Raw genomic sequence first — 60,948 nt, forward strand, 5'->3', positions numbered from 1 at the left:
TGAAGATTACAGGTCTACCTTTTTGTTTTCATTTGCTTGGTGTATCTTTCCTGTTCCTTTATTTTTAGCCTTTTCAAATTACTGTGTTTTAGGTATGTTTCTTTTTTAGAGTTGGGTTTTGTTTCATGAACCATTGTGAAACTCCCTTTTAAAATTATCTTTATTTTTAATTGTTGTAAAATGTACCATCTTAACCATTTTTAAGTGTACAGTTCAGTCGCGTTAAGTGCATTCACATTGTTGTGTGACCATCTCCAGAACTCTTCACCCTGAGAACTGAAACGACACCCATTCAACAGCTTCCTACCAGCCCCTGGCAACCACCATTCTTTCTGTTTCTATGAATTTGACCATTTAGGTACCTCATAGACGAGTGGAACCATAGAGTATTTTTCCTTTTGTGACTGGTTTATTTCACTAGCATAATGTCCTCAAGATTCATTCATGTTGTAACGTGTGTCAGAATTTCCTTCCTTGTTAATGTCAAAAGATGTTCTTTTACAAGTATATATGAAACCCCTTTTAACAGGTGACTTAAACTCATTCATATTTGTTAATACAGGCAGACCTCAGAGACAATGCGGGTTCAGTTCCAGAGCCCCGCAATAAAGCGAATCATAATCCTTTTGCTGGTGGAGAGTTCTGCCTTCGATTTGTAAAAAACCCAACTTCTGTGAGGCACCGTGGAGCGCAGTGCAATACGACGATGTGTCTCTATGCCGACATACTTAGGGCCTGTTTACTCTGACGTGCAGTGTCGACACTAAGTGATTGGGGGTCGAAACCCTTAGTAGATGAGGTGCTGGAGAGTAGACTGAGGAGAAAGGCTTGCTTCTGTGGAGAGGGACTTCACTGTTTGCTGAAGGAACAAATAAGTGATGGTCCCTGTTTCTTGTATTCCTTTCTTCTGCTGTCTATTTGAATCCCTCCTGTTAGGTTAGAGCAACCTGACACGTAGCCTTTATCTCCACTCTTCTGCTTAAAAACCTTCCGTGGCTCCCCATTGCCTGCTGAATTTGTACCAGCCCATCACCCCAGGATCCAGTAACTTCTGCAATCTGGTCTCTGCTTGTGATACATGTCTCACAATTGCCCCAGTGCAACCAGTGCTTAAGCCATTAGGTTGGTGCAAAAGTAACTGCAGGTTTTGTAATTATTTGTTAACCTTTCAAACCGCCATTACTTTTGCACAGATACATAGAATTACTATCTTTTCTGGTTTCGTGCTGCTTTCTTTCTTCCACCTCCATGTCTTGTCTTAGGCTACTTTCTTTTCCTGGTCTGTATATCCTTCAACCACTGCCCCCCCAATAGGCAGACTTTCTCTCTAGCCTTCATAGCCCTTGGTCCCGTGTCCTTTGTACTAGTACAGGCGTTTCTTTATCTAGACCTGCATATGCTCCACTTGGATGTGCCTCACACACCCCAAACTCAGCCAGCACCCCCTGGAATCCGTGCTCCCAGCCAGGGCCCGAGCCAGGACGCTGGGAGCCACCTGTGCTCCCTCGCCCTCACCCCCTTCCAGTAAGTCCCCAAGCCCCGCCCAGTCTTCCCTGCAAAGTGCTCTCCTCTCCTTTCTGGGCACACCCTGGGGTCGTGTGTACCCGGGAACAGGTGTGGCAGATGGTCCCGGATGGCCTCACTGGGAACTCCGGCCCTGCCTCCGAGGCAGAACACCATAGCACTGGGTTAGCCTTGGGTGAGTCCCTTGCGAGAAAGTTCGCTGCCCTTGGACTCTTTGCATTCCCTGACTGACTGTGCTTGGGGCCCAGCAGGTGCTAAGGAAATGTTTGTCCATTTGTAACGGGCCTGCCGGGCCTAGAACACAAATGAAGTCAATTTACATCAATAACCCAAAGTCTCTCTCATTCTCACCTGCTCGCTCAGACCTCCAACCTCACCTGCCAAGTGGGCCCCAGGCGTTTCCAGCATCTCCTAGAGGCTGCCGCCCATGCCGTCCACGATCATGGTGCCCACCACAGGCGGCGTCTGCGGCCCTGAATGCCCCTGGGGAGCTGTGCCTGTGTTCCTCCTGGGAGTCAGTGTGAGCAACGAGAGTGCTGGTTCCTGGGCTTCGGCGGCCTGAGCACGCTGGCTGTGTCCCTGAAGAGACAGGGAAAGGGTCTCTTCCCTGATCCCGTGCCACCCTGGGGCCGCTGAGCGCACAGAGCCTCACCTGGGCCGAGCCTCTGCTGCCTCCCCCCACAGCGGCTCCTCCACAGGCTGAGTTCAGCCCCTGATGTGGGGCTCTGCTGGCCCAGGGGGCAGGGCACCCGAGTCTTCTCTCCCAGGCTCCAGCCTCAGCCCAAATCGCCCCCTCTTCGCGGATAATAATAGTGGCTAACGTGTTCGGGTCCTTTGCTATGTAGAGGCAACTCGAGAAGCTAGCTATTATTTTGCTTGTTTTACAAATGAGGAAGCTGAAGCACGGAGAGTTAAATTACTAGTTCAAAGACAAGACCCAAGGAAGCTTGGATCTCAGGGAGTCTGATGTCGGAACCCCAGCTAGGCAGCCTCAGTAAGCTTTTTTTAACTCAGAGTCCAGAAGGGCTGGAAACAGCCTGGTGAGGTGCTGAAGTGGCCATGAGAACGCGTGGGTCCTGTCCACGTTTTGCCCTTTCTATCCGCAATAAAGGTCATTCCATTTTCCCATGGTTACCAAGGAAGACCTTGGACAAGAGCAGTGGATTCCAGCTGAGCCAGAGAAACTGGGCTGGTCCCTGACAACATTTTCACGCATTTAGGGCAAAATAAGTACAATAAAGGTGATGTAGCCAATATTTTTAAACATTTCAATGTATAGAACCTAAAGGACTATTCTATATTCCTGGATCTTGCTTTCTCTACTTCTGTTTTTGGTGTTCAAATATTGTTTCTCTTATGATAAGAAGTTAGTGATTCTTAAAAAAAAAATAATCCTCATTTAGAGAAATGAAAACCTGGTCACCTTCTGTTGGTCCCTGCCATTTTTTTTTTTTTTTTTAACTTTACTGATGCATGAATCCCAAAGTCTGGGAGCTATGGAACCTCACGCCTACTCCTAGAGCTGAGGTCCCCCAGGCTGTCATCCCAGAGAAGCGGGAACTGTAACTAGGGAGAGAAGCAACAGAGGGAGGCGGTTTGACCTGTGTGGGTGTCAGGGACCCAGTGGGTGAGCAACCGGTAGGGGTGAGTGAGGCAGGGTCCGAAACAGGACAATAGCCAATCAGGAGGGTTCAGAGACCCACAGGGAGGAGGGAGAGGTAAGTCAGAAGAGAGAGGCAGGGATAGAGACAAACGGGGAGAGACAGAGATACACATGACCAGAGGGAGGGGGAGAGAGGCGGAATCACAGGGAGACAAAGACAGAAACACACCCCCACAGGCACATGTACAAACGCAGAGACCAGCTGGTAGAGACAGAGATAGAGACGAACAGTCACAGACACAGAAACAGGTGGTGACAGTGAGACAGTTAACAGCCCGAAAGAAACACCTAGAAATAGAGACACTGAGATAGACACAGTGACACAGAGGGAGATAGAGAAATACACTCAAAGAGAAAGACAGAAATCCAGGGAGAGAGACTCACAGTGTTCAAAAAAAAAAAAAAATAATAAGAGAAGAAAAAGAAAACTGGAAAGAGACACACATATAGATGGAGACTGAGTGAGGCAGTCTGATTGGGGTGGGGTGGGGTGGGGGGAGAGTGAGTGACCTGGTGGCTGTGTGGCCCCTGGGGCACAGGGTGTGGGTGGAGGAAAAGGCCACACTGGAGGGGCCGGGGCTGCAGGGACCAGATAAGGACGCCTGCCAAAGGAAAGCAGGGGAAGGAAAGACGTTTGCAAATCCCAAGGGGGGGAAAGCTAGGGAGGCTGCCCCAGGCCCAAAGAACAATGGGTACTTGACTTCAGTGGGTCATTAATGAGACAATTAATGGAAAGAGTAACAGAGGCCTCCCCAGAGATGCCTTGGAGAGTGGATAAGTGGAATTATTGTGGAGGGTGTGCGGGTGGTTCTAGGGGGTGGTGCTGTTCCCCACAGTCCCAGATGTCCAGCATGCCAACTGCAGATTCCTGGCCTGGGGCATGGGGCCTCCCCCAGCTCCCCCACACATGCCCTGTACTCCTTCCACCCTGGATCCTTGCCAGCCCCCAGATGTGCCCTGGCTTTCCTATCCCCTCCCTTTGCTGCTGCCTTCCTTCTACCTGGAATGTCATCCCTTGATTATCTCCATCCAAGGAAACCCTACCCATTCCAGGGGTAAATAAATGTGGTGCATCCAGATGAGTAAATGCGTTTTAACAAGAATAGAGCCCCCGAAACATAACAGGCCATGGAAAAAGCAAGTGGAGTCTTACAGACAGTGTGGTACCACTTACGTAAATTAGAATGACATAAACAAAAAGCGATTCTTTTAAAAAGTTATTCCTGACTCTATTTTGCATTATAAGATCATTTAAAAAGTGTGTGTGGGGGAGGAAGTTGTGAAGCGATACTTACCAAAGTCATAATGGTGACTGCCACTGGGGAGAGGGGGAAGACATAAAGCGTACCCTAAAGTCATTTCGTATACCTATGTAAACATGTGTAAAAACTTGACAAAAATGTTTATTTTGGGTTGTGAAAACAGGAATGATAGGAATGGTTGTTACCTTGTTTACTGTTTTATTTTTCCCCTCTGTTTTAAAATTTGTCCCAGAGAGAGAAAGAGAGAGAGACAGAGAGAGAGATCCTAGCTAACCTTCAGACCCAACTCAAATGCCACCTCCTACAGGAAGCCTTCTGGGAACACACACACTAATCAGATGTGGTTCTTCTTTTTCCTGGTGTCAAATTCTCAGGGCTCCAAGCACTTTCCCCCTTGTATTTCCCTTTGTGATGTTCATGGACTGCCTTCGCTGTTGGTTGGAACCCTTTTGAGGGCAGGGCATTCCTGCACAAGGCTGGCACAGAGGTGGCGCCCAGGAATGACTGAACTTACCTCTCCCATCTCACCATGGTAGGAGGCAAACTACAAAGGCTCCGATCACATCTCAGATCCAACACATACAATCGTTTTGGGGGGAGGGGAGTGAGCTCCTGAAATTCAAAGTATGGCTTCTGGAATGGGGGGGGGTTTAGAAAAGAGGGACCAGCTGCTATTCACAAATGTTCAGGGAGGAAGGAGGAGGTCCTGTTGCTGTGACCAGGAAATCATCCCATTGCTACTTAGCTGGTTGTTTCCGAAGATAGTCCCAGCAAAATTCCATTCTAGTAAGGCACAGAGGCATTTAGCTCTTTCCACCCAAATCTGCCTATTAAGAACCTCTGAGTTCACTAACCTCCAGTGAACCCCAGTTGCTGGTCAAATGGCGCCATTGTAGAGGTGGAAAGAAGGGGGACATAGTCCCAGCCAACACATCCAGGCAGCATTGGTCCCTCCATAACCACAGCCTGTGCTCCGAGCCCTGCCCTGAGCTGCCTTATCTGATTTACTCCTCACCGTAGACAGCCCTTTGGTGCCTAACATTTGGTTAAGCCCATGGATTTATAACATTGTATAAGTTTCAGGTGTACAACATTATATTGACATCTGTGTACACTACAAAGTGGTCACCATCAAAAGTCTACTTTCCATCCTCACCATATAATTGACCTCTTTTATTCATTTGGCCTCCCTCCACCTGCCCCTTTGCCTCTGGTAATCACCAATCTATTGTCTGCATCCATGAGTTTGTTGGGTTTTGTTTGTTTTATATATACAGTAGTACCTCCGTTTTCGAACGAACAAACTACATTGACGAACATTTTGGTTTACGAACGCTGTAAACCTGGAAGTAAATGCTTCAGTTTTCGAACACGCCTGGGAAATCGAATATGTCACACGGCTGGCTTCCGCTGAGTGCAAGATCCTGAGACCCAGCTGTCGGCTGTTTTCGAACGTTTCAAAACTCGAATGGTCTTCCAGAACGGATTACGTTTGAAAACTGGGATACCACTGTTCATATATATATATATATATATGAGTAAGGTCGTACAGTATTTGTCTTCCTCCCTCTGACTTATTTCACTCAGCATAATACCCTCAAGGTCCATCCATGTTGTCACAAATGGCAAAATTTCATCATCACATGGCTGCGTACTATTCCGTGGTGCATATAGTATGTACACCACATCTTCTTTATCTATTAATCTGCCAGTGGGCACTTAGGTTGTTGAGGATTTTAAGACCTAAAGAAAGCAAATGGGACCGGCCCGGTGGCTCAGGTGGTTGGAGCGCGGTGCTCCTGATGCCCAGGTTGCTGGTTCGATTCCCACACAGGCCAGTGAGCTGCGCCCTCTACAGCTAAGACTGTGAACAACAGCTCTCCCTGGAGCTGGGCTGCCATGAGCAGCCCGAGATCGGCGTGAGCTGCCCCCGGCTACCGTGTGCTGCCATGAGCTGCTGGCGGCCAGCCTGAGTGGCCGGCAGCCTGCGAGAGCTGCCGTGAGCTGCTGTGAGTGGCCAACAGATGACTGGTGACCAACTGCCACAAGCCGGGGGAGCGCAAGGCTCATAATACCAGCATGGGCCAGGGAGCTGTGTCCTACACAACTAGACTGAGTTGTATAGTGGGTCGGGGGGAGGCGGAAGAAGGGGGAAAGAAAAGAAAGCAAATGAATCACAAGACCCCTTTGATGCCAGGAAGCCCTTGCCAAATAAAACAGCCTCGTGACCCAGAGAGTCCCTTGAATTCTCAGAACCTATTGAACCTATTAGATTCCCATTTATTTATTTATTTATTTACTTATTTTTCAGTAATTTTTGTTTGTTTGTTTGTTTGTTTTTAAAGAGGGCACAGCTCACAGTGGCCCATGTGGGGACTGAATCAAAAACCTTGGTGTTATTAGCACCACACTCTAACCAGCTGAGCTAAATGGCCACCCAGGATCCCATTTAATAATAGGTGACTTAGTTGCCAAACTCAGAGCAGGTTGGAAATTGTGAGTTAGAATGTGGAAAAGGGAAGCTTCCACAGCGAGAGATCTGTTGAATGCTGAATACATGAATGAATGAGCGAGTGAATGAATGAATGGCTGCCAGCCTGATTTCTACCTTGTACCTGATTTCCCTTCCTCTGCTCCATCTCTTGCTGTGAGATGAATCATGTTAAAACAGCCCTTTGCTGTGACATGGTAACATTGTCACTGGTAACGTGACATGGCCCTGCTCAGAAGCCCTCCACGGTTCCTCGTTGCCTGGGTAACTGAATAACCGCCTAACCAATTTCTGTTCCCCCATAACTGGCCCTTCTGACCCTTCTCCCCATGGTGACCTTTTCAAAATGCACATCATGCCACTCCCCTTCCGAGGCTCTCTATCACCCCCAGGAAAAAGCCCCAAATTCTTACCTCAAGGTCTTCACTGCAAGGTTTAACCTAGATTGGTTTCTAACCTCGTCTCACACCAGACTCTCCCTTGCTCTGGCTCCAGCCACTCTGACTTCTCTCAGGTCCCCACAGTGTCCCTTCAGGGACTTCGCACATGCCACCCTTGTCTGGGGCTCTCCAGACCCTACTCTGCCTGTATGTCCTTTAGATCTCAACCCAATGTCACTGCTTTGGGACCGCCTTCCCTGACCTTCCCAGGTTGGGTTTGTACCATCCGTCCCCCAGCACCACACTGTCCCATTTGATTATGTGTAATGTCCTCGATGTCTGTCTTCTGCCCAAACAGTGAGCTTCAGGAAGGCAGAGACTCTTATTCCCCATAAAATGTTCGGTGCCCCGAATGCAGCCTGGCATCCACTGTGCACTCTACAAGTATTTGCTGAATGACTGAATACGTACATTTGGCTGCTCATTGAAATGGATGTATTCAGTCAACAAATATTTATTGAGCATCTACTCAGTGTCAAGTCTGGTTCTCCACACTCCACAGAAATGAATAAACCAACTCTGATTCCCTGCCCTAAATGGAGCTCACAGTCTACTTGGAAGAGGCAGATACTAAACATAAAGAAGTAAGGCAATGCCAGCACGGCTAAGTGCTATGAGGAAAACAAAGCAGAAGGGAAGAGCAGTGTGTGGGGGGGGGGGCGGGGGGGGGGGGGCAATTAAGATGGGTAGTCTGGGAATGCCTCATGGAGGAGGTGACATTTCAGTGCTGAGCCAGAGTTCCTAAGAAACACAGGACTCTCTCCTGCCTTGGGGCTGGCTGGGCCCCAGGTGTGTCCCAGTATAACAGCCACTGATTCCCCACACCTTCCCTGCCTCCCAGGACTCCAGCAAGGACCCCAGCAGAGGTCTTTGGTGAGGCTTTGGGGTGGGTGCGAAAGCCTGAAACTGCTCTTCACAGCAGCTGTGATTGGGCTCTTTCTGCTAGGCAAGAGGCGGCGATTGCTTTGTGCGGTGAGGACTCACTGATTGTGGCTGGGCGAGTGGCACCCACAGACCTCGGCCGCCAGGGTTTACCGCGCACCCCCAGTGCCTTGGCGGGCCGTGCGCAATGCGTCAGCCCAATCTCGCCTCCTATATTCAGAGTTGATTAGACGCTATTTCTGCCTGGATTTTCAGAAGGCTCAAGAGCTTTTTTAATCACTACAGTGGCTCATTACGGTTTTGCAGTGACACTCATGTCCTTCAGTTCTCTTCTCAGATTAGATTCTATAGTCAGATGAATATTGGATGATTTCATTACATACAAATGCAATCAACAGTTTTGCATAAATTTCTTCTCTTTTTCTTGAGTTTCAATTGACCCCAGCACCCATGGTGGCAGGCGCGATCCACATGCAAATGAGCTGGGTTTGCAGCAGCGGAGAGGGGCCGGTATCAGGTGGGCACTTGCACCAGCCGAGGGAGGGGAGGGAGCGAGCCTTGATTGCTCAGCCTTTGAGAGAGGCTTGGAGGAGGGGCGCAGCTCCCGGACAACTGCTGTGGCCGAGGGCACCCCGTGCGGGATGGTGTTCCTGCAGATGAACTGAGGCACAGGGATGCCCAGAGCAGGGCAGGCTCTCTCTCTGGGCAGAGAATGGAATGTGCAGCTTCCGCCCTGGCCAGCTGGCCAGAACGGTGTGCTTAGGTGGATTGGGCCAGCGCTATTTAACAAGTGGTATGGACATGTGTCAATATTGTAACAACTGGTCAGGCCTGAACAGTGCATTCCTGCGGTTGTTAGCCCTGAGCCAACGAATGCTGTTGTTATCCTCATTATCAATGCCTTCATCATCCTTGCTTCTTCTGGAAGGCTTGAGCCATGGCCCTGAGGACAGGCAGCTAGTCAAAGCCAGTCCTGGCAGACGGGAAAGGGGAGCCTGGGAGGGCGTCCTTACGTCACTTTCTTGATTTCTCTCTTGTTTTGGGTGGAGAAGCAGGATTGTCTCCGAACGCCTGTGTTACCTGGACACTGCGTCCTTCCCCCCACGTCCCTGTGGACAGGCATGGGGGCCTGTGCTTGGTCTCCGCTGTGGTGAGGCACTCCTTCCCTGAAGCAGCCTCCCCTGCTTACTCAGCTCCTTGCCCATAAGGCTCTTCCAAGGGCTCTCCAGGCCCTGACCCTGTGCTCGGTCTGGGCCCACAGCCCACCTCTCCTCTCTCCCCCATCATGCCTCTGAGACCAGCAGTGGGACTGTGCTCTGAGGAGTCACCTTTCCTAGGGCCGCAGCTTCTCTTCCCAGGAGCACAGCCTCCAACCTCCCACCCAGAAGCTCCGTGTGCCTGTCATGGTTCATCGTTCAAGCCTGGACCAGGAATGAGGGTGGAAGGTAACGTGGGGAGTGAGCTGTGTGTAGTCAGGGGTCCCAGGGCTGTGCAGCGACGGGTGGGGTACAGGGAGGACCGGGATGAAAACGGCAGACCGGAGGATCTGCCAGGATGGGTCTGTGCCTCCCAAAGCGCGCTGCCTTCAGCAGGTTCTATATAAAAGCTCCCCATGTAAACAGAGACATGACACAGTATAGGATCAGGGACCGAAGAGAGCTGCCTGTGGCTACACAAGCAGTTATGGGTCCCAAGCTACAATCATCATAGACAGGACAGAAGTGGACAGAGTGACAGCCACAGCCATGGGCATGAATGAGACACATCTGTGCTGCCACAACTCCAGGCTCAGGCCCCTGTCTGTCACTGCCCTCGGTTCCCCAGGTCGGGGTTACAGAGATCCAGACTCTGAACTGAAGCAGGGGTGCCCGGTAATGCTCCCACGTTGCTGGTGGCACCACTGAGTTCCAGAGGGGGCGAAGGTTGGGCATAGAGCCACACAGCACTGAAACCAGAGCCTCCTGCTGCAGTCTGGGGGCTGCTTCCTGGTCCTCTGGTGGCCCCTGAGGACCACTCCCTCATCATTCTGTCCTGTGCGCAGTCATGAGGGTCCCTGCCTCCCCGGCTGAATGGACCCGGCGCTTACGGCCTGTGTGTCTGGCTTCTGCTGCCTCTCAGCCGCCACACTCCCCCTTCTGTGCACCTCTGCGTGTATTTCTCTCCTTGTCTCCATCCTTGAGTCTGTCCCTCTGTCTCTGTGTCCCTTCCTCTCCTTTCTCTCTCTCTGCCTGCATCCCTCTCCCTATCTCTTTGTCTGACTGCCTGTTCCCTTTGCCAGGCCACATTTGCTCCTTGCTCTCCGTGCCTGTGTTCCCAGAGCTGGCCTCTGAGGGGATTGGTAGATCTGAGGCCCCAGGCTGCACCCCCATAGAGCTCTGGTCCCTGGAAGGAGGTGGTGGGGGAGGGGCTTGGTGTCTGAATTCTCTGGAGTCTTCCTACCGTAGCCAGTATCCGGCCATCCATTTTCTCTCCCAGTCAAGGACAACAGGAAAGCAGCCGTGCCTCTTTCATCACAGACCTATTCTCACTCCGGCCTGGAAGAGGGAGCTGAGCGGTGGGGGTGGGTAGGGGTGAAGAGGGCTCCCATTGAGCAGACTGGGTCGTCCTGTCTAGCTCAGTCCAAACCTGCTGCTGCCTATGGCAGGCTCCCCCTAGGAAACTCCCCTCCTGCCCACCCTCCCTTCAGCTCCTCCCGACAGAATGAGCCTGGTCCCCCAACCCAGTGGAAATCTGGTCTGCACCCACCTCACCACATCCTTTCCTTTCCCTCCTCACCTCTCTCTCATCCAGGCACAGAGGACTGCTTTCCTGGGGTTCCCCTGCTTTCCAACCGCAGGCCACGGCACATGCAGGGTAGAGAGGAAAGACCTGGGCTCTAGAGGCTGGCAGGTCTGTGCCAAATCCCAGTTCTGCCACTTGCTAGCTGGGTCACCTCAGGCAAGTGACTTAACCTCTCTGAGCCCAGTTTCCTCCTCTGTAAATGCAGATAACACTCCTTCCCTTGTAAGGTTGGCATGAGGACTGTGTGAGGTGACGTATGTAAAAGTACCTGGCGCAAAGTAGACATGCAATAAAGCATTTGTTATGAATAAACGAATGAGTAATGATGAATGAGTAGTAGAATTTAGACATGCACAAATGGGGCATGGAGAAGGTATTCCAGGGTCAGGAGTGACACAGGCAAGGGCATGGAGGTAAGAAATCTTGAAGAGGGAACAGGGAGCCATGAGTGCTTAGCATGAATGCAGAGTCCAGAATCCCAAAGGGAAGTCTCAGGTAGCAGGGAAAGGACTGGTCAGAGAATAAAGAATCTACTCAGTGTTAACGATGCACCAGGCAGCTAAGACTAATTGTGGCAGCAGCTACCAGGAGTGGAGGCCGCGTGCTGAAGCATCTGCAAACATTATCTCATTTAATCTTCACAACAACCCTCTGAGGGAGATACTATTATTATTCCCACTTTACAGATGAGGAAATTGAGACCTAGGGAAATAAAATGGTTTTCCTGGGTCATACAGCTAATGATTGTCCCAACCGGGATTTGAACTCTGGTCTATCTGGCTCCAAAGCTGGTCCTCCACCCCCTTCCAAAGGGAGGACCCACTCCACCCCCTTCACCCCCACCCCCACACAATTTCTGGTGAGGTCATGTGAATAAAATGCCTTAAAAAACACTTAACGGTTAGTGGAGGAGAGTAAAGAAAGGCATAATCAGAGGGCCCAAATATCAAGAAGATAGAAGCTTGGCACAAATGAATCAGGGAAGGCTTCCTGGAGGGGCTGGGCACAGAGGCAGAGACTCGGCCCAGAAGTGAGGCTGAGGCAGCCCTGGTGAGGGTAGAAGTAGGGTGGGTACCGTTACCCTGAGTGACATGGGAACACAGTGGCTCAGCCTGGGGCTGGGGCTCTTGACCTGGGTCTGCTTTGCACTGGGGTCCATTTGCTTGGCTCCAACTGGCCGAGCTTGTACTTCTTTCTTCCCAGTTCCTAGAAAAATGGGAAGGGCAGGTTCCCGGTGACTCGGGACCTGGGCCCCGTTCCCAGCTCTGCTGCCCTCTTGCTGCAGGACTTTGGCCAAGCTGACTCCCTTTGCTGATCCTTGCTTTGTCCACCTGTGCAATGAGGCTAAGGGTGCCCACAAGCTGGGTACAGCTGAAGGTCAGGGGCAAACAGAGCCAGCACAGAGCCAGGCTCAGAGCATGATCTGAGCAGTGCTGACTCCTCCCTCCCCCAGGGCCCCTTCCCCTCCCAGGAGGCTCAGACCCCCATTTCAGAGCATCCAAATCTGAAAGACAGGATGTGTGCTACCGTTGTCAGACTCCAAAGCCAGACTGCCCCACTCTTTCTTGCTTCGTGATCTTAAGTAAGTTATTTAACCTAGTTCCATAGTTTCCTCATCCGTAAAATAAAGATGACAATATAAACCCACAATCCCTTATCTAAAACCTCTGAACTTAGATGATTTCAGAGCTTTTCTGATTTGAAAGTTTAATTCAGAATATATCCCATAGACTGACTGCACAGCCTCCCATGAGGCCTGGGGCATTTCTTACAACCAAACTTATTCTTTTTTTTTTTTTTCAGCAAAACATGAATGTTTGTACAAGATAGTGGAATGAAGACCCAAAATAGCTTCTCCTTAGTTCAGGTCATTTTTGACACCACATAATTTGACACCAAACCTATGTAAAACTTTTTTAGTCACCAAAGCTCTTAGGATTTTGACCTTGTGGAGACGGGATTGGGGCCTGGGGTACTTGCCTAACGGAGCTGACATGCGGATAAGATGAGTTAGTACACGTGAGGCATTCAGAGCCATGCCTAGCACGTAGTGAGTGCACAAGACATACAACGGGTCCCTCCCCTGCTCAAAACCCTCCATGGCTCCCACATCCTCAGGGGCAAGTGCGAGCGATTTTGAGTGAGTTCCTTTATGGCTGGAGCCCTAACTCCAGCCTCAGGTCTTACCTCTGCCTCGCACACCCTAAACTTTCGCTTTGTTATCTTTCTTCAGTTCCTCAGACACAACAACGGGCTCTCTCTCCGCAGGCTGTTGCACTTGCTGTCTTCTGCCTGAAATGCCCCTCTCCCCTACCCCCTTTCTTAACTGTTTCATCCTATAGGTTTCATGGCCCTCACCTCAGCACAGATCCCGTGCTAGGAAAGTTGCCGGTCCCCTCTGCCAGACTGCGTGATCTCTGGGAAAGCAGTGGCCTTGGGCACATTCTCTCTGGCATACAGTAGGTGTTGAATGAGTGAGTGTCCTCCCCCGTCAATGGCGCTGTCATTAGCTCGGACTGAGTATGTGTTTGTTGAGTGAATAAAAGAAACACAGCTCTGGAAGGAAGATCCCACCACCCTATGTACCCCAGGAGAAGATTCTTAGAATGTTCTTCTCTCCCTGATCACTCCCTCTCCAAATTCCTTAAGTGATTTTTCAGAAAGGGACCCAGTCCATGCAGGGGGCCAGTGGGGCCTCCAGGATCACAGGACCTAGGGGAGGAGGTGGCTTTAGTACATTAGGCAGAAACCACTTGTCCAGGGTTAGTAGAGGCCTCTGGGGCCTGGGGAGCAGGGGGTGGGATGAAGGGGGCCTCCAGCATTCTGGACAATTGCTATAAAATAAACTCCATAATCAGGTAAATGCATTTATGCGGGGGATGGTTCCCGTGCAGCTGTGGGTGTCCTCCTGGCTGGAGGGGACCTGTCTAATCTCAGGGTAATGAAAACGTGGGTCCAATTATGATGGAGGGACGGGGCCTGGGCTGGGCCGGAGTGGGGGACCTGGGCCCCTGGCAGTGAAATTAGAACATTTAAGCTGTCAGGCCGAATCCGGGAGAGGCCTGATTACCTGGCCCGCGAAGGGGCCGCTTGGTTTGGTGTCGACTATAATTTCCTGGCCGCCAGCTGTGAAGCCAGGGGCCACCTTCTCTCCCCTGCGATGGGGGTCCAGGCCCTGCCTCTCTGACCTCCAACCCCTCAGACCCACCCAGAGGGGCTGGCCCAGGCCTCCCAAGCTGCCCATGTGGGGCAGAGACAGGAACAGGTACATGAGTGACACATGCCGAGGGTGTGTAATGTGTGGACACAGGTGAAGGAAACTGTGTACACCAGCCATGTGTGACTGACATGTGCACAGGAGGTGGATATGGTACATGCGGTGTGCATACACTGGGTATGTCAACGATACATGTGTCTACGTGGATTATGTGCAGTTGATCCAACAGTGGGGCAGGCAGGGGACGCCTGCACACCGACTGTATGTACAGTGTACCCGCCTGTGGACACGAGCACATGGCAGGGCCGTGTGAATACGGGTTAAATGTGCTGTGTGCTCACACTGTGTGTGCTGGTCTGTAAGGGCCATGAGAGCAGAGATCAAGTCCGGCTTGCTGACTTCTGGGCCCTCAGCACCTCGCTGGGTGCCTGACCAGGTGGGCAGGTGTTGGTTATTAAATATTGAAGGAATTCGTATCTCTGTGATAGGAGTTATGTGACGTCTGTATTAAAGGTAGGAGTGTGTGGAGTCTACATGGAAGGGGCCTGGTGTGTGTGTGTGTGTGTGTGTGTGTGTGTGTGTGTGTGTGTGTGTGTGTGTGTTCTTGTCCTCATGGTGTGAGACGGGGGCATAAGCAGTGGAATTCTTCAAGGGCCTGAACTATGTGGTCACACAGACCTGTGCTCGAAGATTGTGGCAAGTCATTCAACCCCTCTGAGCCTGACTTTTCTCATCTGTAAAAAGATACTATAACAATCACAGCTAGCATTTACTGAGTGCTCATTATGTGCCGGTACTGCACTAGATGTGTCTCATGTATTATCTTACTGACTTCACAATAACCCTAATAGTAAGAACTACTATTGCCCCACTGTACAGGTAAGGAGACTGACACTCTCAGAGGTTAGATAGTGGTGAAGCCAGGATCCAAGTCAGGCAATCTGACTGCAGGGTGAACTTTTAACTGTCAAGCTAAAGGGACAGTGCCGATTGCATAGGGCTGGCCTACAGACTGAATGAGATAATCCAAGTAAAACACCTAGCATTGTATCTGGAACAAAGTAAGCACTCTATAAATGTTACTATTATTATTTGCACATGATACATGTATATGGGATCTATAAACAGGTACAAGGGAATATGTGGGAAATACGCATATAGTATATTTGTATAAGAGAGAGACACACATGTAGGTGTATTTGTGGGTGTGTATAGTATAGGCAAACATTTACACAAAGTTTATGATATATGTACTTATGTATATGCATGTGATATATTTTACATAGTGAACACAAGGTGTGTAAATAAATATATTATGATATTGGTAAGTGGCTTATGAAATTAGAAAAAAATGCATACATACTTGAGGTATGTGATATATATGAGTCTAAACTGGCCCTGTACTTGTGAATTGAAGAATATACGTAAATGGGGTAATGACAGATATCTGAGGTGCAGGCATGGTCATAAACATGCACATTTGTATGTGCATAGAGGTGATACATACAGGTACATAGATACACATGGGGGGTGGATGTACCATGTTTCCCTGAAAATAAGACCTAGCTAGCCAATCAGCTCTAAAGCATCTTTTGTAGCAAAAATTAATATAAAACCCAGTCATATTTTACTATAAGGCCAGGTATAATATAATATAATATAATAATATATAATTTTTGCTCCAAAAGATGCATTAGAGCTGATTGTCCAGCTAGGTCTTATTTTCGGGGAAACACGGTACATACCATACTATGCAATGCATTGTATGTGGTCTGGTATGTGCACATGTATGTAAAGTGCTTATGCATGGGGTACATGTATATAGGGACACTGATGTAAACAGCGTATGTCTTTGTGTAATGCACATACTTGGGGTATATTGTATATCCTTTTGAGATGTATATGTGTATTTGTGATTCACGTTTCGTGCGTCTTTGCTTAAATGTCACCTTCTTGGTTAAAATATCCATAACCGCCCTATTTAAAACAGACTCAATTTCCCATGGAGTCCCTTCTTTCTTTTCTCCAAAAAAAGATCACTTTTAAATAATATATATAACTCAGTAATTTATGATGTTCATTGCTTTTCTCCTTCTCTAGAGCATAAGCTTCAGGGGGCCGAGGGCTTTTCCTGTTGTTCACTGCTCAGACCCCAGTGCCCAGCACAGGGCCTGGCACGTTGGAGATGCCCACCCACAATTTGTGGAGGGGGCAAGTGGGTGTCTGCGCCTGCAATGCAGCTCCACGGGGTCTACACAGGATGCAGCCGGGACTCACTCAGGTGCACAGCACAGCCAGGTGGCTGAGCCCAAGGGCAGTGCGACCGACCTCAGGTATTGGCCCGCGCGTACACACGCGCTTCAACAGAGTGCTCTGTGCACTTGTAAATGACAGACATGCACCAGCTGCCACCGGGCCAGCGCTGGGTCACCTCCGCCTCTGCCTGTAGCCCTGGGTCAGCCCCGAGGCCCCTCCCGGCCCCTGCCGTCTCCCGGGGCGCGACCCGGTGTACCGGCGCTGCAGGCCGGGCTCCGGCCCATTTCCCGGCGGCTCAGGGCGGGGAGCGGGAGCGGGGCCGCTGCCCCGAGGGGCGGCAGGAAGCAGCACATTGTTCACGGGCCGCGGCCCGGGGCAGGGAGTTCCCGGCCCCGCACGGACATAAAAGGAGAAAGCAGCGGCCGCGCAGCGGCTGGCGGCCCGCGGCCTGGGCGGCCGGAGGAAACGCAGCCCGCGCTCCGCTGACCTCGGCATCCGCCCCGGGCCCCCCGCCCGGAGGGTGGGACGCGCCCGGCCCCTAGGGTCTCCGACACTCCGGGTTCGAGTCCCGACTCGCCGCCTTCGGAGCCTGCGTTTCCTCACCTGTAAAATTCAAACAAGCCACCTTTTAATTTAAAAAAGCAAATGGAACCCCTCCCCCAACTGAATCCCCAGCCGCCCCCTTTAGCTCGCATCCCCACTCCACTTTGCTTGTCCCACTAAAAACCTAATCACGTGCTGCAGTTCTCAAGGAAAAAAGGTACATAGTAAAATCTAGGACGCAGGGGGCATGTTTTACCTACAAAGGAAACCCACCAATGTAGCTTGACTGACACCTCTTTGAGCAAACGGGGCTGCCCATGACAGGGGCCCAAAAGACCCTTTTTGGGGTGGAACTTTGTCTGCAGGCACCTTTATTGATGGGGAAACTGAGGCATGGAGGGGGAAAGACTTGCTCAAGTTCATCAATCACAGAAACGGTATCATGAAGACTTTTCGTTTTTTAAAACAAATCCAGGGTCTTTCTCCCAAGGCTTAGAAGTACAGCCACTTTTGTGGTGGTTGTTGATTGTAAGATTGATCAAATGAAAGAGGTTACTGATGTGTATCTTTTCAAACCAGCTTTACACTTGTTACTCATTTGATTCTCACATCCCTCTGAAGATGGGCATGGGTAAACTGAGGTCTAGAGAGGTGAAGTGTCTTGCCCAAGCAGGATGGGGGAGATCTTCTCCCTGATCTGTTTTAGAAGAAATTAACCTGACAACTCCAGCATCACAGTCTTGGGCAGGGAAGTATTTGCATGAGGATTAAGATCTAACCCAGGCAGGAAAAAGTAAGGGATTAGCAGCCCCACCCCATTCCAGCACATCCCAACCCACCCCAGTGCAACCCAGGGTACTGAGCTTTGCTCTCCAGGCCTGGACTGTACTCTTGCCTCATCCGGAAGGAAAAGGCAGATTCTTCCCAATTTCCACTGGGGACCAGAGGTTAAGTGACTTGTACCAGGTCACCTAGCAAAACGGCTATAAAGCAGAAGCCCTCTACCCCACAGCCAGTCCTCTTTTTCTGGGGAGAACCCCCTCTCTGAGTCCTAAAATTTGGGGGACCTGTCCTGGGGTGTCTTCACCCCATAGGCCAGGATATTCCGATGGTGGGGAAATGGCCTTCCCTCCACCCCTGCCCCCGCCCAGCCCGGGAACCCTACACCGGGGGTAATTGAGATCAGATGCGGCTGTGACCCACAGAATGCTCCCCAGGAACCTGGAAGCATTTATTGTCTGGAAGGGAATCCAGGGCCCACTCTAGGCTGCCCTCCCTCCCTTGCTGTCTCCTCCCCAGGCGGCTGAAGGTGGATGGGGGCCCTGAGGAGCCTCTGGTGCTGCCTGGGGGTTAGTACAGCGGCCTTGATGAATACAACTGCTGAAAGCGCCTTCCTGGCTTCCTCCTTCCTGGGGATACAGTTACAGGGGTCCAGACTTCCTGCCCAGCCCGCCCAACTTCTCAGTGTGGATCTGCAGGCTCTCCAGGCCGGCAGCTCCACAGCCCCCCTGTCAGCTGGGGCCACAGAGGGCCCCATCTCATTCAGAGCTCAGCTCAAATGTCACCTCCTCAGGGAGGCCCTCCCTGACCACCCTATATGAACTAGCCCACCTACTGGCAGTCTCTCCCTCTCCCTCTGTTTCATTTCCTTCATATCACTTATCTCCAGCTGGCTGGTTCCGTTTTTTTTCTTTTTTTCTTATAATAATGTTTATTTCCTAACAACACGCCCCCTCCCCCGCCCCACCACAAGAATGTGAGCCCTGTGAGGGCAGGGACTTTGTCTTGTTCACTGCTGTATCCCAGAGCCTAGAACAATGCCCAGCACATAGTAGGTGCTCAGTAAATACCGACTGAATGAACAAAGCAATGAATAAACCCTCACCTTTGGCCTCTGAACTTGACACTTGACTTTGAATCTCTGCTCTGAGCTGAGGTTTACCATCCCTGATCTCCACCCTCTGGTTTCTCTCACATCTTGATTTCACATTTCTGGTATAAAAATCCAGTTTCTGATGCTCATTCTTCTGCCTGCATTTTATTGCCTCAGGTTATCACCTGGAAGCTCCCAGCTCACCTCTGGCCTCCCATCTCTGATCCCTCTTTTTTGCTCTTGTCTCCCCAGCCTCTGCTGAGTGACTGTGGGCAAGTCTTTTACACTTCCTGAGCTAGCAGAATTCTTCTTCAAACAAAAGCTTAGGAGCCCAGTATATGAGACAGTGAAAGGTGGGAAGGGGGCCTGATCCTTGAGTGCCTGGCTTTTCCTGTGTCCCCTAGTGCTATCCCCAACACACCTTTGCAGATCCCTACAGCTTTAAAGAACATTGTTTGAAAACCCTAGATTTGGTGCTTTCTCAGTCTCTTGTAGCTGTAATTCCCCAGTGCCATTTCTTGGGCGTCTGGTCTTAAGCGTTCATTTAGTCATTCATTTACTTGCTTATCAAACATGAATGGGTCACAATTGTGTGCCAGACTTTGCTCTAGTCCCTGCTCTCCAATTTCTGTGCCCCGTTTCTGGTCCCCTTTCCTCATTCAACCAGCAGTCTGAGAGTACAGTTCAGCTGCCAGGGCCACGAAATCTCAGAGCACACACGATTAGGAAAAGGCGCCCCCTCCTGGGCAGATGCAACCTTGCTGGACTCCAGCTTGACCAGCAAATGTGCCCTTGAGTGAAGAAAAAGGCAACTGTCTTCCTGGGGGATGAAGCCTCACATTTGGGGGTGGGCTGGCTGGATTTCAGACCCCTTTAGTGTGCACAGACTTCACGGGTGGCTCCGTGGGTGTGCGACCTGTGTTTGGTTTAATGCTGTACTATCATTGTCTTGAAATTTAAAAATATTTTGAAACAAGCAGTTGCACATTTTTATTTTGCATTGGATCCCACAAATTATGTAGCCAGCTGTGATCCTACACACAGTCCTGGTTAGATGACAGCAGCCCCCCATTATACAGAGGGGGAAGTGGAGGCCCAGGAAAGGCGAACTACATGCCAGCGTGGCTCCATGAGGCCTGCAGGGGCAGAGGCTGGTCTGCCAGCTCTCAGCTGGTTGAAGCTGGGCACTCTCGGCTGTGGGGGCATCAGGCCTGGTCCCCACCTGGAGCAGGTGGGAGAGACATGTGAGAGCCTATTTAGAACCTGAGACCTTCAGAGCCAGAAGAAGTGTTGTTGGCTGATTGGAAGTGCCCAGCCACAACCCTACCAGGAACTTTAGAGAAGGCTTCTTAGAGGTGGGGACAAGGGACTTGACATGAAGGGATGAAGAGGGCTTGGGTCAGGAGGGGAGGCACAGGGCCTTCCTAAGAAGAGTCCAGCATAGGCAGAGACAGAGAACCGGGAAGAGTGTGGTCTGGGTGGGAGAGTAGGGGTTAGGGGGCAGTGGGAATTGGCACTGGAGAGGGAAGGATGCGGGATTAGGCCTTTAACCTCTGTGTGGGTTTGGGAGGGTCCCCAACGCCCACTTTGACTAGAGCAGGTCCATTTAAATCTAGTCTGTTTTATACATGGGGTGGAGAGGGGGGAACACTTAGCATATTGTTTGTAAAAAAAAAAAGTTGCCTCTACAAATATGTTTGAAAGCCACAGATACTGGGGTGAAAGCCAGAGAAGGCGTTCAAGTCCCTCTGCCAGCTTCTGGCTCCCTTGCAAGGCTCTAGTCAGCCTTCCTGGAAAAAGGCAGCCTATGCTGCCACCTGGTGGCCACTCTGAGGTAGGTGAGGGCACCACCTCTACTCCGCAGCTCCAGCACTATTCTGGTGCAGACAAGGAACCCTGTGCCTCAGTGGGGACATTCCTGTTCTGGTGTATCGACCCCTTGGGGCTCTGGGACCATTAATGATCGTATAGCCCACCCCGAATTTGTTCCTCCTTTCTGTCTTCCCGGTCTCAAGGACTTAGCACTCAATTGTCTAATTAGGAAGCCTGGGCGTTACCTTCGGCTCTTCCTACTTCATTATGCCCTATATCCAGCCTGTCCCCAAGTCCTGTCAAGTTGACCTTTTAGTCAGACCTAGAATGTGTCTGTCATGCAGGGTGTCATGCGGGGTCTCAGCTCTCGCTCCCCACATAAGAACGCAGGACATGGTGAGGCCAAAAAGGAACACCCACGGAGCCATAAATAGGGGAGTCATACCATTATATTCTCCATGGCAGCTGGGTTGGAGACACAGGAAGCAGGAGCCACACGATCCGCAAACCGCTGTCCACTTCTCTGCCAACTGACCCCACTTGCTAGCTTAGCCACGGCAGTTATATCAGTGGCAAATGGCTGACTGGTAACAGCTGATGGCCAACTAGTCACAGCTGATGGCCATTTACTACCCGAGCCAGCACCTTTCCATGTGAGGCCGAGGGCCTGGAAACTGCACTCCTGGCTCTGTCCCCACAATGTCCATTGCTCTCCATCCCCAAGACTAAGGCTCAGGCCCAGCCACCATCGTCCTCACTGGTCTCCCGTAGGAGCCTCACATTTGGTCTTTTCCCCACTCGGGCCTGTCTGCAATCCAGCCTGTGTGCTGCACCCAGAAGGACCTTGCTAAAACACACAGCTACGCACATCACTCCCTATTTAAGACAATCCATAACAAGACAAAGCTCAGCCTCTTTACTGGAGAACCCCACTGGGACTTGTCCCCTGTAAACCCCCAAGCTCCACCTCTGTCGGTCCCCCCGCATGTGGGTAGTATAGCTCAGTGGTTACAGGGGTGGACTCTAGTGCCTGAGTGTCTGCTTTCAAATTACACTTTTGTCATTTGCCACGTGTGTGACCTCGGTCAGTGGGTTATTGGGAGGATTCCATGAATGATCGTGGGAACGGCTGTGTTAAGTTGGTGCCAATTATAAGCATAGAGGCGCAGTCTGCACGTGAGGCCGCCCTCACTCCTGATGCGAACTGCAAGTTCAGGAGGTGCCCCAAACTGCCCTCAGGTTTGATAATTCACTGGAAAGACTCACAAAAGTCACGGAAAGCTCTTACAGTGACAGGGAAAGAACAGAGATTCGGGTCAGCCACAGGCAGGGCTATCCAAGGCAGATCACATGGGTCCCATCGCTAGACAGGCAGAGGCAGGACTCGGGCCTCTGGAAGCACTCATGCTGCTGGGGAATGTGACTGCAGCTGGCCCGTCTCTGAGGGGCCATTGGGCAGAGGAACTGACCCGTACTGTGAGGCCCTGAGGCAGCAACACGGAAGGAGATTTCAGTTTCATGTGTTAGGACCTTCCAAGAATGAAGACTGCTTGGTGGGTTGGGTATGAATGAGTCCAGCCCTGCAAGGTCTGCCACAGGGATGGGGCCTGGCCTGTCTAGAGGTCCAGGCAGGAGCTTAGAAGGGGTAGAAGCAGGAGGCTCAGATCCTCCCTCCCTGTCTACCCCCAGGTCTGCTGGACCAGAGTGGGGGTGGGGAAAGGAGAAGGAAGAGCCAGATCTGGCTGAAGTCAGTGGGGGAGGGGCTGGAGGAGGTGGGGAGGGTCCTGCCTGGCCAAGGCCATTGGAGGGAGCTGGGATTCCGGCTGAACTGAGGGTTCTGAGGAACAGGGAATTCCTGGGTCTGGGGCAATTCATGTAGGGTGAGAATTTGGCCTCTTGGGTATATGGGGCAGGTTCAGGGGCCCAAAAGAACTCCTCCTAGAGAGTCTACAGGAGACAGACCCACTCAAGGGCCAGGAGCCTTGGATTCCTGCTGCCTCTCTGCTACGTGTCCTTGGGCAAGCTCCTTCCTTCTCTGGGCCGCGGTCTCCTCATCTGTTCCTTGGAGGTTTGGGCCCAATGAGTTGAGGCCCCTTCTACAGAGAGGCAGGAAGCAGGGGGCTTAGAGAGGTGGGGTGAGGGTACTGGAGGTCAGGCCAAGATTGGTCCTGCTGGCGTCTGTCTGTGGGTCTAGAAACTAGTTCTGCCCTCACCCCACTCCCTCCAGCTTCCCCTCCGCCCCCCACACTGACCACAGCCTTTTCTTCTCCTTTTCTATTTTCAGACATCCTAGAGTTCTGAGGAAGGCCCAGTGCAGCGCCTTCCTGGGAACCTGAGCTGCTGAGAGAGGCATTTCCTGAGGAGTGAGACCTTCAGGGTGTCAAGGGCTTAGGAAGAGAGGGTTGGGTCCTCACTTCTGGCTGGAGAAGGGCCTTTTTCCTGGCTTGGTTCTGGCTCAGCCCCCTGGGGGCACTGGTTCCTGCTGGAGCCCGGACTGCTGGTGGGTTGGGCTGGGGAGGAATGCAGTCCTGGCCCTGGGCCGTGAAGGCTCAGCCTACCTAGAGCTGGAGAGTCTTGTGGGCCTTGGGGGCTGGGCAGGGAGCCTGAGGCTAAGGGCTCCCATGGTGGATTCTGGATTCAGTCTGGCTAAAACACCAGCCCTGCCCCTCACAGGCAGCTGGCTTTGTTGCAGGAGGTCAAGCCCAGGTTTCCTCCTCCCCTTGGAACTATGAGGGCTTCCCCTTGGGCTCTCAGAGTCCTGCTTTCATCACATGTTGGGTCCTGACCCCAAGAGGTGGGAAGGGTCGGGTTGAGTGGTGAATAACCCTCACCCAAAGGGCACCCAGAACACTTCTCTCCTTTCTTCTCCACTCCTCAGAGAATACCTTTGACTAGGGGCTGGGGAGGCACTGCTCTGAAATGGTGTGGCAAGGTAGGCAATTCTCGTGATCACGGAGATGGCCTGGGGTCTATTTCGGTCTGGTACCCTAACCTTCCTACTCTGTGTCAGAGTCTGGGGGCTCCAGCTCAGGAGGGCCTCATTCTCACTCCTCTAACTCTGAGTGACCTTGGGCAAGTCCCCTGCTGTCTCTGGGGCTCAGTTTCCTCATTTATAAAATGAGAAGACTGACCTAAATTCCTTCCAGGTCTAGTGTGACTAATCCTGATTTCCTGACTGGGGAAGTACTTTTAGCTCCTGGGCTCAGGATGGCAGGCCTGGTTCAGCAGCCTCAGGGGGTTCTCAGGCAGCCTGGGTGACTGTGGTTCCCTTGGTAGGACAGAGGTAGGGGGAATGCAGGAGCGGAGGCTTCAAGCAGATTATACCAGAAATAGGCAGCAATGGAGAGGGATAGAGTCAGTCACAGGGAGATAGCACAGAGATAGTGAAAGAGGAAGAGAGCGTCCAAGACGGAGATGAAGAGATAGGGCCACCCAAACTGAAGCGAAGATAATGACAGAGAGAGAGAGAGAGAGAGAGAGAGAGAGAGAGAGAGAGAGAGAGAGAGAGAGAGAGAGAGAGAGAGAGAGATAAAGGCAAGAAAAGCCAGGGAAAAAGTGTTCTCCTGTCTGGGAGTCAAGCCAGATCTTGCTTTTGTCTGTAAGGTGCCCACGTATGCTGGTCCCTCTTCTGTTCATCAAATTTCTTCTAGGATTGGAACCCTCTCTGTCCCCAATCTGAAGGTCCTCCATATCTCACCTCCCTGAGGCAGTGTGTACAGAAATGAGAGCCCACACAGGATTGGGGTCTCTGAGGCTTCATGGCCTTGGGGTTTCATTAAAGGGAAGGGGTAAATGGTGGGGCATCAGAGATGGATGAGGGTTATTACCTGTAGGGGACTATTGGTAAGATTGGGAGAAGAGCAAGGAGATGAAAAGCCCAAAGAAAAATTTCTTCATCTCTCTTTAAATCCGACATGAACTCTGTGTCTCACTATTTAGGGAATGATAGGGAATCTGATAGTGGAGAGAGGGTTGGGAGACAGGTATTTAGTGTTGGAAGGAAGGAGGCAGCATGAAAGGTGAAGAATAGCAAGGCAAGGATGGATTTAGTTGAGTGGAATTATGTTGACCTAGGTTGAGTGGTGTTGGTTTGGTGTGTGTGGAGTGCAGTGGGGCTGTGTTATGTCATGAGTGGGGCTGTGTTATGTCATGTTGGGGTGGGTTGGAGTGAATAAAATTTAGTTTGGTTGGATTGAATGGAGTTGGATTTGGGTTTCGTTGGGTGGAGCTGAACTGAGCTGGTTTGTCTTGCATTGAATTTAGTAGAGTTAAACCAAGTTGGGTTGTGTTGAGATGGGTTGGGTTGGGTTGGGTGGAGTGAAGTTTGATTGAATTGAGTTAGGCTGGATTGGGGAGGGTTAAGTAGAAGTGAGTTGAGCTGAGTTGAATTTAGAGTGGAGGTGGGTTGAGTTGAGTTGAATTAGATTGGGTTGGTCTGGATAAGAAAGTTAAAGATTCCAAGTAGGAAAGAGTGAGAGGGAGTCCAGATCCAGCATAATCCAAGTTATGCTGCCAGGAAAAGAAGGTGGGGTGAGATACCATTAAGGAGAGACCTGGTGAGGGGAGATGTCCAAGGCTGACACCGAGGTGGAGCTACGAGTTTGAGATGGTTTGGCATATAAATGGTCTAGCTCAGTGTTTCTCAATCTTTTTACCACTTTACGTCCACTGGTGTGGAGGCTCACTACAGCTGGGAGTCGCATCTTGGCATAGGATGAAGGGAATATCAGAATCTCCTTACTTGTATGTACGTGTGTGTGCACGTGTGTGTGTGTGTGAGTGTATGTGTGCATTACGAGTGCTCCTTCTCCATCCTTTGTCTCTGTTCCGCTGAGGCTCACCTCCTTGTCTGAGAGCTTCTTGAGAGCAGAAGCCTCCAGCAGCCTGTCTGGAGGTTGGCCCAGATGCTATCTTCACGAGTGTTTATAGGGTGGGGGGAGTGGAATTAAAAGGAATCACAGCAGTGAGGTCACTCCTGTGTGTTGGGTGCTAGGTGCCCCTCAGAGACACCCAGTTCCTGTCCTGAGGGTGGCTTGGGGGCGGGGTCCAAGTTATGTGGGCTCTGAGGTGTCCAGAGGCACTGCTTCTCCTCAGGGAGTGGGAGGCTGTGGGCAGGTTGCTGACCAGTCCTCAGTCACCACCCACTTCTTTCTTTGTGGTCCTGTGGTCCTGGCTGCACGGCTGAGCCTGTTCCTTCCCCAACGCCTTGGTGAATCAGACACACACACACACACACACACACGCACGCACACCACACACAGCGCTGGCAGCCCCATCAGAGCCCCGGCTTGGATGGAGAGGAGATGGGACAGCCCCTCCCTGTCCGGGCACTCTGATGGTCAAAATCACTGCAGCTCCTTCATTCAGTCCTTCATTCTTGGCTTAAAAATGTGTATCTGCAGGCTGCAGGGGATGGAAAATGCAGAGAAGCCAGTCTGGAATTCTGGATCTACAGTTGAACAACCAGAAGACTTCCGCCATGTCTCCTCACCTGCTGAGTGAGTTTCTTCAAATGTAAAGTGCGCATGATGCTCTCTTACAGGGTAATGGGGACAAATGAGATAAAAACGAAAGGCTTTGTAAATAGAAAGCTCTTGATTGTGCGTGTGTGCATGCTCGTGCACATAAACAAGTCATTCATTCATTCATTCATTCATTGGCTCATTTAAGAAAGACTGATATAGTGCTCTTTAAACGTCGGATGTTTCCTAAGCATTTTACAAGAGTTAGCTCATTTAATCCTCAGAACAGCCCTATTAGAATGGTACTAGTATTGTCCCCATTTTTTTTTTTTTTTTTAAAGATTTTTTATTGGGGAAGGGGAACAGGACTTTATTGGGGAACAGTGTACTTCCAGGCCTTTTTCCCAAGTCAGGTTGTTGTCCTTTCAATCTTAGTTGTGGAGGGTGCCGGTCAGCTTCAAGTTGTTGGCCTTTCAGTCTTAGTTGTGGAGGGCACAGCTCAGCTCCAGGTCCAGTTGCCGTTGCTAGTTGCAGGGGGCGCAGCCCACCATCCCTTGCGGGAGTCGAACCGGTAACCTTGTGGTTGAGAGGACGCGCTCCAACCAACTGAGCCATCCGGGAGGCAGCTCAGCTCAAGGTGCCGTGTTCAATCTTAGTTGCAGGGGGCGCTGCCCACCATCCCTTGCGGGACTCGAGGAATTGAACTGGCAACCTTGTGGTTGAGAGCCCACTGGCCCATGTGGGAATCGAACTGGCAGCCTTTGGAGTTGGGAGCACGGAGCTCCAACCGCCTGAGCCACCTGGCCGGCCCTGTCCCCATTTTAAAGACAAGGAAACTGAGGCGCAGAAGGGTTAAGTAACTTGCTTAATCCTGAAACCGGAGGCCAAAGGAGTCCGGGGGCTCATGCCGCCTGCGCCGCTCAGCCGATAGACTAACACAGGAGTTGGGCCGTAGAATAAGTGTTTATTATCAGAGCACCAGTGGTCTGAGAAGGCAGCGGGTTAACACTTCCAAAAACTGCCCTACCATTCTCAGACTGGCGGGGGAGTGTTAAGGGTCAATCTGGGCTTTCCTCCAGAGGCTACGTGAGGGTCCCAGGAGTCTGCATGGAGCCTTCCCTGCGGCCACGTGATTCTATGGTGGAGTCAGGAACCCAGGAACAATGACGGGATTAGCCTTGAACGCTAGAGGATAGAGATTGTGATCAATAAGCCCAAGGATGTTAATCATAAGTTTCAGGGTAATTTTCTAAACCAGGGAACTGGTGGGACAGGGGACATTCCGAGCTCCAGCCCCGGGGGGGTTGATCTACTGTTTAAGCTATGGGTAGGTCAAGTAAAGGTGAGGCCAGGGGTTCAGAGACGTCTTTACTACGGGGGTGCCAAGCAGGCCCTGCTTCGACACCATACAGCTTAGTAGTGGTAGAGCTGGGATTCGCACCCAGTCCTGTTCGACTTCAGAGTCTTCCTTTCTTTTTTTTCCCATTCATCAAACACTTATTCAGTGCTTTCTCTGTGTCAGGCCCTGGGTCCACTGAAAGGAACCAGAGTTGGTCAGCATGGTGTGGTGGTTCTCATGCAGGGATGGAAGTAGCCTCCTGGAGCAGGGTGGGGTTTGGAAATGCATGGGCAACTTTTGGCTGTTGCCATGACTGCGTTTACTCTTAACCAGCTAAACTTCCTGCCCTGCGTGAGGTAATCCTGCACAACATATCAGTGGCACCCCATTGAGAAGTCATTCAAGAAAACAGCACAGGTGTTGGAGTCATTCCAGACCTGGATTGAGTCCCAGCCCTGCCACTTCCAAGACTACGCGGCTTGGACAAGTCACTTCACCTCTCTGAGCCGCAGCGTCTACCTCTGAAAAACATAATGGGAAAGAGTATGTCTGCGAAGTGCACAGTGAGATTCGCCAGGCTTTGGTTGTTCAGCAAACAGGGCCATCTTTTCCTGCTCAAGGAAATACCAGGAAGTACACAGGAGAAGCAGCTTGGATCCCAGCATCCCTCCAAACCCTTCTCCCTCCAGCCTGGGGAGCCTCTGCCACCTGCTAGGCTCAGAACAGGCAGGGGCCCTGTCACCCACACAGCCCTTCCCTCTTCTCTCTCCAGGCTCATGGCCAAAAGGCAAGAGAGCCTCCCTTCTTACCAGCCCTGAGGCTTCAGGCCAAAGCCACTTCACCTCTCTGATCCTTGTTCATCAAATGGAGAAACGGAACATGAGTTGTTTCCACTGCTCTGCATCCCTTCCCTTTTCTTTTGATAACAGTACCCCGTTTTCTTTTGAGGAACATCCTTCTCCCATTCTCAGGTGCACATAGACATACGTCTAGGACTGGCCAGTCAGAATCAGGACATTCCATTTTCCTGGTCACAGCATTTGTTTCAGGAATGGGCACATGAGCTAAGCCAGAGAAATAGGAAGTGTCCAGGAGAGAGACATTCTCTTTTACATGGGATTGGGGCACTGGGACAGTGCAAGCCTGGAGCTGCCTGAGTCCTTGGGGAGCATCTACCTGAGAGAGGCCAATAAGAGGGAAAAAAAGGATGAGAGAGAAAGAGAGAGAGAGAGAGAGAGAGAGAGAGAGAGAGAGAGAGAGAGAGAGAGAGAGAGAGAGAATCTGACACCTGGATGCAGCCATGCCTGTCACCAGTTTCAGCTTGGGAGACAACACTTCCCCTTCTTTTACCAAAACCTGTTGGAATTCATTGTCTGTCACTTGTAATGGAAATAATCCTGACTTATTCAGGGGCTAAAAACATCTACGTCAAAAGATTGCTAGTGGATCAAAAAAGATAATAACGTAAGTAAAAATGTTTTTCTAAGCTGTATGGAGGCACTGAATGACGGTAAGTTATTAACGAGGCGTTAACGCAGGAACACACATTCCAGGCAAACGATGAGTCAGTCCCATTCTATTTGAAAGGCTCAAGAAAATGGACTTTTAAGGCTCTAGCCTGAGAATTGAAGAGTTGTTTGGAAGTGTGAATCCTTGCTCACTAAATTTTCAGTTCTTAGGGTGTAAGTTTTCAAAGGCTGAGACGTCCTTGCACTGGGACACAACTGTTTCTCTAATGTGACTTGTTCAAAGGTTGGTCATTTTACAAGAGGTCACAGGACACAGAGGAAAGATACCTGGCCTGTTTGGGCAAGTCCCTGCCTTGCTCTGAGTCTGAGTTTGTTACCTGCTGGGGGTTGGGTTGCACCTTCTCTTAGCTCCTGGCTCTGAGCTGCTGTGGTCCTATGATCCTGACCCTTTATCCTGGAACGAAGAAGGTCTGCTCACCTCTGGAGTCTGCAGCATATATTTGCTCCTAGAATCTCTGGAGAAGCCACACATCAGAAACCACATGCTATGGAAGGCAGTGTGGAGGTTCCTCAAAAAACTACGAATAGAATTACCATGTGACCCCGCAATCCCTCTCCTAGGTATCTACCCAAAAAATCTGAAAACATTTATCCATAAAGACACGTGTGCTCCAATGTTCATTGCAGCTTTGTTTATGGTGGCCAAGACATGGAAACAACCAAAATGTCCTTCGATAGATGAATGGATAAAGAAGTTGTGGTATATATACACAATGGAATACTATTTGGCGGTAAGAAAAGATGAAATAGGACCATTTGTGACAACATGGATGGATCTTGAGATTATAATGCTAAGCGAAATAAGTCAGACAGAAAAAGCATAGAATATCAGTGAACATGATTTCACTGATATGTGGTATATAAACCAAAAACAACAAAAGAACAAGCAAGCAAATGAGAAACAAAAACTCATAGACACAGACAATAGTTTAGTGGTTACCAGAGGGTAAGGGGGGTGGGAGGTGGGAGATGAGGGTAAAGGGGATCAAATATATGGTGATGGAAGGAGAACTGACTCTGGGTGGTGAACACACAATGTGATTTACAGAGGATGTAACACAGAATTGTATACCTGAGATTTATGTAACTTTACTAACAATTGTCACCCCCAATAAATTTAAATTAAAAAAAGAAAAAGAAATGAAAAAAAAAAAAGAAAAAAACCCACAGCCCGGGGGGAGGGGAGTGGTAGATGAGGGTAAACGGGATCAAATATATGGTGATGGAAGGAGAACTGACTCTGGGTGGTGAACACACAATGTGATACATAGATGATGTGATACAGAATTGTACACTTGAAACCTATGTAACTTTACTAACTGTTGTCACCCCAATAAACTATACAATAAACTTTAATAAAAAAAAAAGAGAAAAAAAAAAGGAAACCACAGCCCATACCAGAAAGAGACTCTCCAGAGTCTGGCAGACACCAGAGATTGGCTGGTCCAATCTCCATTTCCAGCTCCCTGTCCCTTCCTGTCTAATCCCAAAACTCAATTTCCCAATCTCCTTTGCAGCTAACTGAGGTCACATGACACTGCTCTGGTAAAAGAGATGTAAATGGGACTCTGCTGGGGCCACCTCTGCAGGTGATGGAGCAGAGGTGCTGCAGAGGCCTGGGCTGGTTACCTCTAGACTTTCCTTTGAGAAGAAGAATCTCCCCTCCTTTTTTTTTTTTTTTTTTTGTGGTTTAAGTTTCCCTGTTTGGGACTTTGATATATGTAGCCAAATATATTCCTGGTATTCTAAGCTAGCACTTGCCTGCAACCCATTCTCTCTTAAATTATTTTAAGGCACCTAGTACAAGCTTTTTCCCATCTAGGATCACACTGACAGAATCGGATTAATTATTTGATTATTAATTGTAATAACTCCACCAATAATGATCATTAACTAAATGCCTCCTGGGTGCCAGGAATTAGAGCTAAGGGGTCTTATCCTCACAGTGGCCCCAGGAAACAGGTATTATTATTATCCTTATTTTCAGATGAGGAAACTGAGGCTCAGAGATGACGTATGATTGGCTCCAAGTCATACGGCTAGAATATTGAAGCTGGGCTCCAAAGCCAGTTCCTCCTCATTTTGAAACCTCTGCTCCCTGTCTTTAGCACATCTTACGAAACAATCTTATTTCACAAGTAGGGAAACTGAGGTTCCAGAGGGTGATTGACTTGCCCACACAGTGAGTTCAGGGGGTCATGTTACTAGAAACCCAGATCTCTGGGTCTCCATACCAGGGCTCTTTCTATGACATCCTGCTGCTTGGTCAATGCTGCGACTTGCAGGCCGGGCTAAGGTTTGGGGGCGGTGGGAACTACGGCAGGTTCTGAGCAGTGAGGAGGGAGACAGGTCCTCTTTCTTCAACTATGGTGGAGAAGGAGGTGCATGTGGGGCCTGACATTTGATGGACCCAGCAACTTCCAGAGCAGCTACCATCCCTTAGCAAGACAATGCCTCTTTCCCAGGGTCCTCTGGTTCCTTTGTCACAGGCGGCTGGGCTCCCAGATCCCAGAAGCTGATGTGTGATGCTCTGCAGATTATGCTGCTGGAGGTGGGGGGACGTGGGAGAGGGCGGGCCGGGGAGGATGCCAGTGGCGTGTGTTGGCCATCCCATGTGGATCAGATGGCGCCAGCTGCCTCGTGATGAAGTCTGTAGGACAGGGGACCCTGCAGTGGAAACTCCCCAGATGAGCTTGGGGACTCTCCATTCACCAATCTGCTTGTTTATCTGCCTTCTTGGCTAGCCTCCATCAGGATTTGGGTGTTTGTTTTAAACACTCAGGGTTTGGGATCCAAGAGACCCAGGGATGGAGCGTAACAGGGAACTAAGCTTGTAGACATTGACATCAAACAGACCAGGGCTCAGAGCCCAGCTCTATCACCTTCTAGCCTGTGGCCTTGAGCAAGTCAGCTTTCCTGTTTACAAAAATGGGGACAAGAAGGAGACCCATCTCGTGGGGCTGTTATGAGTTACAGAGGACACGGTACACCCAAACCCCTTAGCGTAATGCCTGCCACGCAGCAAGCTTTCCAGCAGTGGGTCAAGCTCCGCCTCTACCTCTTCACAGCAAGATCTAGGGAAATCTTTGAGCCTCAGTTTCCCCTTTTGCATAAAATGGGGATAATGATACCTTCCTCCTGGAGTTGCCGTGAGGATTTCAATGAGAAAGGGATGTAAAAATATTTTGTGACTCTCAGCTCTTAGCTTCCTAGCTGAAGTATGTTGTTCATATTGGACCCCCCGCCCCACTGCCACCCCTAACTGACCACCACCCTAACAGTGCATTTCAGCGGCTGCCTATGCTGGGGCTGAGGTACGTGGTACCTGGTATTACAGAACAAAGGGATTGGGCCTTGGAACCTAACCCTTACTAGCTGTGCCACCTTGGGCAAGTCCCTTCAGCTCTCTGGACCTCAGTTTCTTACTCTGTAGAATGGAGGTGAAAATACTTTATAGGGCTGTTGAGTAATTACATGTGATACTGCATGGACAATACATAACACTCTGCCTGGCATGTAGTAGATATTTGAGAAATAGTAGCAGTTATTATTCTTACCACCATGCCCAACTCTAGCTTGGCAATGAATAGGTAAAGAGGAGGAAGAAGAGAACTTTCCATGAAACCCTCCTGCTCAGGTAGGGACCAGAAGGGAGAACAGGTAAAGAACTACCATTCAGCTCCTACTGGAGGCCGGATGTGCTCACATAGACCATCTTGTTTCGTCCTCACAATAACTCTTACAAGAATAGCATTAACTCCATTTTACAAATGGGGAAACCGAGGCCCAAGAGGGGCAATTGGCTGCCTAAGGTCACACCGAGAGCTGGTCAGGAATGGGGGGACGGGGACCTGAAGAGATGTTCAGTTGATTCCAGAGCTTTCCTGCCTGGCTGAGAAGCTGCCTCCAGAGGTGGGGCCGGGTGGGGCTGGGTCCTTGTGTGATTCAGGTAAGAGTCAGCTCTGGATTTCCAAATAGTGGGTGGAACCCAGCAGGTGTGAGACCTCTTCAGGGACATTAAAATCCAAGCCCTTGCTAGGGCTTCTGGTAGGGTTGCCAGGAGGGCATGTGATTGGGGTGGAGCTGGGGGTGGGGGTAGGCAGAGAGAGAAACCCCACCCCATGTCACCAGTTGGGTATAGGGAAGACAGAAGGAGGCAGGTCCTTGCTGCCTATCCTGGGGGTGGGGTCTCAGCGTCTAGGGTAGAACTGAGTGTTGTGGGTGCTGGCCAACAGGCCCAGCCAGGGAAGGCAGGGAAACTGAGGCAGAGCACTGCTACTTCCGGTGGTGGTCACAGCAGATGGATGGGTTGGCAGTCTCCTTGATGAGACTGGCCATGGACTCTCACTCACTCACAGAAAGTTTATATATTTTTTTCATGTATTCAATCATTCATACAGACACTCATTTCTTTTTTCAACCAACCAACATTTGCTGGATGCCTTCTATAGGCTCAATCTTGTACTTGGACTAGGGGATATAAAAGTGACCGAGATGCCTGCAGCTTAATAATGGAAATCCAGCATGCTACCTGCTGTGACCAGGGATGGCACAGAAGTTTCCTCAGAGGGCAGACAGAGGTGGAGCCGTGTCACAGGAGGCTTCCCAGGGGACACTGGAGCTGGCCTTACCCAACAGTAGAAGTTCACCATCCTGAAGATTAGGAAAACTCCCTGCATGTTGAAGCTCTAGGCTTTGGAGCAGAGGAGCAAGGAAAGGTGACCCTGTGTTGTGGCCTTTTCCAAGGGCTGGGGCAAGCGCTAGCCTAACCCTCTTTCCCGTGTGTATCCAGCTGCTAGACCCTGCTGCTGAGATGGACCAAACACAACAAGTCCAAATGGGAACTCCACCTATCCCAGCCTGCTCCCCGTCCCTCGTTCCTTCCTGGGGTATTATCGCCAGCACCAAGCCAGAAACCTATGTGTCCTCCTAAGACCTCTCTTTCCCTGACGCTCCAGGGCCAATCAGTCACCAAGCCCAGGCTCCTCTCTGGCACCGTTTCTCTCTTCTTCCTCTCCGTCATCCACGGTCTCGGTGACTGCACTGACACCTCTGGCCTCTCCTTCACTGCCTGCATCTCGACATGTCCAGCACCGGTCACAGAGCCCAGCCACATTCGGGGCTTGGTCAGTCAGGAGACCATCTGACTTGGCCTTTCTATCATTCAAAAGGGGAACCTCAGGCCTGGAGAGGAGCAGAGACTTATCTAAGGTCAAACCACTGGAGAAATGAGCCTCGGTTTTTCTGACCTCCCGCCTAAGGCTCTTTCTCCCAATGCCAGGGCCACACAAGTGTTTGGGGGTGACTTGGGGTTAAGGAGTCAGCAGGCGGTATACAGTGTGGTAATTGCTAGGACTAAGGCTCGAAGGGAGGGGGGACCTGGGAGTGGAAGATACGGCCTCATTCAAGCTCTTCTCTCCTTTCTTCATCACCAGAAAGTCCCCTTTTCTTTGTGTAACTGGGTCCCTGAATCTCCACCCTGACCCCATCTCTTTGGCTGATAATCCGTGCCTTACATCTCCTCACCCTGACTTTGTAGATCTGGGCTTGGGGGGGAGGCTGCAGCCTGTCCCAACACCTCAGGGTCCCCGGCGTCCTCCTGCCTCACCCAGTCTGCCCTGGCTTGCTCTGACTCCCTGGGGCAGCTGGCTTTTGTCCCATTGGATCGTGGGAACAGTTTGGGTGGGGACGTAGGCAGGGCTTCGAAGCAGGTCTCACCTCTCCCACCTGGCATGGTTCCCCCCTCCCCCCACCCACCCCGCACCCAAGGATGCCTGGGAGCTGACATAGGACCGCTAAGCCCTCCTGTCAGGACTTCCCCGCTTCGGGGGCCCACAAGATGGCTAGGTGAGCTGGGGAAACTGAGGGAGAAAACCTGTGGGTGTGGGGACCAGGAGATTGGGGTGACATGATGATCCCTTCCACCTTCTAGGATCAGTTTCCTCAGCTGTAAAAAAGAGGAGCTGGATGCTGGGATTCTGTCAATTCGGTAGGTGGATGTGAGTCCAGCTATAGCACTGACCCTGCCCCCAGCCCTAGAATCGGAGTTAGATTTTTGAAAAACATGGCTCCTGATAATTGAGCACCTACTATGTACTTGGCACTACATCAGAAAATTTGTGTGCATTATGTCATTGAATCTCACAATAACCCTCTGAATGGTTCCCATTATCCCTGTTTTATAGATGAGAACGCTGAAGACCAGAGAGGGTAAGTATTTGGTCCAGGTAACATAGCCAGTAAACTGTAGAGTCTGGATTTGAACTCAGGTCTCCTGGATTTGAAGCCCGTGTGCTCTTCAATTCTGGTGGCTGAGGCTCAGTCAGAGATATATTGCCGCAGAGGGCAGAGTCCAACCCCTGGGGGAAGTCAGTCTTCCTTGTTGGATCTGTTTGAAGGTAATGGGTTTTTGGTCCAGGAAACCATGTGCAGGCCAGGCTGTACTGCTCCTTTTCCAGCCCCTTTCTTCTCTGGGCCACAGGGTGTGTGATTCAGACCAGCAGCTTCTAGCCTGAGATACTCTCAGTTCTGCCGGGAAGCCCTCTGCATTGCACATTATCCCTGGGCTTCACTTTCCTATCTACCAAATGGACACAATTCTGACACCATCTTGCTTTCAAAGCTCAAGTGCCTCCAGAATCTCGGGTGCAAAACCACTTTAGTGGCAATCGTAGAATAATTAATAGAATGTCTTGGCTGGGGGCGGGAGCAGAGGAAGTAAGTGGGTGGTGGTGGCCGAGGTGACAGCCGGCTGGAGAGGTGGAGCCAGGGAATGGGGTGGGGAGGGGCCGGGCCAGGCTGGCCAGGCTGGCCAGCTCAGAGTTAGAGACGCTTGCAAGATTCCAGAAGTCTGTGTATCCCGCACCTATCCGCCGCTCCATGGCACCATGAGCCGTGAGTCCCGCCCCGTGCCTCAGGAAATCTCTTTACCTCCTGGTGGAGCCTTGAATGCCAGTCTCAGCCCTTCATCTCTCTCCCCCTGCAGGGCGGAGTTTCTCGCTCCAGTTCCCACTGCTCCTGCTGTTGCTGTTGCCGTCCCAGGTCTTAGCTGCGGACCCCAGGGAGCCCGCTCCAGGTAGGTGGCCTCCTTCCTTGTGCCCCGGGGAGCCCCGGGTCCTGCGCCTCTGGCAGGGCCCCTCTCCCTCCTCTCCTCTCCGCTAGCCAAGCTTCCCCTTTCTGTTCGCGGTGCCTGGGAGGGGGGAGGGAGCTTAGTCTGTTGGTGGGGTCGGGGCTCTCTGAAGACCCCTGGGGAGTGTGGCCTTGGCTAGGGGGAGCTCCAGGGCTCTTTTTGGGGTAAGGCAGACTGGACCTCTTGCTCACTTTGGAAGAAGGGACAGCCCCTTTCCAGACCCCTCACCTGTTCTGGGCCCCCAGTTCCCCAACACTTCCTGTGGGGGCCTCTTTTAGAGGAAGCAGCAGACACCGCTGTGGGGAAAGTGGGCTGGCGAGTTCCCTTTCTCCAGCCTCTAACTTTCTGGGGACCCATCCGGATTCCCAGCCCTGGTGGAGAAGATCTCTCCTGGTGACACATCAGTCATTCTGGGAAGGGAGGTGGAAATACATTTACAGAGCTGGGTGCTTCCCTGGACCTATGAGGCCCCCACTGGGCAGATGAGAAAACTGAGGCTCAGATAGGTGCCGTAACTCCCCCAAGCTTAGGCTCAGGTTTTGAATTTGGGTCTATCTGACTTTAGGCACTTTGCAAGGTCTTTGCACAGAGAGTTCCCCTACTCCCAAGTGGACCCTGATTTCATCAGGGTTTCATCAGCCCAAAGATGATGGGGAAAGTCAGATCCTGTAAAATGCCAACACCCCTGCCCCCCACCATGCATATACCAAGTTTGAGGTGAAAGAATTCAGCTCCTCCCTCAGCCAACCTCCCTCCCCCAGCTTACCGCTTCTGTGAGTGTGTACATGTGTGTGTGCATGTGTGTGTGCGTGTGTGTTCATGTGTGTGTGCATGTGTGTGTATGTGTGCACGTGTGCAATGCCTAGACACGGCTTCCTCCACCCCTGTAAGGCCCATCCGTCTCTGAGTCTCCTTTTCCCATCTGTAAAATGGGGGCAAGAGAAGGTGGGAGGGGGAGGCGTCTGAGCTTCCCGTTGTGATGCTCTGGCGATTTGGGGCTCAAAGGAGAGAAGAAAGGAATCAGACCACGTTTCCTGGGGGACGGGGTTTGAGTGGGTGGCTTTTGGGGAAGCCAGGGAGAGGATGGAGGGTGTTCTAGGCAAGACCAAAGGGTATGAGCAAAGGTCTAGTTCCTGGGAAGGAGAGGAGGCAGACTCATGCGGCCAGCCCTTCACAGTTGACAAAGCCCGGCTGGAGGTGTTCACTTCTTGGTGCTCACTACAGCCCTGCCAGGGAGAGGTGATGGGTCCATTCTACAGAAGGGGGCTCTGAGGCCCAGAGAGGTGAGCCCACTTGTCTGAGACCCCAGTAGCAGAGCCAGGGCTGCCTAGGCTGCCCCAGTGATGGGTCTTGTCAGCTCCTGGATCAGCCCAGCACTTCCTCTGAGGCTCGTTTTGGCCCCATCCAGGCCCTTGGGGTATCCACAGCTCACCCTGCCTGGCTTTCTGTGTCTGTTCTCTAGCCAAATGAGCCATGTTTTTTTTTTCTGTGCCATTTTGTTTTTTGCCTTTCTACTTATCTTTACATTGTTATATGTTTAAACGGAATGGTTGTTTTCACTCCACAAACATTCCCCAAAGTTTTCTTTATGCGGGTGTTTGGCTGGTCTCTGAGTCTAGAGACACAGAGTTGGGAAGAGCTCCCAGTCTGATAGGGGAGGCAGAAAATCCAACAGACTGTCATCCAAGGGGGTCAGGGCCATGACGGAGGGATACACAGGGGAGGGAGCAGTTGCCTCTGAAGCCTGAGGAATTGAGGGAGGCTTCTCAGAGGTGGTGACACGTCACCTGGACCCTGAGGAGGGTGAGTGAGCAGAAGCACTGTGAGAGTCTGTGAGGGTCTTCCTGGTGGAAGCAATGGTAGGAGCTGAAGCATAAAGTCTGAACCATGGGAGGCAGATGGAAGCATAGGGAACAGTGGGACAAAAGGTGGGTGCTGGCTGCCAAGGTGAGGACCGGGCCTTGGGCCTGAGGGTAATGGGGAGAGTGGTTGGGAGGGATGCCTTAGGGGTGAGACTGGAAGTGAGAAACCGTTAAGGACGGAGGCTTTTTCAAGGGTCAAGGAAAGAACGGTGACAGGTTGGGGATGGGGGCAGATGTTTGGCTGTACTTCCAAGTCTTTGGGGGAATTGAGGTCCTAGGCACCTGGGTACCTCCCACGGGAAGCCAAAGCCTGTGTTTGCCCCCAGAGGGACAGCAAATGCCGATCCCCTGGGAGATGAGGGCTGTACACGCACCTGAGGGCAGGCGGCGGGGGAGGATGTTGCTTCTGCCTCTTTTGTGGTGGAAGAGGTGGACTCCATTTTGGAGGGGAAGGCTGTGGCAGGGATCCTTACTGCTCAAGTTCATCCCCTCCAGCTCCTGAACTTGGCTTAGTGCTCTCTCCCTGGCTAAGAATAGGGCACGACCTCCGTGCCAGGTGGAGGGGCCTGCGGCCAGCTAACCCCGGCATATGGGGATGCGAAGTCCTCCTCGCTACCCGCTGCAGGCCGCCTGCTATCTATAGCCAGCTGTGTCTGTGGGCTAGGACACAGCTTCCTCTCCAGCTGCACTCTTCCAGCTGTGGGCCCAACTGTCGGAGCCTGGTGTGGTGGTGCCTGGCCTCTGGCTGTCAACCTGGCTGGGTGTAGGGACTGGGGCCCAGGTCTGGCTTGTCAGGGCCCCCCTTTCTTTCTCTGTGGCTGCCAAGCCCCTGGAGCTTCTCTAAATATTATTCTTACGGGATTTCAGTCCAGCCTCTTGTTGCCTGGCGCCTCTGCATCCTGGATAATTTGATGTTCCCCCACTGTGTCCGGAGCCTGACTTCTGGGCTGGGAGACATTGCCTTGCCTGAATCCTCAGAAAGTTCTGGAGGCAGGTGCTCCTGGACAGTCCTTGTCTGTGGGAATGTGTGCCATATGGGCATGCTGATCCAGCCCCCCTGTGGGGTGGCTTCTTCAAGTGGAGGCAAGTTACAAGGTTGTCTGCTGGTGGGGCTAGGGAGTCTACACTGACACAAAGAATGGAGAGGGATAGACGGTCTTCACTCAGAGGAGAGAAGAAGTGGGGGCATAAAGGCAGGTCTCCTTAGAGCCTGCCTGCTCCACCCACTTCTGGGATATACAGAAAAACGAGGCCCAGAAGGTGGAAGGGACTTGCCTAAAGACACACAGCCAGTAAAAGCAGCCACTCTCTGGCACACCTTTTCCCAGCACCTACTTGGTGCCAGGCCCTGTGCTGGGTCTGGGAACTCAAGACACCCTGCATCTCCCCAGTGCTCTTTCTTTTTATTTTTTTCTTAAAATTAATTAATTAATTATATTTTTAAGTGTGTTTTTCCAGGACCCATCAGCTCCAAGTCAAGGAGTTGTTTCAATCTAGTTGTGGAGGGAGACGCTCACAGTGGCCCATGTGGGGATTGAACCGGCAACTTTGTTAAGAGCACCGCACTCTAACCCACTGAGCTAACCGGCTGTCCTCCTCCCCCATCCCAGTTCTCTTTCTTGATGGCTTATTATACAAGGTGCCCTCCACTGAGCCCAGAACTGGGCTGGCATGAAAGCATTCGGGATTTAAGTTAGACTGAAGGAAGGCCTTCTTTTGTGAATAGATCCCAGAGATCTGGTGGTGGCAGGGGATGGTGATCCCTCTGGAGTTCTGATTTCATTCATGTAGGATGTTCGGGTTCACCTCAAAGGAAGGGTGACAAACCTTCTTCACCTGGGATCATTCCCAGGCTGTGGATCAAAGTGACTCTCCCCCACCCATCCCTTCCCCAAATCCAGGCCTGGAAACCTCTAGGAGGAGGAAGGGAGGGGAAGAGTGAGTCTTGGATCTGGGTTTTCAAAGCAGTGAGGCTTGGGTGAGTCTCCTGCCTCCTGAACCTTGCATGGGGGGCAGAAGGGGGGTGCGGAGGGCACCCACGCCACCTAGGGAGTGCTGCGCAGATAAGCTTGAGTGGTGGCTGTGCAAGGCTGTGGACAGGTCAGCTGGAGCCCTGGCTTCCCCGCTGTGGTGAGGCTCACCCCCAGGATAGCAGCTCCTAGTCTCCTCTCTGACACCCTGGGGCCCTCAGACAGCTGTTGTTCTTGCTGGGGAGAACTTTTCTTGCCCTGGGGCAGCTGGTGTTTATGGAAAGATTGTGCAGGAGGAGGGAGGGAAAGTTGGACAGCCGGTCCGGAGGGAGGGAGGGGCCTCCATTGGGCACACAGCCTCTCTTGGCAGGAGAGGGAGCTCCGCTGCCTGCTGGGGCAGGACTCTGGGCTAGGACAGGAAGCCTTCACGCTAGACTTCCGAGCCAGTGGCCCAGGGCTGGGAAGATGAGAGGTGTCTTTGCCCAAGCTAGAGGTGGCCAGTCTCCTCGCTTCATTTTATTAATTCCACAAACATTTATTGAGCTCTGGCCACCCTATCTGGATCCTTTGGGTGGCTGGTTCTCTCCAGGACCTGGGTTGAGCCCCAGCTGCTTGCATGGAGGAGAAAGTTGGGGAAAGTGTGGCTCCTTTACTTGGGGGCTTATGGTGGAGAAGAGCAGGCTGAAGTGGGACATGGAGCTGGGGTGAGAGACAGAGGGTGCAGTTAACATTCCTGAGATGCTTTCTGGGGGAGGCAAGGTGTGAGCTCAGGGGGGAGGATCAGGTCGATTTGGAGGAAATCTGTTAGGGAGGAGAAGCAGTCTGGGTAAAGGAAGAAGAACTTTCCGACTTTGGGACAAGGGACGGGTCTGCCACAGAACGAGCTGGAACGACTTCTTGAGATCCTTTTTAGATCCCCACTGTGGGAGGAGTAGGGAAACTTGGCCTGCTGGGAGGTGAGAGGGTCTTGTGTGCCAGCGTTGGGATCTGGACAGTGGGGCGCTGGGGCAGGTGAATTAAGCAGGTGAGCAGAGTGTCCTGAGTGGGAGGGATCAATGAGGAGAATTTCAGACTCCCGCGCCAGCTACGGGCATGGTCCTGAGGCTCCTTGGCATTGCTGGGCCTGTGGTTGTGGGAGGAGGAGGCTGGGTCCTGCCAGGTCCCTGCCCTGGGTCCTGCCTGCCTGTGTCAGCCTGATAAGGCCTTTCATCCAGCCTGCTTTCCATTGGCCCCTCCTCCCTACAGAATGGCATAAAGATGCCATTGTGGGGGTATGGGGAGTCACCAGGGCTTAAGCAAAACTATTTGCATGATTCTTGTGATTTGCTTCTTGTTTGTGTGTGTGTGTGGGCAGATGGCTGGGGGTTGGGGGTGAGGGTGTGGAGTATGAGGGGGTGGTGGTGCTGGAGGCCCTCTCTCAGGTGGGGGCCAGGAGGACTCTTGCCCAGGACCGCGGCTGTGAAGTGGGGCGTCAGGCTTTGCCCAGGGTCATGCCCTCTGATCACAGCGCCCTGAGATGATGTCCCAGGCGGTACCCTCTTGACCCTTTCTAATCAGTTGCACAAAGAGTAGAATTTCCCTATACCATATGCTCCGGGCCTAGATAAGGAAGTATGTCTGCAGAGGGGAGCCTGGCGTTTTCTGTGTGAGGCCAGGGAAGGAGCCCCTGCCAGGAGCCAGGAGTCCTGGGTCTGTAGGAGGCCCTGCTCTGTCCTGTGTCCTTGGCCAACTTTCCAGCTCTCTCTGAGCCTTGGTTTCCCCTGCTGAGCAGTGAATGAGCACCAAGCAAGCTCTGAGGAGTTTCTGACTTTGCTCTTAAAGAATCACTGAGGCCGTGCAGATATGAGTAAGGGGGCTGTTGTCGGTGAGATCAGGGTTAGACATACGGAGGGACTTCCTAGTGGGGGTTTCTCCAGGAGGCAGGGGCGGATGCTCAAGCTCCATTCACTCTCTCAGGAGATTTTTCCCGCCACATGTCTCTTGTTCCCTTGGTCCCTGACTTACCTCAAGGTCCTCAAGCCCAGACCCCCTGACGTGGGCCAAAGCTGGGCCTGTCTGGGATGGGAGCTGAGGCAGGTGAGATGCCCCTAAAACTAATACTCTGTCTTCGGGGTTCTGGGAAACCTTCCCCCTTGGACTTGATTGCTGAGTCCGTGAGGTGCAGCGGAAGTAAAGGGATGGGCAGTCGTCTGCTGTGACGTGCTGAGCGACCCCTCTGCGTTTCCTCTTAGCTGGCGTCTAGTCCCCGTCTGCAAGTGGTCATTAGGATACCTACTCTTCCTTCTGCTTTGTAAAAATAGAGGGCTGTTGGGTGATCTCATCTTCCTGGTCTCCAGGTGCCCAGAGGTTGGGGGCTGGTGTGAGAGAATTCCCCGCCTTGTCCCTTTCTGAACTCCACAAACCCTGCCCGTGGTGCTGGGCTCTGACTTGGCAGGAAGTGAACACTCTAGAAGCCTGTGGCTGCGGCATCTTATCAGCTGTTTCCTAGCCTTCAATGTCACAACCTGGGGCCTGGACTCTTCCCCTGCTCCCTTTTGGTGGCAGCAGGGAGGGAGGGGGGACTTCCCCTGGGGGCCCAGATGTGGGCCACGCTGAAGATCCAGAGAAGGGCCTAGAAACAGCAGGGCTATGGGAACAGAGAGGGCCCTTAGGGGAACCCTGAAGTCCAGTGAGTTAGGACAGCGCTGCCTCTGGCCCCAGCGAGAGATTTTCTCTGATCTGTTTCTTATCCGCAGTGAACCCCTGTTGTTACTACCCATGCCAGCACCAGGGCATCTGTGTCCGCTTTGGCAGTGACGGCTACCAGTGTGACTGCACCCGCACGGGCTATTCCGGCCCCAACTGTACCATCCGTGAGCTGGGCTCGTCCTCTGACACCCCCACTTACTGCCCTTGTCTCTGGCCATGGCCCCATTCTCTTCCTTGCCTGGCTTTGATCTCTGACACTGTCCCTGACTTCAGCCCTCACTCCCTGGTTCTGGGCTCTGTGGTGAGTCTTCACTACCAGCCTGACCTCATTCCCTGGCCCTGTCCCCTGTCCTCATATCTGGTTCTGGCTCTGTCATGTTTCATCACCCCCAAGGTCCCATCCTAACCGCAGCCCCCTGACCCCAGCCCCGTATGTTCTGCCCTGTTCCATTCTGGCCCTCGTTCCCAGTTCCCATCTCCCACTGGCTACTTCTGGTCCTGCCAGGAGGGCCCGACTGAGCGGCTCCCATTGTCCCCTGCAGCTGAGCTATGGACCTGGCTCCGGAATTCACTGCGGCCCAGCCCCTCTGTCCTCCACTTCCTGCTGACACATGGGCGCTGGTTCTGGGAGTTTATCAATGCCACCTTCATCCGAGACATGCTCATGCGCCTGGTACTCACAGGTGGGTGGCAGGTAGGCCCCCCCTAATCTGGAGGAGCAAAAAATACTGCTAGTTCTTGGAATTCTTCTGATAAGGGCAGTGGGTGGGGAGACTCTATGATGCCAGATAAAACAAGTCCAACCCAAGAGAAGGTGGTGGGGAAGGGGGTGTAACTGCGGGTGGAATCCCCTTGTCACCATGATTTTTGCCTTCTACAGCACGTTCCAACCTTATCCCCAGCCCCCCCACCTATAACTCGGCACATGACTACATCAGCTGGGAGTCCTTCTCCAATGTGAGCTATTACACTCGTGTTCTGCCCTCTGTGCCCCAAGACTGCCCCACGCCCATGGGGACCAAAGGTAATGGAGGTGGGGTTAAGGGCCTGGGGATCACAGGGGATACTCAGTTGTCTTTTTTGGGAAAAAGCAGGCAGAAGAGCAATTATTGACCCATTTTACAGACGAGTGGACCAAGGCAAGACATATGACTTATCCAGACGAGGACAGGGCTGGAGAATAAGGACAGGAGAGGGTGATGGGAGGTCTTGCCTGAGGTTCCCTAGAATGTCAGTGGCAGTCAGACTAGTGTTTCCATATTTCCAGAGTGCCTCTTTGCCTGAACCTTGTCTACTGAATAGGTGGGATCCTGCGGGGATGGGAGTGACTTACAAGTTGAAATGTAGGAGGGGAGTAATAGTGTGCTTTTTATTTGGTTCTTCACGAAGGTAAATAGTTTTACATGCTTCATCAGGGCAGTTTACATATAAAGTCCTGTTTCTTTTTCATTCGTTGCCCGCACCCTGCTTGGTCTCATTGGTAGGGGTCTTTCTCCTAAGGCCTTCTTCCCACTTCACTCCTGGTTGTCCAAACACCTGAGAGTTTACCCAGTTCAGAGCCATCAATTCAGCAGCAAGTACAGAGGACAACAGAGGTGTCAGTCCGCTGCTGCCATCACGGCCGTTCCCACCACATGGAGTCGCTGTTGAGCACTGGTCCTGTGCAGTCCCAAAGTTGTCTGCTTTCAAAGGTTTCAGAACTTTGCGGGACTAGTCCTTGCTCAGCGTCGTTCTGAGTGATGATTCCAGGTTAGGGGGTACAGACCACTCCCTCCAACTTCCCTTTTAGTGAATTCCCTTTGGTGTGCTTGTTAGCCTTTCCTGCTAGAGGAAACCAGTGAGCCATTTCAATCCCAAGCGATCTCTTGATCTCGATGGGCTTTCAACACTGAGCCTCACGTGAGGTATTTGGAAAGGATACCTTTACGAGAACACAAAAATTTAATTGTTCCTGTCGGCAAGCCAATTCATCTGGCATTGACATAATTAAGGAAGGCCTCGTAACATGTATTCTCATAAATGATACAGACACCTTCTTCAAGATGTCTTCTTGTCTTTACCCCAGACATAGAAAGACTGACGCCATTTAAAATAGGTTGGCAAACTCTAGCCTGCAGGTCAAATCCAGCCCACCCCTGTTTTGTAAATAAAACTTTATTGGAACACAGTCACATTTACTAAGGACTGCCTATGGCTGCTTTTTTGCTACAAGAGCCAAACTGAGTAGATGTGATAGAGACTGTGTCTTGGCAAAGCCTTAAAAATTGACTAGATGGATTTTACAGAAAAAGTTATCTGATCCTTGATTTAAAAGATACCATGTCACCAGTTCTCTGTCATGCTTACAGGATCTCATGCACTCCTCAAATCTGCTGCATAAAATAGGTTCAATTTGCCCCATTTTGTACATGAGGAAATTGAGAGATGAAATGACTTATCTATGTTCACATAGTAGATGGCACAGCCGGTTTCAAACACAGGCTTACATTGCTCCAGGGCCCAGGAGTCCAAGTTCTTTTCTTTTTTTCCCCTTTCTTCTCTCTTTTTGTTTAACTTCTTTTCTTTTTTTGTTTAACTTTTTCAAAGGTGCAAACATACCCAAAAGTTGAGAGGAAAGGATGATGTGTCCATCTCTGGGTTTCAAGACTTGTCCACAATTTGCCAATCTTATTTCATCTGTCTCCTCTTACCTTATATTTTATGGAGTAATTTAAAGCAAAGTCAAATTTCATGCCGTTTCACTCACGTATACTTCTAGGGGTTTCTTTTGGTAGAGAGGAGGCCAGGGACCACCTGTCGGGAGGGAGGTGGTCCTGTGGAGGCCTCTCTGGGCTTCCTGTGGGGACCAGTTTGGTGTGGCGAGCCCAGGAGGTCCTGGGTAGGAAGATGCAGACAGGCGGCAGCCACTGCTCTTTCCCACTTGCCATCCAGGGAAGAAGCAGTTGCCAGATGCCCAGGTCCTGAGCCGTCGCTTCCTGCTCAGGAGGAAGTTCACACCCGACCCACAAGGCACCAACCTCATGTTTGCCTTCTTTGCACAACACTTTACTCACCAGTTCTTCAAAACTTCTGGCAAGATGGGTCCTGGCTTCACCAAGGCCTTGGGCCATGGGGTGAGTATCTAGAAGGAGCTCAGGGTTTCTCTGGACCTAGCTGGGCACATGCAGGTTGTCGCCAGTGGGGCAGGACCCCGTGATCTGAGTGGGCTCTCTCTGTCTTCAGGTAGACTTCGGCCATGTTTATGGAGACAATCTGGAACGGCAGTATCAGCTGCGGCTTTTTAAGGATGGGAAACTCAAGTACCAGGTAGCGTTGGCCCTGGGGAGGAGACACGGGGAGGGGGCTTCCACCATTTTCCTTGGCAGAGGCTGTGGGGGGCCTGGGTGGTGTCCTGAGAGGGCCAGCTGCAGGAGCTGGAGGTGTGTGCAAGGACGAGAGACAATAAACCCTGGATAAGGTGCCAGACAAGAGAAGCAGACGGGGAGCAGAAGTAGCCTCTCCTGTCCTCCTGGGAGATGGATTTGAGGGCTTGACAGGAGAAGGGCATTTCCAGTTTGCTTTTGTTCATTTAATTATTCCGCTGTGTTAATTGGGAACGACGACGTGCCTGGCACAGGTGATTGAGCAGTGGCGGTGATAATTAGGGGCCCTGCCCTCGAGGAATTCACAGGCCATCAGGGTCCACAGACAAACAGTAAGATGCCAGCTCCATGAAGCCTTTTTGTCTGAACTAGTACTGTCTCATAGAAAAATAATGTGAACCACATATGTAATTAACATTTTTCTAGTGGCCACATTCAAAGGAACATGTGAAATTGATTTTAATAATACATTTCATTTAAACCCATATAGATCCAGAATATTATCATTTCAACCTGTAATCAATATACAAATAATTAACAAAATATCTCACATCCTTTTTTTCTCATGCTAAATCTTAGAAACCTGATTTATATTTTACACTTACAGCACACCTCAATTTGGCTGCCAAATTTTCATTGGCCATATGTGATCTGTATTTAGATTTCATAAAATTTACAGTTGAAGAAGTAGCTCCTCATGCCCCAGTTGCCCTAAGTGCGCTTAAAAGATTTTTCCAGTCGCGAAAGGATCAGTTTTAAAATTTAAATCTATGTTACGTAAAATAAAAAATTCAGTTCTTCATCGACACCAGCCGTATTTCTGGTTGCTCCATAGTTACACGTGGAGTGGCTACCACGTTGAACTGTGAAAATATAAACAAATGAAAACCGAAATAAAGAGTTCATGGCTGAATCCTTAGGGCTAAGAGCAGTACTTGGCTTATAGCAGGTCTTTGGGGTGTGTTTATGGAATGAATGAAGAAAGTGCCATATAATCCATTACACTTGGGATAACCACCACCAGGGAGAAGCCACGAGAGTGTTCAGAGCATGGGGAAGTCTTCCTTAGGAGGTTGCAAATAAACTAAGAGTTGCGTGAAGGTGGAGGAGGAGTTAGGGAGGGTAAGAAGGGGCTTTCCCGGCTGGCATGTGCTGAGCCTGGGAGAGGGGAAGGGGCTTGAGTGCCTCCGAAGGAGTGACAGAAGGAAGTGCTGCTGGATACCCGAGTGAGTGTGGGTGAGGATGGAGACATCTGTGGGGCCATGATAAGGATTTCTGATTGTTACAAGAGCAGAGAGAAAGGCCTTGGCGTAAAGCCAGGGTGTGATATTAGATGTGGGTGTTTTGAAGGATTGCTTGGGCTGCAGTGCTGAGACTGAACTGTTGGGGGACAGGAAAAGACACAGAGAGCCATTTAGAAAGGAGTCAGGATGGAAGATGAGGGTGGCTTGGAAGCTGGTGGTGGTAGTGGCGACAGAGAGAAAGGGACCCATTTTAAGAGACATTTAGGAGGTCGAGTCAACTGGCCTCGGTTAGGAAGGACGGGCGGTTCCCCTGTGTGATACAGGCGACTGTAAGTAGGAATGGAGGGTGTCAGCTGTGTCAGGTGCAGGTGCCCTGCCTCATTGCCACGTGGCCCCATCCCACAGGTGCTGAACGGAGAGATGTACCCGCCATCGGTGGAAGAGGCACGTGTGGTGATGCGCTACCCACGGGGCGTTCCGCCCCAGAACCAGATGGCTGTGGGCCAGGAGGTGTTTGGACTGCTTCCTGGGCTCATGCTCTACGCCACCCTCTGGCTGCGTGAGCACAACCGTGTGTGTGACCTGCTGAAGGCTGAGCACCCCACCTGGGGTGATGAACAGCTCTTTCAGACGGCCCGCCTCATCCTTATCGGTGAGGACTCCAAACCAGCCCTGTCCTGGAAGGTCATCCCCTCCGTCCCGAGAAGCAGGAGAAGGAGGACGTGGGCACAGAGCTGGGATTAGAATCCTAGCTCTTCTGCTTACTAGCTATGAGACCTGGAGCAGTTCCCTTCCTCTATGTGAGCCTCAGTTTTCAAATCTGGACACTGGGGATAATGGTTGTAAGGACTTGTTGAAATGAATGAGAATGCCCTCAGCACATAGTAGGTCTTCAGGAGATGGATGGCTGTGGTGGTTGAGGATTGGCTGGGTAACTTGCAGCCAATTCCATTCGCCATCCTGAGTCTCAGTTTCCCCACTGTACTGCACTCAGATGCACAGCACACAGTGACACTGCCGGTCTATGCAGTCAAACTCCAGCTCAGTTTGCCTAGCCTCAGGAATCCTCACGTTCCCTGCCCTGCATGTGTCTGCCTTCCTGGAGCTCGGTAGCTTCTGTGTGACTCAGGGACAGGATATTTTTGTGTCCCCTACGGGGGCGAGTCTGCAGCCTAAAATGTCAGATGGTTTCCTGCCTGGGAGCTTGGCCCCTGACACCCCTGTCCAGACCGTGTTCCCTCTGACTCAGTAACCCCCTTCCCTCATCTCTGGGCATCCCTGGCCGTGGCTGGTCCCAATTATAGTGCCTGATTCCTTGGAGCCTGGAAGAGCCAGGTATTGGGGATAGAAACAGCCTAAAGAAGAAGAAGGGGGTGGTTCTGAAGTCCCGACCTCGCAGAGACCTTGATCACAGAGGGCAAGTTCATGGCAGGCGGCTGCTCAGCATGCTGACTGGTGATGAAGCTGTGACCAGGGCACATGTAGCTGTACACCTAGGACTTCAGCTAACCCTCTCCAACAACCTTATGAACCACATATGGTGAAAATTAAGATTCAGAGAGGTTAAGTGAATTCTCCAAGACCACTCAGCAGAGGAAGACTTGACTTAGGTCTGGCTGCCACCAAGGTTCATGCTACTTCTACCACATCACAAGGGGGGCTCGTTCCTGAGTGGGGAGGGGTTGCATGCCTTAGTCTGAGCTTTTGTGATGTGTGAACATGGGGAGGAGATTCTCCCCTCACACTGACACCTTGGGGCTCCTGCTTGTCGCCTACACGTACTGACACTTCCTATTGTACCAGGCCCCGTGCCAAGCAGTTTAGATGCGTTTGTTCTCTACTCCTCCCAGCCACCCTATGAGTATGAACTGATATTATTATAAGACACATTTCTCAGATAAGGAAAGTGAGGTTCAGAGAGATTAAGTAACGCCGCTCAAGCTCAGGTGGCTAGAATTGGTGAGGCCAGGATTTGGACCCAGGTCTGCTGATTGCAAACCCAGTGGCTCCAGATCAATTTGCTGAAAGCCAATTTATCTAATGGCTGATTGGCCAAAATATCTGTTTCTTTTAGTATCTAGATGATCAGTTTTAATTTTGTTGTGGAATGTTCAATTTGCTTCTTTCCTGACTCTTTGCTTTGTAGCTGGTTACTGAGGGAGCAGAGGGGGAAAAATCTATGATAAGAATTCTGATATATAAGAACATGTAAGAAATACATTGGGGACTAGATTGACCTTCTGTCCTCAGTGTCCCTCTCTTGCTGCCACAGCAGCTGACAGACGGGTCTCTCCGAAGCTCCACATTCCCCTCCTGGGCACGCTGAGAACCCTAAGTTCACCTCCATTTTTCCATATTTTGTGGCCTCTCTAACTTTTTATTTTTTTATTTTATTGGGCAATATTGGGGAACAGTGTGTTTCTCCAGGGCCCATTAGCTCCAAGTTGTTGTCCTTCAATCTAGTTGTGGAGGGCGCAGCTCAGCTCCAAGTCCAGTCACCATTTTCAATCGTTAGTTACAGGTGGCACAGACCACCATCCCATGCGGGGAATTGAACCGGCAGCCTTATTGTTGAGAGCTCACGCTCCAACCAACTGAGCCATCCGGCCGCCCCTCCAACTTCTTTTAATTGGCTGTGGGAGGGTGGTCACCCAAGGCTCACAGAACCAGTTCTCAGACACTTCCTTTGCATGTTCTGGTTAGTGGGGCCCACAACCTCCCTTCGGAATGTAGGAGCCGGTGGCGGTCCTAATTTGGGACGTCAGTCCAACTGGAGACAGAAAATTCTGTTTTCACACCTCCCTACAAAAAGCCAACGTGAACGTGGCCAAATGAAATGAAACAACAGTAACAGCAATGAAGAAGCAAAAGCAAGCACTTTTCAGGAACTGGCCTGCTTGCCAAGCCAGGTGACTAAATCGCTGTGCTCTGTTTATCCTTCCCCCATACTCCCTCCCAGGAGAGACCATTAAGATTGTGATTGAGGAGTACGTGCAACAGCTGAGTGGCTACTTCCTGCAGCTCAAGTTCGACCCAGAGTTGCTGTTTAGCAGCCAGTTCCAGTACCGTAATCGTATTGCCCTGGAGTTCAACCAGCTATACCACTGGCACCCGCTCATGCCCGACTCCTTCAAGGTGGGCGCCCAGGAGTACAGCTACGAGCAGTTCCTGTTCAACACCTCCATGCTGGTGGACTATGGGGTCGAGGCCCTAGTGGATGCTTTCTCTCGCCAGATAGCCGGCCGGGTAAGTCTCAGAGGAGCCTTGGTGAGGGCAGGTGGGCTCTGGGATCCAACAGACCTGGATCCAAACCCTGGTTTTCTTTTCTGTAAAATGGGGACAGTGTTGCTCCTACAAGGTGGTTGTTAGCATTCCTTCGTTCATTCTCTTGTTCTTTTGTTCATTCAGTAACACCAGGCATTGGTCCAGCTTCTGGGGTTATAGTCATGTGAACAAGACCAGTGTGCTATTTGGGTCTTTGTCCTTTTAGCACTTACACCTTAGAAGGGAGCACTCGTCATATGACAGCTATTATCATTTGAGTACTTACTATGTGGTAGGCACTGTGCCAAGTGCTTCTCTGATGCGATCAGAATTAGAAGAACATGTTAGAATCCACAAAACAGAAAGCCCGCAGTGCTCTGGGAACTCGGAGAGGGTCTTCTGAGCCAGAGTTAGGGACTGTGGGTAAGGAAGGGAAGTCTGAGCAGAGATCCAAAGGATGGATAAGATTCTCCCGGGGAAAGAGGCAGTGTTAACGGTGAGGGGTGACGACGTTCCAGGTGGAGGGGACAACATGGCAAAGGCCTGGGGTCAGAGGGCATGGCAACTTGAGGGCCAGGAGGACATTCAGGGTATGGTAATATATCTGAAAGTGCCTGCACGCAGTAGGTCTATTAAATCACAGCCTCTGTTTGGGGCTGCATGTTCCCCCTACTGATCCATATGTTGAAATCCTAACCCCCAGTACCTCAGAATGTGACTGTAGGTGGAGACAGGGTCTTTAAAGAGGTCATTAGGTTAGATGGGGTCTTTGGGTGGGCCCTAGTCTGACCAGTGTCCTTATGAGAAGCCAAGACTAGGATGTAGACACGTACAAAGGGAAAACACTGGGAGAACACGGCCATCTATAAGCTAAGGAGAGAGGCCTCATGAAACCAAACCCGATGACTCCTTGATCTTGGACTTTTAACCTCCAGAGCTAAGAGGAAATACATTTCTGTTGTTTAAGCTGTCCAGTTGGTGGTACTTTGCTATGGTGGCCCTAGCAAACTAATACAGGCTTTTCCCCAGGAATTCCTAACCAGCTCCCTCCTCTTCCCCACATTTGGAAGCTTCCATCTCAGCTCCTCTCATCCCGTTATGCTCTAATCCTTGTCCTATCACGAAGTTGTGGTATCATATGAATTGAGGTTTCTTCCTGGTAATTTGACTGAAATTGGCATATGCTGCCACCAATGAGCAGCTGCTGGCTGCTTTGCAGGTGCTTTTTTCTGTGGGGACACAGACAAGAACAGAGACAATAGCTTTTGTTTGGAGCTACGGTTTCCAAAGAATTTTCAAGGAATGACCATGATGATGCGTATGAAAAGCCCTGCTATTTTCTGGCACAAGGGAGAAGGGCAACAGAAGTGTGTTGACTCTCTGGATTTTAAAGAGAGTGTGGGAAGTGATAAAACAGGGCTGATAATCACCATACATGGCCTGCACCTTGGCGTCATCATGTGACAACGTTGTGATATCTGCTTTGCATACTTTATCTCGCTTATTTCACCACAACCGTATCAAGTGGATGCTCTTACCTCCCCCATTTTTGCACAGGAGGAAACTGAAATTTAGCTTCAGTAACTTGCCCAAGGTCCCTGTGTTAGTTTCCCACGGCTGCAAAAGAACCACAAATTCGGTCACGTTAAACAGCAGAAGTTGATTCTTTCACAGTTCTGGAGGCTGGAAGTCCAAAATCAAGGTGTCGGCAGAGCTGTGCTCTCTCTTAAGGGGAGACTCTGTTCCATGCCTTTCTCTCAGCTCCTGGTGTTGCCAATAATCCTTGGTGTGCCTTGGATTGTAGGATCATCACACCAAGACAGTGCTCTCCCTGTGTCTCTGGTGTTTCCTTTTCTCAGGACAACACTTATTGGCCTAGTGACCACCTGAATGGAATGTCACCTCAACTTGAGTACATCAATTCCAGATATGGTCACATTCATAGGTGCTGGGGATGAGGAGTTCAACATATCTTTTTGGGTCACCCAGGTCAACCACAACAACCCCACAGCTTGTAAATGGTGGAGCCGAGACTGGGACCAGCCTCTGACAGCTTTGATCCAAGGTGTACAATTTCACCCAAATATGCTCTTCCTCTTTCCCACTCAATTATGTATGTTCTATCCAAATTCTTTCTTAAGGATTAACGTTTTCAATTCATCGGAACAACAGAGTTTTCTTTAGACCAATGCTCCTTAACAGTTATGAATCAGAGTTTTTTTTTCTAGAGCTTTCTTTATCTCACCAGGTTACCTGGGCTTTGAGACCCATTGTCCCTTCATTCACAAGATATTATACCACCCATTAGTCTTGGAGTTAAACTCCAAGTTTAGTTAAGCTAAATTTGTTTATATATATTATAGTTTTCATGGCAAGATTTCAGCTCCCTCCTTGCTAGCTTATGACGGTTCCCTTCCCAGCAGGAAGGAGAAACAGATATAGTCACTTGTGTTCCTGTGAGTGGATTTATCTGGTCGGAACGGAGTGACTTGATACTCTGTCTTCTACTTTCTAGGCCTGAGTTTCTGTCCTACTGGTGGCCGGTTACTAGGGGTTCACTTTTTAATACTAGATGCTCAGTAAATTTTGTGGAATCTCAATACTATAATACAGCGAATGAAAGCAATAGCAATAGGTTCCTTGGTAGAATCCCTTAAAAGAGCAAACATCTCTGTTCTATGACAAGAACTGATTTGGAGAATGACAGACACATGTTAGTTCTGACAGGTATGATTTTAAAAATATCGTGGGAAAGCCCTAAAATTTTGGCCTCTCAAGCGAATATTCGTCCATCCTCCCGTTTCCAACACTTGCCAGCTCAGAGAGCCTTCTGTCCCTCCAAATTTCATTTCCAAAGCTGGAATGCCTGTCCCCTCTGCTTGAGCTCTTGGCTGTGACCATACTGGCCATCTCCGCTGCAGAGTCCTAGTTGCTAAACCTAATAGTTCCAGAAGCTTCCTTAACAGGATGTTGGGGCTTCTCACCTAAATTCAAAGGGCTTGGGAACAGTGTGGCTGGTGAGCCACTACAGAGGTCCTCTTGGCCCACTCCACACTTTGAAGATGAGGAAGCTGAGATTCACAGGGGTCCCTGAGAAAGCATGGAGTCGCAGGCCTGCTGTCAGGTCCCCAGCATGGTGAAGGTTAGGCTGAGACATGCTCTCCGTCCTAGCTCAGGAAGGACTCCCGACTTGAAGTTCTTCTCCAGGACAGTGTGGCCCGGCTCTCAGACCATAGCTGTGTTTATCTCTTGGCAGATCGGTGGGGGTAGAAACATAGATCAGCATGTCCTGTACGTGGCCATGGATGTCATTAAGGAATCTCGAGAGCTGCGGCTGCAGCCCTTCAATGAGTACCGCAAGAGGTTTGGCATGAAGCCCTACACCTCTTTCCAGGAGTTCACAGGTGAGCAGCTGCTTCCTGAATGTGATCCCTGCCCTCAAGGGACTTGCACGAAAATGAGGGAGACATCGAGGAAACACAATGGGCCAATCCCTGTAGCCAGCACTGTGATTAAGACTACAGGGGGTGTGGGATGACAAATAACCCCACCTGAGGTTACATTCCCACCTGAGGAGAGAAGGTGGCTTCTCAGCTGGGTCGGAAGGATAAATAGGGATTTTTCCAGATAAAGAATAGAGGGAAGAGCATTCTAGGTAGAGGAACAGAAAGTACAAACGCACAGAGGTCATAAAGAATGAGTCTACCAGGGAGAATAGCCATAGGTGTGGCTGGAGTAAGGGGTTTATGTGAGGTGGGCGGGGGTTAGTGATGGAAGGTTGGGAACAAATTGTGTAGAATCTTGGATTCTATGCTAAACATTTTGGGTTTTACTCTGTCTAGTGGTTCCTAAATACCCATTTATGGACCAGCTACCTAGAACCACTTAGGAAACTGATGAAAAATACCAAATCTTAGATGTCTCTCCCAGATTCTGATTCGGTAGGGATGGGTGGTGCCCAAGACTCTCTCTCTCTGTGTGTGTGTGTGTGTGTGTGTGTGTGTGTGTGTGTGTATACTGTTGTTCTTGTTATTGCTGTTGATGATCCCCAGCTGTTGGGCAGCCAAGTTTGGGAACCCTTGTTATAAACAATGGAGAGCCTGAAGGGTTTTGATGAGGGTGTGACACAACCCATGACTGTGTACACACCAGTGTCCCGCGGAAGGTGGATTTGAGGAAATAGGTGGGGAAGCTCAGTGACAGTCTGGAGGGGTGGAAAGAACGCTGTCACTCAATCTCTGTGTGAGCTCGGACTCGTTACATTACATCTCTGAGTTCCATTAGAAGGCAGGGTCTTAGACCAGGATAAGGCCTTAAAACCTGCCTGTGAAGGAAACAGATGGGTCGCTTCTCCCTGCTATGCTGATCAGGTCATTAGGGCACAGGGAAGTCAGATGAGTTGCTCAAGGTCACATGCTGCTTGGGGCAGAGCCAGGCCCTTGACTCCTTCTTCAGTAGAGAATTCCTTCCCTAGATGCAGCCCTGGAGAAGGGTTGATCAGCCAGGCCAGATTTGGGGGTATGTGTTCCATTGCTTAAGTTGTTCTGAAGTTTCTTATTCTTCCCAGAAAAAGATGGACCTGGAAGTTTCCCTCCCTAGATTAACCTTAATGGATGATATCGTGATTCTGACTGTAGCTTCTCCACCTTGTAGGAGAGGAGGAGATGGCAGCTGAGTTGGAGGAGCTATATGGAGACATTGATGCCTTGGAGTTCTACCCGGGACTGCTTCTTGAGAAGTGCCATCCAAACTCCATTTTTGGGGAGAGTATGATAGAAATTGGGGCTCCCTTTTCCCTCAAGGGCCTCTTAGGGAATCCCATCTGTTCTCCTGAATATTGGAAGTCGAGCACATTTGGTGGCGAGATGGGCTTCAACCTTGTGAAAACAGCCACACTGAAGAAGCTGGTCTGCCTCAACACCAAGACTTGTCCCTACGTTTCGTTCCGTGTGCCCGACCCCCACGAGGACGATGGCCCTGGGGTGGAGCGGCCATCCACAGAGCTCTGAGGGGACAGAGCAGCAGCGTTCTGGAGGGGAGAGTTTTGTGCTTGTCTTTCCAGAATGCTGAGGCCAGGGGTGACCGTCTGAAGCGTTGGGTTTCTAGTTTGGCACCGAGAGTATCAGGGTTGACATTTCGAACTTCGTGTCTTTCCCCCATTGTCTGGAATACCATGGTCTTGTTTGTCATTCTAAAGTACTGAACTCCTGGTTAACCATCTAGAATGTGAGGAGTGGGTCTCATTGGCACGCCCAAACACTGGGCTTCTGGCTGACACCTAGAATGTCCGATATCTGGTTGATGTGGAATATAGGCATTCGAGGATGTGGCGCTCCTGATACCATCATGTAGAAAGTTAGGGGATTCTAATTTTGCATTCTAGGATTTTGGGGGACTGTCCAGAATGTTGACTTTCTGATTGGCAATCTAGAAGGTTGTGTTGCCGGTTGTAGGTCCAGAATAGTGGCTGGTGTGCTAGATTAGTCCTGGGCTGAATGTCTAGAATGTTGATTTGATTCATTTTCCTGTTCAGTGAGCTAGCCACAGAGCAGGAGAATCTAATGAATGTCTAAGAAGAATGTGTTGCCTGAATCTGTGCCTGCACTGAGGGGCCAAGGAGGTGGGGTGTTCTTGGGGCCCCAACTTAGACCTTGGTCTGAAGATACAGAGGGAGCAGGTGGGCTTTTTCCAGGCCATCGGTTGGAAGCAACTGGAGCTCTGTCTCCGTCCAGGTCTTGACTCACGGCAGCTGTTTTTCATGAAGCAAATAAAATTCTTTTTCCAAATTGCCTGCTATGTATCTCTTTTGATTCCATCCCTAGAAGCAGAGGCAACACTAACGTGACCTTTCTCCTAGCCACAGCACGGGGCTTTCCACTGGGACCCCTGGGGCTTGTGACTGTCTAGAACTTCTACCATTGATGCTTCATGTACCCCCAGAGGCTAGGCATTACCTCCTCCAGGCTCTCCTAAAACACACGACTCCCCAACTGCAGGACTTGTGGCATTCAGCTCCCACTGTCTGATTAAAACAACTTCCTCTCTTACAGAGCCTACAACAGAGATGAGAGGCATCTGTGTGCCAACTTTACACATTTAATTCTCATTTATTCTCACCTCAACAGTAGGTAGGAGGTGTATAAAAATCCCCATTTCAAAACAGAGGAAACCGAGATTCAGGGTGGTCACGTGACGTGCCCCACAGGTGCCTGAGCCAGGTTGGGACTCAGGTCTGGCCGAGTCTAGAGCTGTGCTCTTTCTCCCATCCAGCTTCCTCTTGCTTCCTGGTTTGACTCAGTTCAAGGCCCGAGCTTGCCTGTCTGGCTCAGGGTCAAAGGCAGAAGTTGGGGTGAAGCCTCCAACTTACTTCTGTGCTATTTGTTCGGTCACAAATATTTATTTTCCTCACCGCCTACTACACACCAGTTATTGTCACAGGGTTGGGGTTGCAGCAGTGAGTGATCAAGACAGATAAGGCTTCTGCAGGTATGGAGCTCACATTCCAGTGGGGGTAGAGCAGATGAGAAACAAAAAAATAGTAAGTGTGATCTCCCTTCGAACTCACTTTTCTCTGCCCTCCGAAGCTTAACACCTGAGCACATGACCCTTTCACCAGCCACACAGACCCGCATAGCCAGCAGAGAGAGAGGAGAGGTAAGGGAAGAAGTTGGGAAAGGTCCTTTGTGCGCTGCACTTTGGGCTTTGGGCTTTGGAGATCCTTGGGAAGAACAATGTCCCAGAAACAATGGAGGGCGGTGAATTGGAGTCCAGGCTTAGGGGCCCTTGTCTTATAGTCCAGAAAGCCCTTGTTTCTCTTTCATTGGCTGTAGTGCCTCCATTCCCTCCTGGCCTTGTTGGATGCAGAAAATGCAGTCTTTCCCTGCTCCCCCAGTTGCTCTGCTCTGGAAGGATTGTTGGGTGCTGGAAGTGGGCATGGACTGCTTGTGTCTTGTCTTGCTTGCCTGCGTCTATTTCCTCTCTTCTGCTAATACCCCTACTTTGCCTGAGAATCTTCCCTCTCTTGTTAATTTCAGTCTTGGTGGCTCCATCATGAGTCCCGTCCAGGCCAAAGGGTGGGCCTGCGACTCAATCCCAGCCAGTCAAACACCCTCTCCTTACAAATCGTCCCTGAGTGGAGGCTGAGATGACTGACTCCGATCTATCCCCACAGCTGTGCTCTGAAAAGCCTGTGCATTTGTTCCCGCTTCCAAGATCCCCAGGGATGTTTCCTAACCTCAGGACTTCAGCTTTTCCTTCCACCTGGGGGATGCGCCATGAATCCCCATTTCACTGAAATGGATCAGAGTATGCCTCTGCTGCTTGCAACCAAACCTTAATGGCTTTGAGGTGACAGAAGCACACTGATGGCTCTGGAGGGAATTTTGATCAGCAAAGACACAAACAAACTAGTGCGTTAGAAAGAGTACCCTCGGGTAGGGTGGATAATAGAGAAGGAAGAACCAGAGGCTGGAAGAATGGTGGTGAGAAGGCTGTGGCCCTGGTCCAGCAGAGAGATGATGGCTCCCGGGGCCAGGTGAAGGGCTGTGGATGGAAGGATGGGGTAGATTTTAGGAGTTGTCTTTTCTTGAATGCAGCTGCCTAGATTGGATGGACTTTGTTTTGTATGGACAGCTGTGTATGAAAATTTTGCAAATGGAAACTTAGGTCAAATGCACGAAGAAGGCTTTTTAAAGTCAAGGATCTTAATGCTCATAATATGAATGCCCACTCCTGGGAGTTTGCTTCGGTGGGTGTGATGGTGAGTTTTACGTGTCAGCTTGGCTGGGCTACAATTCTTTAATCAAACCCCAATCTCGATGTGACTGTGACTGTATTTCGCAGGTCTGGTTAACATCTATAATAAGTAGATGAGATTACCCTTGGCAATGCGGGTGGGCCGTAGCTAATCAGTTGAAAGGCCTTAAGAACAAAAACTGCTTCAAGATACACAGAAGACAGCATCAACCGATATAAGACAGCATCAACTCCTGCGTTTTCAGCCCGGTGGTCTGCCCTGTGGATTTCACACTTGCCAACCCTGACAATTGTGTGAGCCAATCCTAAAAATAAAGCCACACACACACACACACACACACACACCCTACACATAGGTCCTTTTGGTTCTGTTTCTCTGGAGAAGGCTGACTGATACAATGGGCGATCCATTCAAGGCTGTCAGCACAAACAACAGAACATCCTCTAGCCCATTGACACAGGAAGGAATTTATTATAGGACATGGCACAGCTCACAGAAACACTGGCAGGACTAGAGGATTAGGCTCTAAGGCTTGATATGCAGGAGCAGCAGCCACCACACAGGCATCCCAGCTGTCTCGCTGGGATGAACCCAGACCCCACTACTGCTGCCCCTGAAAGCTGGCTGTTCTGCAGCCACCCTGGCTAGAAAATGGGTTCATTCTGCACGGCGCCCACTTCCCCACTTTTCTCTACTTGGAATTAAAGTTATTCTTGTTTTGCATCTGATTGGCAGAGCCTAGCTCACGTGCCTGCATTCCAACTCCAAGAGAGGGTGGGAAAGAGAGTTTTCTGGCTTTCACCTTGGACAGGAGACACCCATCATGTGAGAAATTCTCCCCCCACCCCGGGGAGGGTGTTCAAAGGGCCTGGGGCACGTGGGTGGTCTACCTCAGTGGGTCTGTGTTTTCACTTCTGTTTTGCCTCTGTGGGCCTGCGCCCTAGAACACCGCCAGAACAGCACAGTGGCACCACTGTTGACCTGGCAACCTCTCAAAATAACTGCCAACGAAGAACTTGAGAAGTCGAATTATGGAAGTACAGAGTAGCAGAGGGCAAAGACTGCAGAGCACACTGCTAACGAAGTCTGAGTAAAAAAGTGTCAAAAATGTCAGGCGTGCCTACAACCCACTTTTCTACTGAATCATGCTTGCCCATAAAAATGGACTTTAAACTAAAATAGCTTTGTGTGAATGACCAGAAGGAATATTAAAACTTCAAAGGTGCCTTTACAGGGCACTATTCAGGGAATCACAATGAAACACTTTTCCTCACTATCTTACCTGCTTGTTATGTGTGTTTGACTTCCTCCCAGGTTAGGTCTTAATACTTTTTTACTCTCAATTTTGACCAAAAGTCCTTTGGTTAAAAGGACCTTTGAGCCATTTGCACAACTTCAGGCTTTGTATTTTGTGTTTTAAGGCCACGGGACAGGACATTTTTGCAGATTTCTGTGGCAGGTCCCCCCACCTCTTGGAATATAACATACAACAGAGTGCACTAATCTTAAGTGCATGTATTTTTACATAAGTATAAACCCAAATAACCACCAAAGAAATCAAGATACAGACTATTTCCTGCACTCTAGAAGGCTTTTTTGTGCCCCTCCCCAGCAAAAACCTCCAATATACGCGTACAACCCCTATCCTGGCTTCTGTCATCGTTAATTAGTTTTGTCTGCTCTTGAACTTCATTTGAATACCGTCACACAGTGTGTCCTTTTTTGGGTCTGACTTCTTTTCCTCCACATGTCTGTTGACATCATGTTGCTGTGTGTATCAGCAGTTTGATATTCTGTATTGCTGTGTAAATATTTAACGTATACCATCATTGATTTTTCTCGTCAACTGCAGGTGGACATCTAGGTTGTTTGCATTGTTTGACCAGGATGAACACAGCGGCTCTTTGGCAGGTTTTAACCTTTATAATAAGGGCTCTATGTAAAACGTCATCTTTTATACACATTCATTATGGGATATGGTTCCTGTTCTCCATTCAAAATCCCCTGCTGTGTCTCCTCTTGCTTGATGGGTCCTGGAAAGAGAAAATGTGTTTACTAGTGTGACATGCACCATTAGAGAAGGGAAAGGAAACATATATTTATTAAGAGCTTACTCTGTGGCCTGTACTTTACCTGTCCACTTCATTAACTCTTACTCACAGCCCGGTTGAAAGATTTCCTGTTTCACAAAGGAGGAAATTGAGCTGCAGAAAAATTAGGTGACCTGTTCCGAGTCAGACAACTATGAAGTGTGGGAGGCAGCAGTGACATTCCAGTGTGTGGCCGATTTCCACCATGTACCCTGTTCAAGATCTCCAGGACCAGAACCACAGTAGGGTCGGGAGAACGGAGGGTGGAAGGGGCAGCGGTGGGCGGGCACTGGTGATGTTAACACACTTCTAGATGATTCTGTTAAGAAGCCTTGAATGAAGACCTCTGTACTGTATCATGCTGTCTTCTGGTCATTCTCTCCCACTTTAGATAAGGGACATTTCATTTTCTCTCCATGACTCACTTTTTCCAGGCTCGCTATCTCTTTTCTGATCTGTGACTCGCACTCTGGCCAGCACAAATGATGTTCACGGAAAACTGGTTCCCT

General features: G+C 50.6%; 1 protein-coding gene across 1 annotated transcript; it reads left to right on the top strand.

Moving 5' to 3' along the window:
• Positions 1-35,850: 35,850 nt before the first annotated feature.
• On the top strand, positions 35,851-56,373 carry PTGS1 (prostaglandin-endoperoxide synthase 1). Its single transcript, XM_033123949.1, has 11 exons — positions 35,851-35,968; positions 36,060-36,149; positions 42,771-42,887; positions 43,266-43,406; positions 43,604-43,747; positions 45,655-45,836; positions 45,946-46,029; positions 47,735-47,981; positions 50,289-50,575; positions 53,850-53,997; positions 55,247-56,373. The coding sequence occupies exons 1-11, from the start codon at positions 35,962-35,964 to the stop codon at positions 55,600-55,602; spliced, it is 1,803 nt and encodes a 600-aa protein (XP_032979840.1). The 5' UTR covers positions 35,851-35,961; the 3' UTR covers positions 55,603-56,373.
• The last annotated feature ends 4,575 nt before the right edge of the window (positions 56,374-60,948 follow it).

The sequence above is a fragment of the Rhinolophus ferrumequinum genome, chromosome 12 (assembly GCF_004115265.2).
Source record: "Rhinolophus ferrumequinum isolate MPI-CBG mRhiFer1 chromosome 12, mRhiFer1_v1.p, whole genome shotgun sequence".
Taxonomy (NCBI): domain Eukaryota; kingdom Metazoa; phylum Chordata; class Mammalia; order Chiroptera; family Rhinolophidae; genus Rhinolophus; species Rhinolophus ferrumequinum.

Excerpts from the sequence above, each read along its gene's own strand:
- PTGS1 (XM_033123949.1), top strand. Across the intron at positions 36,150-42,770 it reads CCCCAGGGAGCCCGCTCCAG|TGAACCCCTGTTGTTACTAC; the intron begins GTAGGTGGCCTC and ends TCTTATCCGCAG. Across the intron at positions 45,837-45,945 it reads CCAAGGCCTTGGGCCATGGG|GTAGACTTCGGCCATGTTTA; the intron begins GTGAGTATCTAG and ends CTCTGTCTTCAG.